Source organism: Spermophilus citellus, assembly GCF_964194105.1.
Source record: "Spermophilus citellus genome assembly, chromosome: 17".
NCBI classification, from domain to species: domain Eukaryota; kingdom Metazoa; phylum Chordata; class Mammalia; order Rodentia; family Sciuridae; genus Spermophilus; species Spermophilus citellus.
The window spans coordinates 31,182,695-31,239,397 of record NC_138199.1 but is presented as its reverse complement, the minus strand read 5'-3'; the positions used below and the strand labels follow the sequence as shown (position 1 = coordinate 31,239,397).

Here is a 56,703-nt window from a genome sequence, read left to right as displayed (position 1 = left end):
ATTGGGATATTGTACTGGACTATTTGGTTCCGGCGTCAGGTGTGGCTGGACCAGGCCGCCATATTAGTAAAGCGAAAAGAAAAGCCATTGCGACAAAAAACGACGCCTTTGGTGGCAGACTGGGTGGCTGCTATTCCCACATCACTCCCGCTCCCGACAGTTAATTGTATCCCGACCATCCCTGCCTTGCATGGTGACGGCACTGTGGGGTGTTCCACCTGCCTATTACTACCATCTTTTGATAACTCTCCCTGATAACTGTTCTTCAAGATGAAGCCAAAAGCCGAGAGTACGCATAATTGACCACGCCCAGCTGCCTGACTTACAGTGGACTCCAACTCCCAGTTTGCAATGCGCAGAGGGGTCAAAGGGCGAATGGGCGCGCTTTGCACTCTGGGAACAAGAATCGCGATAGTTCTGGTGGATTGTGGGAGTCGTAGTTCCGTGTGCGTGCGGTGCACTGTACCGTAGGGTGGATCAGGGAGAGTGGTTTGCCCTCTGGGAAGGGATACTTTTGAGAGCTGCCGAGCTGTGTACTGGGATTTGTAGTCTGAACCCTCTCACCTCGAATTCTGGGCGGAGAGTCATGCTTCTGTCTCGGCTCTGGCCCCTCCCCTTCCCTTGGTCTACTACTCCAGACAGTGGATGAAGCAAATGAGGAGGGAGCTGCGTGGTTGTCTCTTGACAATAAGCGTTTAATTATCGTTGTTGACATATATATGTGTCCCGCTTTTTTTTCCCCTGCTTTTTTTTTTGGGGGGGTGGAGGAGTGTTTGGGGGATTGAACCCAGGGGCGTTCAACCACTGAACCACGGTCCCCAGTCCTTTTTATTTTTTTATTTTGAAACGGGCTTCACTAATTTGCTGAGGTTTCTTATCCTTTTACCTCAGCCTCCGGAGTCGCTGGGATTATAGGCATGCGCCACCATGTCTGGCTGGTGCCCACTTCTAATGTGAAGGCACACACATAACATTCTCGAGTTGTAAAACTGAAACGGGCTTGGAGACCACCTAATTTAATTCATTTCCAGTTGGATGTATGGAGCAGTGATTTGCAGAGCTCACATAAGTGACTTTATGGCAAACCTAAGCATGAAACATTTCTTGATTCACAAACCAGACATTGTCCACTACGCCATGCTTGCTGTCTCCAAGGAATTATTGCCGCTGCAACAATTGGGACATTAAGGAGGAGGAGTTAGGGTGGGGGTGAGAGTGTGTGCAGTATCAGGTTTCTGGTTTTCTAAACTTTCACTCTGCCTTTTTTTTTTAATACATATTTTTTAGTTGTAGTTGACACAATACCTTTATTTATGTATTTATATGTGGTGCTGAGGATCGAACCCAGGGCCTCGCACGTGCTAGGTGAGTGCTCTACCACTGAGCCACAACCCCAGCTCCTTCTTTAAAAAGAAAATATTTTTTTCAGTTATAAATGGACCCAATATCATTATTTATTTATTTTTATGTGGTGCTGAGGAGCTAGCCCAGTGCCTCACGCATGTGAGGTGAGGCAAGTGTTCTACCATTGAACTACAACCCCAGCCCTAAACTTTCACTCTTCTGATTACTATTTTGTTACCTTAAAAGAGTAAGCTCACGCAGTAGTAAAGAATGTCATGTAAATTGACTGCTTTATGCCTTCTGTCAGCCTCAGCAAACAACAGACTTTATTGGCTATGGGTCAGAGGTGTGATCCTCAGAAAGGGAGCTAGACTGCTCGTATGGAAGAGGCAAAACCTTGTTCTTCCTGTAATTGTACTTTATGTCACAATCCGTTAGAAGTTAACACTGTGTCAGCCTGAAGGTATTATGGGAGAGAGAAGTCAGCCATTGGCACATACCCAGTAAGCAGAGCTTTGCTTTGATCATCACTATCAGTTGCAGCTGAGAACAGGAACAGGCTGGGGCCAATGAAGGAAACAAGACTTGACTTTGTTGACAAGTGCCAGGGGAGCTAGACACTCCACACACTTTCCCTCTTGGAAGTTGGAAGATGAGGTCAGCCTAGTGGTGACAGGAGTTGGTGCCACCTTGGAGAGCTCCTGCGCTAGTTGTTTAAGAGGAATTGGGGAAGAGCAGGTGGGATACAGATGCCTTTGGAAGCGACCTCTTGTGGCTAATATAGGCATTGCATTCTGCGTGAACTGGAACTTATGGTTCCTTCAAAGCTGCTTGTCTAATGCCATGATTTGTGGTCAAGACCTCCCAATTGGAAGACTTCAGAAGCTGAAGGTGCTGGTTACTGCTATTATTTATTTCAGGGACTTTTGTCTTCTGGCTTTTGAGTTCCCATATTTCCCTTGCTCTTATTCTGGAGAGCAGCCATGCAAGGCACACCTCTAACAAGCATGGAATGTGCATGCTGGGGACCTACGACAAGCAGATACTTTCATCTCAGGAAGCTCTGTGGGATATATGGAGGGGGAAGTCAAGTGGATCCCACCTAGCCACTCTTTCCATATCCCCTGGGCTTTTGCCTAACTTAGGTACCAAACCCTTAAACTTCATTGTCCCTGCTCTTGACAATCTGGATGGTTTCTGAGGCTAAGTCAAACTAAGGCTTAATGTCCAGGAATTCAGTTTCTGATCCCCACTCCAATTTACCAAGGCTTGCTTGCTTGAAAAGAAGGGAAAGGAGAGATGTGTCAGGCTTCCTGGGTCTTGTTGGCAATCCAGTGGCATTGAAAAACGTTTGGTAGTGTGCCAGCTTACACTTCTAGATCTATTAGAGGAAGAAGTGAGGCATTGGAATGAATGAACAGCTGGGTTCCTAGGCTCTCACCCCTGTGGCACCACCCAGTGGAAGCTCTCATTTCACCTGCCATTTGTTGCATTGACCTTTTGGGGACCATGGTGCCTACTCAACTGCATGTAAAATAAAAGCTGAGGGATATTGGTTAGTGGGTTCAGCATACCATATGGTCCTGAGGTTCATGTCCCATTCATCTACCACCCCCCTTCCCTCCAAGAAAGCACCATCCACCTGAACATTGCTTGATTTTTTTTTCCAAAAACACCATTTTAATAAGGAAACAACAGAAATAAAAGATTGTTCTCTGGCTGGAGCTCAGACCCCATATAATACATTATATATACAAAATTGCCTTCAGCCAGCTCCTGGGCCTCTCCCTGGGGCTCTCTGACTCTGTCCCATGCTAAATTCCTGGGTCCTTGGACCTCTGCTCATCTCCAGAATATATCTGCCCACTCCCCTTATGCCATTACACAGTGGCAGGAGGAGCAGCCTGCCAAGGGGCTTGGATGAAGGACTAATAGGAAAGGGGGTATTTGTAATAGGCCAACAAACATCAGGAGAGGGTCCCCCCTCACTTCAGGGTATAGGGCTGCAAGGGAGCAGTCGGGTGTCCTGCTTTGGTGTGGAGTATGTGTGCCCATTGGAGCCCACCCTGAGCTTGGGTAGAGTCCCTGAACCCTTTGGGTCCCTTAGAATTATTGCCTCCACCATTTCAGGGCAGGGGGCTGAATTGTCCATTTCTGAGGCTTTAGCGAAGGGCCAGAGACTGCCCTAAGGGGCAAATGTTGGCACTCCAGGATTACCCAAGGTCACCATTGAGAGTGGTTTTCACTCCCGGTGATGGCCCTGTGAGTAGCAGCCTGGTGTAGTTTCCACCACTGTTGAGTTAGTCCAGGGCTGGGTGGTGGCCATGGGAAAAGAGGTGCTCCTGTTCTGCCTTCCAGGCATGAGGGCCAGAGTGTGGGGAAGGTTTGAGAGAACACTGGCTATTGATGATGACAGGTGTCCCTTGAGTCAGGTGCCCCTTGACTTGGGCCTAAGGAAGGGCCCTAAGTGAGCAGTGGTGCCAAGAAAATAGGCCATCGTAGGCATTGCACAACTTCTTGAGGGATGGATGGCATCTCTTCCCAGGTGGTATGTACAGGAGCCGGAGCGACAGTAGGAAGCCAGGAGCCATGATGCTGGGCTGCGTGAACCTGCCTGGGCTGCTCCCACCTAGATGGAGACTTCATATTCTCTCGTCTCCTGCAAAGGAAAGAGACTGCTGGGAGTTGGAAACTTGTATAAGGCTTGCTAGGCCATAATCCACCTTCCCAAGGAAAAGGGAAAGAGAGAGGGCTTAGCAGGACCTCAGGGGTATCTATCCAAGGGAGCAGAGAATTGAATTCTGGAGAGGGTGTCAAGGCTAGCGTGGGTACTTACTCCAGTCTCATAGGTTGGATTGTCAAATGCTGACTCCACGGTGATGCGGTTATAGGGGCGAGGACGCGTTCGGGGAAGCTGCAGGGGACTTTTTCCCTGGAGCCTGTAGGGCAGAGAAGCCTGTAAAGCAGGAGTGCAGTGCAGGAGTGAGTCAGGTATGCAGAGCAAGAAGGGAAGGCACACTCACCTGGAGAAGTAGAGGTACACACCTCCCACCAACAGCACCATTGCCACCAGTGGCAAGAAGATGGCAGCAGCGATATGGGCAGCATCCAGGGTGCTAGGGGCAGCAGGTGCTTTGGCAACTGAAAACAGAGGGTGGGATTGGACAGAGGTCCCTGTCACCAGGAGCCCACTTCTAATCTCTGCCCAAAGGCAGCCAGATAGCAGTTCCCTTTAGCTCTCTAGGAGTAGGGAAAGAGTTTTTCACCCTGTTAGGCCCAGACCTCTCTTTCTTTGCCTTCTACCTGTGGGGAACCCGTGGCCTGGGAGCTGCTGTGACAACCAGGTGCAGGGAGACCACTTCCCTGGCCCTCAAGGGTGAGGACTCACCATCCAGGCTACGGCCGCTGTAGAACCCATCCAGAGTGGCTGGAACAAGAGGGGAGGGCCAAGGGCAGTGGGTGAGCCCAGTGGGCCAAACCACTAATGCAAGGAGCAGAGGTAGTGGGCTGATCACAGGAAGGTTTTGTCCAAGGAGAGCCCACTCCAGGTCAGAAGGATTTGGCAGAGACTGGGGAGACCAAGGGTAATGTGAAGGGGGACACAGGAAGGTGGTTCTGGTTCTCAACATTGGACATCTTTGCCAGAGTAGCCCTGTGGGCTAGGCAAGGTTTTGAGGGAGGGCAGGGCACTCACCAGCCCTACAGATGGGTGGGGGGTCACTCCAATGCGAGGGATGCCCAGGCACACACTTGATGCTAGCCTGGCCCTTTAGCACATATCCAGGGGCACAAGAGAAGTGGACAGTGGCTCCTGCTGGGTGTAGCCGCTTCTCAGGACTGCGGGCACCATTCTCAGGGGCGCTGAGGCCATGGCACGGCTTGAGCTGTTCCACTGCAGAGCAGGCAGAGCCCAGTGAGAATGCCAAGCCTCTAGGCCAAGGGCAGCCTCTTTTATTTCCAACCAGAGACTCCCCTCCTACCCATCTGACACTTACAGAGACACTTGGGGGCCCGATCACTCCACTTGGGGCTACCAGCCTGGCGGTCATGACAGGTGAGGATGGCACTTCCCGTCAGCACAAAACCCTGGTCACAGATATACTGCACGGTGGCCCCCACAGGAAACTTGGGGCTGGATATGAGGCGTCGGCTATGTTCCACATCCCCAGGGTCATGGCAGGAAGTCACTATGAATGGGGCGTGATGGAGAGAGGACTCAACGAAGGCCAATCCGCCCATGGCTTTGTTCCAGCCAGCTAATATCTTCATATTACATGACTCCACCTCCTACTTCAATGTCTCTACCATTTTTCTGGTGTGTTTCCTTCCATTCATTAGGGTCAACAAATACTGATTGGCCATAACCAGGAATGAAATAACTTGGAGTACTTGGCTGATGACCCTATGAAAAGGTATCATCATTTCATAGATGAGGAAACTGAGGCTGAGAGGTATAAGAACTTCAAGAATACCAGCTAAGACAGTGGGGACAACACACTAGATTCTCTCTCATAAACCCAGAAGAGGGGCTTGCAGGTTGGATTGGGCAGGGGATCAAGGGGGAACAGGGACACTTACCTCTCTGGCATGAAGGCAGGTCCTCACTCCAGCTTAGATCCCATTGGCACATGAGGACACTGGATCCCACCACCTGGTAGCCAGGGTAGCACTGGTAAGTGACCACAGTGCCATGCACCAGCTCAGGCTGTGATGGACTCTTCCAGCCATTGGGGATCTCAGGCAGCTCTGGGCATGTGTCATTGCGGGGAACCTCTGGGGGCACAGAGGCAGCAAGATGCAATCCTTTAGCCAACACCAAAGCAACTGGGCCAGACCCTTAACCCAAGGGCACTCTAGCTTCTTCTACTTTGTCCTGGGCCTAGACTGGCCAGGGCAGGCTCAGATTCATTCCTCCCCGCTCAGGGGTCCCTCCTTGCCTGTCCCTGACATTGTTCTGTCTTCTGAATATCAGGGGAATCATCTAAACTTCAGCCTTATTTCCCAAAGCACCTTGGCCAGTTCCTCTGGCCAGAGAGAAGAGGCCAGATAGTGTAAGGAAAATAAATTGTCATTTCTATTAAAGACACCTAGAAAGGTAAATAGAGTCCAACACTTTCCCTTAGTTTTTTTTTTTTTTTGTGTGTGTGTGTGTGTGTGTTTGTGTGTGTGTTGTTGATGTTTTGGTATCAGGGATTGAACCAAGGGGCGCTTAACCACTGAGCCCACATCCCCAGCCCTTTTTTTATATTTTATTTACAGACAGGGTCTTGCTAAGTTGCTGAGGCTGGCTTTGAACTCACAATTCTCTTGCCTCAGCCTTCTAAGCTGCTGGGATTATAGGTATGTGCCACCATTCCCAGCAGCTTTTTTTCTTTGTTAAGGAAAGTTCCTCCTGCTGCCTCTCCAAATCCTTCATGCTGCAACAAAAGGGCTCTTTTTCTCCTGGAGCTCTTCCAGCTTTCCCTTTTCAAAAAGAGCACTCAGGCTCCTGATTACCCTGTCCTCTTTGATCTGCCATGATTTGATGTCTGCATTTGGAGTGAGCCAGGGACAAGCTCACCAAAGAAATGGATGACAAATCCCTGCTGATAGCCCAGCACTGAAGTCCCTGGGTCCGATTGGAACTGGATGGTGACATCAGCCATAGAGGTAAAGAGCTTGAAGTGGCCACGGGGCCCCGAGTACTGGCCCAGGACTCGAGCTGTCAGATCATCCCCATCATAGAAAGTAAGTACATCACCAGGGCCTATGCGCAGCCTGTGGAGGCGGATGGAGGACAAACAGGTCAGGAAAGGCCCTTGAGACCCCAGGATGGACTAGATAAGATATGTCCCTAGACCTCAGGAGTTAGTTGGCTTGGCCTGACCGGAAGGCACTTACACTCGGATGTCCAGCATGATGCGTTTATCTTCTTCTACGTGCACACCCCAGATGCAGTCCTGCCCACGGCCATAGGGCTCTGGCCAGTTGGGGGAGAGCACCACGCCGGCTGAATCTGTGATTTCCCCACTGCACACAGCTGGAAGGCAAGGGAGGCCCAGGAGGCACGTCCCCTCCGTTTTCTCCCCAGTACTGTCCTGGGGCTGCCACCTGCCCACAGAAGTACTCACCCATTGCTGGGAGCCCCTCCCTCCTCCTCAGGGGAACATATGAATTGCACATGTCACAGGGCCCCTGTGGCCCCAGAATCTGTGACTATCTCCTTGATACCCACCCTACTCACTGCCCTTGCAGGCCCCTCCTCTAGTGCCTACTGACCTCTGCAGGCCGGCTCTGTCTCATTCCACTGGGGGTCGTGGGGGTCAATGCACTCAATGATGATGGAGCCCTGTTCCAGGGTGTAGCCAGGGTCACAACTGAACTCCACGGTGGTACCCACAGGGTAGGAGGGTGCGCTGCTGCTGAAGTTGCCGTATTTGACAAAAGGCTCATAGCAGTGGCCCTGCTGGAAGGCTGTGAAGCACAGAGCCAGTCCAGCTCAGCCTCAAACAGGGTAAACATGGGGCAGACATCTTCTACTGCCCTCCCCTTTTCATTCCTAAATGCAAAGGTATGTCCTGGGCTTGGAGCAGGGAGCAGTGGGGGGACTGGAATAGCCCAGAGCATCCATCTCTATTATGCTCAGGAGGCCATCTTGATCACCATTGTATTTCCATTGCCTAATTTTGTGCTTAATGCATAGAAGTTGCTGGATAGATTTTTTTTAAAGTGGATTAATGAATGCATGCATATATGGGCCTCTTCTCAAGTATTAGGGCCAGTTTTGCTTCTGAAACTCTGGAGAATTAATTCTCTTGGACCAGAGGGCCTGAATCTAGACAAGAGGCTCTGGGAATCCTGGGCCCCGGGGGAGGGGCAGGGGGTGGCCGACTTGGAAGGATGTGATAGAATGGAGGCAGAGGGAGAAGGTATGGGAGGAAGGCCCTAGTCCCCACCCTGTGAGGCCCCAGCAGGCTCACCCTCATAGCGCAGGGCCATGCCTGCAGCTGCCCCGCTGCTGTCAGTACTGAGCTCCACAAAGAAGTGTCTGCCAGAGCTGAGCAGGCCCTCAATGGGCAGGTATTCCACCTCGTAGGAATCATACACAGGCGGGGCCTCCACATTGTCCCCATTGCGAATGATGAGCCTAGGCCAGGAGAGTGGCAGCTATGTGGCTGGTCACTGACCCAGACAGGGTGTGGCCCCAGGCTTCGGCATCCCTCCAAAAGGGTACTACCCGGTCAGGCACTCCCATCCACTAGGACAGCTCCTCACCTGTCGTCATCCTCTGCTAGGGAGACCTTCTCAAAGTGCAGGTGCAGCCGCTGGCTCTCAGGAGCCTCAAGCAGCCAGTGACAGGTGAGGTTGTTGCTGTAGTTTCCCGGGAAGCCCGGAGAGACAATGCGGCCGATGGTGGCATTGCGGATCACTCCACCGCAGGCAGCTTTGAGACAGGGATGGACTTGGGCTGGGTCTCTGAATGTATCCTCAGCAGCCTCACAAACCTTCCTCCCCATCCCAGCCCTGTCCCTTCTGCATGGGGCATAGGGACCTTTGTCTCTCTGCCAACTCCGCTGCCATGGTCCTAGTAGTCCATATTTTAGCCCTATGACCCTGCAGTTCCAGGCAGCCTGGACTTCAGAATCCTACCTCCTAAACTAACTTCCACATCTCTGAGACTTTTCATATGCATTTTTTAGGGGCGGGGGTGAACCCAGAGGTGCTTTACCACTGAGCCACATCCCCAGCCCTCTTTAATTTTGTTTGTTTGTTTTTACTTTGAGACAGCACTTTGCTAAGTTGCTGGGGGCCTCACTAAATTGCTGAGGCTGGCTTTGAACTTGCAATCCTCCTGCCTCAGCCTTCTGAGTTGTTGGAATTGCAGGTGTGTGCCACCACATCCAGCCACATGCAACTGTCCTGATTGTCAGTAGATCTGTCACTGCCTAGCTTTACAGACTGGGATAATGTTCCCTCTCTGTTTTTTGAAACGGTCTCTCTAAGATGACAGGCTGGCCTCAAACTTTTGATCCTTCTGTCTCAGCCTCCTGTTGCTGGGATTATGGGCATGTGTCACCATGCCCAGTTCCCTCCCTCTCTGTTGACTCTTCTAGGAGGCCTTCCCTGGCTTCCCCAAATCCCAAAACAGATTTTATTAAAGCCCTTAGTCTAGGTATTGACCTTCCTGGATACATCTGCTACCTCTGACTCATGCTGCTTTTCTAAAAACCAGTTATCTGGCTTGCCTGGTATGTGTGCGGCTCTGGGTTTGATCCCCAGTGCTGCAAAAATGAATGAATGAATAAATAAATAAGTGAATAAACAAATAAACAAAATAAAACTATTTATTTGTTTAGATCTGTTCCTTCAGTAGGACCCCCTGGTGCAGGGACCAGGTCATCTCAGGCCAGGGGCAGAGTGGGTGTTCAGGGCTGGGTAAGTAGAATGAGTGAATGAATGTAAAAAGAGGAGCAGGACTAGACTGGGGAGGGCAAATGCCTCATTTGTCTGCCATCCACCCCAAAACCTGTGCCTTGGCAACACTGCTGGCCGGAGGTGGCCTCCAATACTTTCTGAAATAGCTCTTCAGTCATCACTAGTGTCATTCCTGGGCTGATACCTTAGGGCCTCTACAGACTGATCCCTCTGGCCTGGTACTGTCCTCTCTTCCCAAGGAAAGGCTGAGTAGGTCACGTGAGCCCAGCTGGCAGGGTCTCTGTGCTACTTGGCCACAAACTCCTGGCAGTTAAGTGGGGCCAACAAAGGGGCCTAAAGCAGGAGGAGCTGGCTGGTTCTGGGCTTTCCTTTCCTGGTCACTGCTCTGGACCCTCCTGCTCTCAGCGACCAGGGTATCATGACCAGTACCCAATACTGTTGCCTGCAAATGCTCCATTTAGCAGAATATTGTAACCTAATACATTTTTTTAGGGGGCTGGGATGATTTCTTCTCTGTTTCTTGGCAGAGAAGGTGGAACTACCTTTCAGCTGGGTCTCAGCATGGACTCGCCCTTCAAATCCAATCACATCCTATACTTTGCTTAAAAATCACTCAGTGGTTCCCTGTTGCCCTCAGGATAGAGTTCAAGTTCAAAACAGCATTCAAGACTTTCATGGATCCAACTCCGCTGGCTCAGTTTCAGTTTCTCCTTCCTATGTACCCTCTCCTTTAGGCACACCTCACCATGTCCTCACTGTGGCATGCTGTTGCAGGTCTCCACACTTTTGTCGCTGTTCCAGAATCTGTGCCACTTTCCCAAGCTAACATTTCTGGAAGCCTTCCACACTCCCTCCTCAGGAAGCTTCGCTGCCTCTTCTCTCCTTTCAGAATCACCCCCCCCCTCCCGCCACCCCGCCTGGGTTCCTGACACGCACTTGTTAGCCCCTGTCACAGCTATCCGCCCCCGCCCCCCCCCCCTACAGCTGCCCACCAGTCTTCCCAGAAGACTAGGGAGACCTTTAAAGGCAGAGGACATACCTGTCTTATTCATCTTTGATTGTGGCTGGCACCAGCAAGAGTTTATAGAATGGAATAAGGTTCAAAAGCTCAAGCCCTTCCCTCCCCAAAAGAAAAAAGCCAAAGTTGCCTGTCATACTGAGGACAAAACATGCGCCCGGTCTTCCTTCCCCACCCACCACGAGCCCCCTTAGGTTGGCTGCCAGCCAGGACCAGAACCTGGGGTCCGCTTTTACTCTCTCCCATTCCCTCATCAGGGTCTCTGGAACTTCTTCCTTCCTGTGTATTCCTAAAGCCATGGTTGAAGTTCAATCCCTCTTGCCTGGCTGGCCTCCCAGACTTCAACTGAGACTGCCACCAGGCTGGCTCACCTGAGAATAGTTCTGAGCTCCTCCCACTTCCTCTCAAAAACCTCAACAGCTCCCCACCTCATAGCTTGGCCAGCCAGTCAAGGCCCTCCCTCTGCCCTCTCCACCTGGCTATCTTCTGTGCCCTTATATACCCTCTCCTTCCTGTCCCTATGTCATTGCCCACATTGTTACCTCCATGGAAATGTCAACCCTTCAGTGCCACCACCCCTGAGAAGCCTCCTCAATACCCGACTAAGAGTGATTGCTTCCTCTCCTCCCAGGTGACTTTAGGTCTCTTTCTGGTACCTTTTACTTCCGGCTCTGGAAATTAGTGACCTATGTGCCTTCTCCCCCCTTTCCTGGAACTATGATCTCTTTGAGGTCAGAATCCCTATTTAATTCAACTCTGTATACCTGTGGTGCCTCCATACAGTAGGTGCTCAATAAATGCAGGTTAGATGAATACCGCTAAAGTGACTGACCATTTTCTGATTTCCTTATGGTGAGTAAATAAAAGTACTAGACAGCAATAGAGAGCAGGGCTGAGCCCCCACCTTGCTCCCCTACTTAGCCTGCTCCCCAGTGACCACTTACCGATGCAGACAGGTTCCTGGGAATCCCAAAAGGGCTGGGTGGCATTGAGACAGGTAAGGAGCCTGGCACCTTTTAGCTGGTAGCCAGTGGCACAGTGGAAGCGGGCACTGCCTCCTGGGTGGAGGCTGGTGACAGTCACATCTCCATAAGCTGGACGTCGGGGAAAGTGGCAGCTCAGGAGATAGGCTGTAGAGAAAGAACAGGTGATATTGTGTGTTGTGGCGGAGACTGAGCCATTATGGGAGGGCGTGTGAAGGCCTGTGCCAGTCTGCCTCAATCTTCCTCGAGGTGTCATTTGGACCAGAGGAAGCATTACAGTTTCTGAAAAGCTCCTGATCCCTTCTCTAGAAGATATCAATAATATTTTCAGCAAGCCTGGACTGATTAATAGAACAAGCACAGAGCTGGAGGTTAGGTGGCTTGGGTTCTGGTCCAAGGCTTGTGACACTTTGGGCAATTTACTTAATCTTTTTGTGTTGTTTCCTCACTTGTTAAAATGGGGTTCAAAATGCTGGCCCAAGCTGGGCACTGTAATCCCAGCGGCTCAGGAGGCTGAGGCAGGAGGATTGTGAGTTCAAAGCCAGCCTCAGCAAAAGCAAGGTGCTAAGCAACTCAGTGAGACCCTGTCTCCAAATAAAATACAAATTTTTTTTTTAAAAAGGGGCTAGGGGTTTGTCTCAGTGACTCAGTGCCCCTGAATCCAATTCCTGGTACCACTCCCTCCATGCTGGCCCACCTATAGGTTTATTGTGAGATTAAATGAGATAGTATTTTATTCCATTGGGTTTCCCTGTCATCCAACTGATAACTATCCATTTTTTTCCCTTCTGGGTATTGAACCTTGGGGGTGCTTTACCACTGAGCCACATCCTCAGCCCCTTTTATTTTGAGACAGGTTTTCGATAAGTTGCTTAGGGTTTCATTAAGTTGCTAAGGCTGGCCTTGAACTCCTCGTAGTCTTCATGCCTCAGCCTCCAGCGTCACTGGGATTACAGGTGTGCACCACTGCACCCAACTTGAAAATACATCTTTAAGAAGTGTTTATGACTGGGCACAGTTAGCACATGCCTGCACTCCCAGCAACTTGTGAGGCTAAGGCAGGAGAATTGCAAGTTCAAAGGTAGCTTGGGCAGTTTAGGGAGACCTTACCTCAAAGTAAAAAATAACAAGGGCTGGGAATGCAACTCAGTGGCAAAATGTCCCTGGGTTCAACCCCCAGTACTGAAAAAAGTAAGTTTTTATGGAATGATATGTAGACGCAAAAGAAATTGAAATAGTAAACCACTTATAAGACCTAAAGTTTTTAAGACCTAAAGTTTTGATATCTTTTTCCCTGTAGGAGACAAAATAAATTGCAGCAGGAAAAATTAAAGTCAGCAGCAAAAGATTCCCCAGTATTCATTGAGAAATGTTAAATAGCTTGGTGGCAATGGTGCTGGACTTCTTTTAAAGACAGGATGGAGGCTAAGGTGTGGAGGCAGAGCAGCCTTCATAGAAGTTGATGGTAGGACTAGTTGCCTTGGTAAACCTGGGAACTTTGGGAATTGTCATACCAAGCATGACCACACGATGGCAGAAAATCCTACAAAACAACTTGGCAAATCCCAGCCCTGGGGACAAACTTGGTGCGGCAGCTAAAAATGGAGATCCTGACTTGGGGGTGAGAAGTGCAATAGAAGGCCTGAAGGGTTCAAGGAGAGGGGCTGAGAGCAAGCTTGGGCAATGCCTCTATGTGTCTTTGCATGAATAGAAAATGGGGCTACCCTCCTGGGCAGACCAGAGCCCTAAAACCTGAGTCTTGTGCTGTTCTGTGACTTTCACTTGTCCTGTTCTTGGTTGCTTCATCTGTGAAAGCAGGAGGATGGGTCATACTCTTTCCTCTTTCACAGAGAATAGCCATTAAGAGGCTAGTAATGATTGGCAGGTAGTACAGGGCAATGTTTAGGAGGTGGGCTCCAGAGTCAGAAAGTCTGGGTTTGAATATGGGCTCCCCTACTTGCTGTGTCATCTGAGGCAAGTTACCGTCCTTCTCTGTGCCTCAGTTTCTGGGTTTCCCCACCGATTTTGAGTATTGCATTCAATGCTGTGGAGGTTAACTCAGAGGAATGTGTGTAATGCCTGGCTTAGAACGATCACCTAACACCTCAGTCTGCTGTTAGTTTGTAATCTTGAGTAATAATAGCACCTCACATTTGAAGCATTTGCCAGTTTCTGAAGTGCTCTCACACTCTTTTATTGTTTGTTTGTTTTTGTGGTGCTGGGGATTGAACCCAGGACCTTGTGCATACAAGGGAAGCACTCTACCACTAAGCTCTAGCCCCCAGCCCTCTCACACCCTTTTTACTTGATACAATTTGCTTGGGAAGGAGATAGGCAAGGTAGGGGTTATTAACCCATGTTTTGATAAGGAAAACAGAGGTTCAGAGAGACAGGCTCAGAGGGCCTGTGTGCCATCATCACACTGCAGGTAAGTGCTAGAGTAGGGACTTGACCTGGCTCTGGAGCCCCTTGGTTTTCCACACCCCCCTACTCCTACTTTCCCAGTTAAAGCAGAAACCTAGGTTCAGATAAACCTGAGGTAAACAGACAAGGCTGCCCTGGGTTTAGGGTGGCTGGTCCCAATGCCCTGAGGAGAGATCCCAGACCATGATGGAATGGGGATTGTGAAAGAACTTGGGACACTATACAAAGAGAGGAGAGGATGGGGCACCACCCCCAGGAGGTCTAGACCCTGAGCCAGATTTTAGGCTCAGCGCTTGCATTTGCAACTTCCCCTTGAGTTCAAGCACAGCTTAGGAACAGAGGTCCCCTCATTTCACAGATGAGGAAACGGGCCAGGATGAGGCAAGGGCAACAGGCTGGGGGCAGAGAATGAAGCCCCCAAGCCTTTATAATGGTTAAAATGCCTCTTCCCCGATGAGCTTCCTCCTATTGCCATGACAACCGTTGGGCGATGCTGCACCACCGCAATCTGTTGAGTTATTTTCTCATTGGCATCTGTTTTTGGAACCAAGTTCAGTGCCAGGAATGCTCAGGATGGAGGAGGGGTTCGCTGTCAGGACCCACTGCCTTCCTACCCTGCCAGAGACTGTGAGAGCGCAGAGAGTTGGAACTAGGTCCTGCCAATGTAGCCCTTGTGGGGACCCATCTTTGTGACCTCCCACATTGGCTTGGACAGCTCCCACACTGGCACGGGTAACAGGCCTCTCCCTCCCCTCCTGGCACCCTCTTTCTCCAGCCCACGAGATGCGCGTGTGAGTACACGCTCCTCCTGTTCCCATCTCTGGGATCAGGGCTAATTACAGCCTATAATTAGGGGAATTACACTCATTAAGGAAAGAGCTGATCATTGACAAAAACTGGGCCGAGGAGGGAGGGCTTCTGGGAGCCCAGAAAGAGCAGGACGGGGCCAGTTCTCCCAGCCCTTCCTTGGGGTCTGCTCCCCTTTGCTGGGCCTCCAACCCATTGCCATTCAGCCACTTTCCTCTGGCCTGACAGAGAGGGGGTTCTGGAGTTTTGTGCAAAGGAATTTGCGGCAAGAGAAAAGGTTACCATGGCGTGAAATTACGCCTGCTGCCTGGGAGGATTGATGAGCCATTAGGGAGACTGGCGGGCCCGCCTAGATGCTCACCTCGGCCTCGGCCTCGGCCGGCCCCTTGCCTCTGCCAAATCCCCGTCCACCGACAGACTCCCTGCTGCCACACCAGACTGCTCCCCCAGTTTGAGTGGAGAAGCCAGAATAGGGCAAATACTCCGAAGGTGGGATTCAGGGCATGCCTGGCTCTGGAGTGCCTGCCCACCTGCTGGTCCCCCCCACCCTCTCCCCCACAGGGCTGCAGAAGTACCCACAACAATGCAAGACAATCTCGGGATTGTTCACACCAATTATTTCCCAATTAGTGCTCTCCAGTCTGAACTGGTTAACTGGTGTAAAGAATCAAGCTGCTGCTAGGGCCCAGGGAGTGGGATGGGCAGGAAGGATACCACTGGGGGAGCAGCAGAGTCCCAAGTCCCCTTTTCCTCCCCTTCCCAACCTGCAAACTGTGCAATACTAGTTTCCTTAGTGGAGCGCTTGATTTGCACTATTTTTTTTTGTACTCCTTTTTTTTGGGGGGTGGGGGGCATGGGGGATCAGAGATAGAACTCAGGGCACTCGACCACTGAGCCACCTCCTCAGCCCTATTTGTATTTTACTTAGAGAAAAGGACTCACTGAGTTGCTTAGCGCCTCACTTTTGCTGAGGCTGGCTTTGAACTTGCAGTCCTCCTGCCTCAGCCTCCAGAGCTGCTGGGGTTAAAGGTGTGTGCCACTGTGCCTAGTCCATTTTGTGTACTCCTAACCATGACTTTGTGGGGTAGATGTTTTTGGTCTCATTTTACAGTAAGAAAAGGAGGGTCAGAGAGGTGAAATGACCTCTGAGGTAAACTGTTAGTGAGAAGGAGATTCAAATGCAGATTTGCCCATCTCCTGAGCCTATGAGATCCCCACTACACCATGCCACCTCCTTCTTCCCAAAGTGTTATGAGCTGACTGGAGCAAAGGCAGATCCCAGGTAGAGGAAGAAGGCCTCCAGATAGTCATTTTCAACCCCTTTGACCTTGACCCCCCTTTGGAGGGAGGCTTCTATTGTTATTGCCTGTGTAAATGACTGCCTCCTCCTGAGATTCTGGTACAACTTGATATTTCCAAAGTCCAGCACAAGCCTGGCAAAGAGTAGGTGCCTTCAAATTGTACTGAATGAGTGAACGAGCAGATGACGGTGGCAACACCTGGGGGCTACCTGCTCCTGAGTCCCATGAGCCATACTCACATTTGTATAGAGCTTCACTGGGCACCTGTGCAGTAGGTTATTAGCCCCTCCCTTTGTCCCCTCTCAGCTGTAACAGCACCAGACATCCCCAGAGATCAGCCAGCCTGGGCTGGTTCCTCTCTTAGCTTCCCAGGTCTTACCTTGGTAGTAGAAATGGAAGGTGCCAGGCCCAACCGGTGGTGGGAGGCTCTGGAACCTCAGGGCTGCTTGGTGGGTGGGACTGCGGATGACTTGGCCCCGTAGCAGGAAAGACTGATTGGCCAGGGGCAGCGGATCAGGGCCCCCCAGGCCCTCCACGGTTACTGTCTCCCCCTCCCGGAGGCTGATGTTCTGAACCTATGGGTGGATTGGAGAGAGCAAAGCAAAGCAGTTAGACTTGAGCCCTGCTGCCTTCAGCCTCCTGCAGGGCCCCCAGCTGATCCTCAGTGCCCCTTGGGCATCAGAGCTCTAGGCCCTGAGCTAGGCACTTTGAAGCAGGAGGAGCTCATCCTACCTTCTCAGTAACTGCACGATGGGACCTGAAATCAGAAGTATTAACTAAATTACCCAATGTCACATGGAGAGTATAAGCAGACCTGGGACTTGTCTGTCTCCAAAGCTTTGCAAGTACACCAGTTAGTGAGGAGGAGATTCAAATGCTTCCTGTCCCCACCCCTATCTGGAAAGCAGGGATGGGGTAGGTGTGTCAGGCTAGATGGCATCTGAGAGTCCAGCCAACAATGTGAGGTCCTAAGCTTCCCCTGGACATTCCTGTGGGATGCCTCAGAGTCTCCTTACACCCAGTCTGCCTCATACTGAACCACCCTCTTTCCCCAACCAGTAGCTCCCCGGGCTCCCATCTCAGGGAATGATCTTGCTAACTACCTGGGTACCCAAGTCAGAAACTGGCATTTTGCCTCTTCCCTCAGACCCCACATCCAATCAGTCATTCAGTCTGTCAAGTAGACCTCAAATCACCCGGATCAGAGCAGCAGCCACTGGCCTGCCTCCCTGCCTGGAGGGCTTAACCCCCTCCTCCTTCTACATCAATGTTTTCTGAACTGTAGCCAGACAGGTCCCAGGCCTGTCACTCATCCTGGTGCTTCCCTGTTTAAACCTTCCAGTGTTTTCCCTTTGAGTCCACGAAGACCGTGGTACTAGTTTGAACTCCTAGTTTGGTCCTCCAGGCCCTGCCCAACGTGGCCCCTGCTGGCTGCTCAGCTTGGCCTTTTCCAACCCCCTCCATGTGTCAGTGTGTGTCTCCACGTTGTTTCTCTTTTCTAGGTCTTTTGCTCTGATCCTTTCTGCTGGTTGTCACATGTTCCTCTGCTGGCACCCTGATCTTCAGGCCTTCAATCCCTGGAACATCCTTCTGGGTGCCATCTCTCCATCCAAACAAGGATGGGACAACCACAGACACTGCCCAGAAGGGAAGAGACATCATAGCTTGATCAAAGGAGCACTGGATTGGGAATCTAGAAATCCCAGAGGTCCCAGATCTCATCCTAACCATGGACAATTATGCCACCTATTTGAGCTTCAGTCCCCTTGCTTTACAGTGATCTTGTGTAGATCTTTGCTACTCTGAAATGTGGTCACTGGACCAGAAGCAAAAGAGATTCCACATTTCTTGCAACCTGGGAGCTTGCAAGAAATGTGGAATCTCAGATCCCATTTCAGATCTGTAGAATCATACTCTGCCTTTTAACAAGAGCAACTCAAAAGCACTGATCTTCTTAGTCTAAGAAACCTAACATGTTGTTCTGAGGCAGGGCCTTCGAGGGTTAACACCTGGGTTGGTCAAGTGGCCTCTGGTGAGTCATCCGATCCTTCCCAACCTCATCTTCCAAATGTTCCAGCTGGTCCCTCCTGGCTCTCTGCTGCTCTCTTGGCTCTAAGCGCATCCTGCTCTTTGTTTCTTACCTGAGGATGGCCTTCTAACCAGGTCCCACCCCTCATCTCCCAGGCTGCCTGAGATCGTGTCTCTCTCCTTTCCCAAACCCTGCTGGTGGTTTCAGGTTGCCCAGAGGACAAGGTCCGAACTTCCCAGCTCACAGTTGGCTCCAGTGACTTCGCCAGCCTTGTGTCCCTGCACTGCAGCCCCTGGCTTCCTACCCGCCTCTGCCCCTCTGGGTATTTGCTCAGGGAGCACCTTCCCTTCTTCCCCTCCTCATGAACCTGGTCATCCTTTCAGATCTCAGGACCTGCTGGGCACCGTGATTTACGACAGTGAGGAGGCAGGAGGATCACAAGTTCAAGGCCAGCTTTGGCAGTTAACGAAACCCTAAGCAATGTAGCAAGACCCTGTCTCAAAACAAAAAAAACTAAAACGGGCTGGGGATGTAGCTCAGTGGAAAAGCATCTCTGGGTTCAATCCCCAGTGTCAACAAAACAAACGAAAAACAAAATCAGGGTCTCTACCCCTCAGGCCTGGCCAGTGAGTCTCTGTGCTTCAAGCTCTCCCACTGGGTCCTCTGTCCTCTCTCCAATTAGATCCTGGGGTGGCATCTGGGGTCACAACTGGCCAGTCTCATTACAGATGGGTGGAGAAGGCAAATGCGTAAGCCAGGGAGGCACGTTCCCCACCAGAGCTCTGGGAGCTGAGCAGCAGAGGATGCTGAGCCCAGCCAGGTCCAAGGAGATGGGTGTTTCCCAGCCCTGAGCCCCTCAAAAGGTGAATATTGAGACTAGATGTGCCCTGAGGACCCTAGAAGGGGCAGAAGGGCAGGCAGAGGTCCCCACCCAGGCCTGGAAGGAAAGACCGGGAGGATCTTGGCAACTGAAGAGAAGGCCCAAGGCAGGGTGCTAAGGGCAGAAGTGCCTCCTCTCAGTGGGGAGCTCCTGGCCCAGGCACATTTGGGTGGAGGCTGCTGGACCATCTGTTGGGGACTTTCCTCAGGGAATCCCTGCAGCAGGCGGAGGCTGGATGAGGTCCCTTCAAACTTGGAGATTCTGTGATTCTCGAGTTGGGAAAACAAGACTCACACACGTGGAATCTGTAATTATCGAGAGATGCCAGGCAGCATATAATTCTGCCTTAAGTGGCACTGAATGTGTGCAGCAGGAATCCTCGAGGGGAGAGCGGAGGGCTTGGAGGCTCGGGGAACGCACACGTGGCAGGTGGGTTTCAGAGTGCTTTGAAGAGCGGGGAGCTGGGAGGAGGAGGAAGGGAGGATGTTCACTACAGGGAAATTATGACATGAGCAAAAGCAGAGAAGTACAAATTAAATTTGTGTTTTCTTCCTAATTCCTCTTATGCTTTTAGCTTGACCTCTAACTTCCTGCTCCTGATCTCTCTGATTTGCTGGGTTCAGAGAATGATAGCAGCAGTAACAATTAAAAAAACATTACCATTCATAGAGCACCTGCAATGTGTCTATTTGTGGTAAAATCCCCACAAATAGACAAGTCTCAGAGAGGCTAAGAAACTTGCAAAAGGTCACACAGCTGTTAAGAAGCAGTCTTTCCTGGCTGGAGGCAAAGGCAGTTTTTTCCCCATCCCAGTCTCATGAGGCTATCACCTGCAGAAATAGACTTCTAGACATCTTCATTCCTAGGCTCTAGGCCCCTAGGTTTAGCAGGGAGGTGGATCTTAGCCTAGCCTGGTCTGGTCTGGTTTTCTCATGATGTTGGAATTTGAGTTCCCACTAGCCATCCACTCCCTGAGTGGCCTATAAATCTAGGAAAATTGAGAGCTGAGACCTCTGGCCCCCTCTGATCTGGGGGAGGCATGGTTCCCTCCAGGTGGCCTGGATCCCAGGCTAGCTTGGTGGTAAGGATTGGAATGAGGGTGTGGAACGAAGTGCCTCCCATCCAGAAGGCTCCCTGTTCTCAGCCAGAGGTTCCCTGTGCAGCTCTAGTCCCCTGGGTTTCAAGTACCCAGTTATGCACCCACTGCAGTGGCTGAAATGTAATTTGTCACTTGTTTGAGGGCCAGGCTGACAGGGGCCAGACAGGGCTGGGTGTTGAACAAGGGGAGAGATGAAGTCTTGATGCAATTTGCAGGCATCTGAAGAGCCTGGGAGACAGATTGAAATGTCAGCTCTGCTCAGGAGGGCTGTCTTCCCATTGCCCTATCCAGTGACAGGAGGGGGCCTGGGGGATTAGTGTCCAGGAGGGGAAGACAGGAGAGCTGAGGGCAATTTCCACAGGACCCTAGGCTATATAACATGGCTCTATTTCCAGCAGACCAGGGGGTCGGTTCAAGGAGAAAACAGCCATTTTGTGGGGGCTGGCCCCTTCCTGGTTGGGAGGCATGGAGGATTGCTTTCTGTCACCTTCTAGGTTATAAGCCATGTCTGTACTGTCCGTCTTTTTTTTTTTTTTTTTTTTTTTGTACCAGGGATTGAACCCAGGGGCACTTTGCCATTGAGCCACATCCCCAGCCCTATTTTGTATTTTACTTAGAGACAGGGTTTCACTGGGTTGTTTAGCGCGTCACTAAGTTGCTGAGGCTGGCTTTGAACTAGTGATCCTCCTGCCTCACTCAGCCTCCTAAGCTGCTGGGATAACAGGTATGTGCCACCATGCCCAGCTGTGCTGTCCATCTTATAGAAGCTTCTAGTCAGGCCTCCAGCATGTGTCTAAATGTTGTGACACACAGAGAAAAGGATGCCCTGGTTTTTACACATATTCACACTAATACAAGGCTGCACAGGCAGAGGAGCTCAAGGATGCCTCCGTGTACCACTCCCACCACGACACCTGAGGGCCATCCTCACATGCTGGTCACAGCTCCTCTGGACTCTCGGTTGCCATACTCCCTCCATGAGTACACTCTGGCAGAGAACCAGGAAGAAGGGCCACAGACCTGAGGTGCCACCACACAGTTGAGTTTCTGAAGGAGTTTCCTGAACCCTGAGAAGGAGCTACACTCAGGGGGACTGGTTGGACGGGGCCTCAGGCAGTATCCTGTTTAATTTCCCTTTACAGAGAGGGAAACTGAGGCTCAGAGAAGATAAACAGCTTCTCTCAGTCACTGGGAGGCTGACTGCAGATCCAGGACCAGAACCCCAGTGCTACATGGTGTCCTCTGTGCCCTTCTGAACTGGCACTCAACCCTAGTACCTTGTGGGATAATATCAGGGGTGGATAGAGGGAACTAAATCCACTGAAACAAACCTTCTAGCGCACATTCCCACCTCCCCCATGGGCCTCCCTGGAGCCAGGAAATAGGAAGTTGCCCAGAAATCCCTCCCCTCTGTTCCTGGTGCTCACATCAGGCCTGGTCTTGACCCAGTTTAGAAGGGTGGGTGTTCTGGCCATCAAACTGACAGCTGGACTGGTCTGGGATTGCTGTGTGCCAACGGGGCCACCTGGGCATGAGGGCAAGGACTGTGGGCAGCTGTGCCCAGACTCCAGATGGTACAGGGAGCAGCCAAGCCAAGATGGAAGCTGGCAGAGGCAAGGCTCATGGAATGCCAAAATGCAGTGAGAAGCAGGCATTTGGCCCAGAAAGGCCTGGAGTCTTCAGGGGGAGACTGGCTGCCTGGGGAGAGGATGGTACCCAGTGGACCATGGGGCTCTAGCTTACCCATCCTGAAAGGTCTTCTCTGGACCCTGGTGGAAATAAGTCAAAAGTAGTCCCCACTCCCCAAGTCTGAGGAGTAGCAGGAAGCATTCTAGGCCTCTTGGGTTCAGCCAGGCAGCCCTGTGTTTCCTGTCAGCCACAGAGATTCAGACGCAGAGTTTACCCCCCCCCCCAATGCCCTGCCCATCCCAGGCACTCCTGAGCCCCTGATCAAACCGTTGGGGGAGGTGGGCACAGCTGCTCCCTGCTCTCTGGCACTCTCCTTGGGAATGTTAGGTCCACCCATCCAACCCCAGTCTGGCTCAATTGTCAGCCTAGGCAGGAGGGCGCTGCTCTTTGGGCAGGAATATAATCCTGATCTTTTCCCTCATGATCTGCTCCTATGCAACAAAGTCACCTTTCCAAACCAACCGGGGCAGCCTCCAAAGGCCAGACTTGCCACACTTGCTTTTTCCCATTCCAGGCTTAGCAGCTGGCTTCTTCTCTGGCAGGTACCCTCACCTACAGCCTGACTCCCAGGCTGGGAAGCAACCTGTCCTATTATTCCCTCAGCCCTTATGATCTCCATCTCCATCTCCACCAGCACTGAGAGCATCCTGTGGTCATATTACTTATAGGTTCTTTTTTTTTTTTTTTTTTTTCGGTACCAGGGATTGAACTCAGGGGCCCTTGACCACTGAGCCACATCCCCAGCCATATTTTATTTGGAAACAGGGTCTCACCGAGTTGCGAGTTGCTTGGCGCCTCGTTTTTGCTGAAGCTGGCTTTGAACTCACAATTCTCCTGCCTTAGTCTCCCAAGCCACTGATGCTACTTATGATTACTAGCTGCCTCAGCCACTGTGCCTGGCTGCTACTTATGATTTCTGAGTCCCCCATCCAGGAAGGTCTGTGTCCCCTGTGTCCAGGACAGGGCCTCGTATATAGTAAGTGCTCAATTTAGGTTTATGACACAAATGCATTCATTAAAAAACATTAGTTAGCTGAGTGTGATGGTGCACACATGTAATCCCAGAGACTTGGGAGGCTGAGACAAGAAGATCACGTATGAGGCCAGCCTCAACAATTTAGCAAGATCCTAAGCAACTTAATGAGATTCAAAATAAAAATGGACCGGGGAAATAGCTCAGTGGTAAAATACCCCTGGGTGTAATTCCCATTACTGCCCCCCCCCACGCCAAAACAAAACATTAGTTAATAATTAACTGAATGATCTTGGGCAATTCCCTTGCCTTGCCCAGGCCTCGGTTTTTCCAAACTATCTAGTGGATCTTGGTCTGCAATGTCTGTAATTCTTCAGGTTCCAAAGGGCCTGCATGGTGTGACCAGGTCTAGGCAGGGTGGAAGTTGCTAGAACTGGCCCTGGAAAAAGAACCTTAAACCCTGCTTCAACTCAGCCTGTTCTGTCATTTTGTTCCTCCTAAATCAGGTGCTGACCCATCTCTGGCCACCCCATGCCCCTCATGGCCTCAGACTCTATCTCAGGCCACTGGAGAAGACGGAGTTCCCAAGGATTCTGCCCTGATGGTGCTGAGGTGGAGGGTGGGGCCAGTGTGTGCCACGTTCCCTGACGGCAGTCCAGGGCTGTGGCAGGTCTTCTCAAGGTTGCCTGGTAACGGCTTTTGCATTCGGGTGAAAAAAAATGTAGCAGCACCAGACAAGAGACCCAGGGCTGTGTGAGGGGGTAGGCGTCAGGATGGAGCTTGGGCCCAGGCCAGGGCAGGGACAGACAGAGCCAGCATCAATCCCATCTTGTCCCATTATCTGATACCCATCCTGCTGGGGGTGGGGGTACCATTCAGGCCCAGTGGGTTTCACAGGGGATGGTCGACTTGGGGGGTAGGGGGAGCCGGCCTAGGCCTGCAGGGGGGTGCCCAGCCTGGCATCTGTCCCCGCCCATTCCCTTCTCCACACCTGCAGCTGGCGCCTTCCACCCTGTGAGCCACAGCCGGTGCCACCTCTCATTAGGTGATGATTTTACATTAATTACCTTAATTAAGCGGCGCTGAGTGCTAATGGCTTGAGAGGGGGGTGGCTGTTCCTAATTGCCCTTCCAGTCAGCCCAGAGTGAGGGGCCCAGGGTTTGGTAGAGCAGGAACAAATAGTTTCGGGAAGAAGGGGTGGAACCCAGCAGGGGGAGGAGAGGGTCCTTCCTCTCAGGGCCTGGCTCAGAGACCTGGACCTAAGTTCCCCGGAAGGGAGAACTGGAGGTTCTGCTCCAGGACCAGCATGGCTGGCTTCAGGCCCAGATCCAGGCACATGCGGGACTTGGGATGGGTGGGAAGCAAGCTGGGAGAAGCCTGCTTCTAGCTCAGTCCTGCCCCGCCAGATTCCTGTGGTGCCCTTCTTGTGACTTCTCAGTCCCCTGCCTGATTGCCTCACTTGGACAAAGTGCTCTCTTCTACCTACTTCAGCCTCCAATGCCCAGGCCAGACGTCACCTCCTTTCTTCCTTCCTTCCTCCATCCCATCCTGGGCACTGTACTGCAAAGCACCCCCAACAAACTCACAGTCCAGCTGGGGAGGGGGATGGCTGTGAACAGACCCATAGAAGGCAGAACAACAAGAACTGGGATTATCCCCCATCCTAGCTTTGAAGATCTGGGGAGAAGGTCGAGAAAAAGTGATGGAGGGGGTGTTAGGACTCTTCCAGGCAGAAGAACCAGCTTGTGTAATTGGGGCTTGAGGGGTTGGGAAGGTTAGGCCCTGTCAGTCAGCTGCAAGCTCTTTGGTGTGAAGCGGGCATAGCCAACAAGAGAAGCAGTGGCAAGAGATGGCCCAGGGGACTGGCCCTGATTCAGAGGGGAGAGGCAGAGGGTGGGGGTGCAGAACTGATTTCATTGGAGAAAAATGACTGTGATATAAGTTGGGGGGTAGTAGGGAGGAGAAATTGGCAGGTGACCAGGAAGGTGGTCACTGCATCACTGGCTAGGATGATGGGGGCCGGACCATATGACGGTTGTGGAGATGAAGGGAGAGAAGCAGGCAAATGTGAGAGTTGGGGGATGTCATGACAGAACCTGGGACGACTTCATGGGACTAGAAGACGGCAAGGGAAGGGCCAAGGTGACCCTATGTTCATTGCACAGTTCCAGGGGTGCCCTCCACATTGCACTATCTGGCTCCAGGTTTCTGACTTGGACAGAGTGTGGTGATGAGCTGGTTTGGGGAAACAAAAAGACAGACTTGGATTTATGGAGTTTGAGGAATCTGTGGGACATCTGTGAGGACCTTTGGGCTCAGGACTGGGGTTGGAGAGAGTCTTCATCCCAGCCAGGTATGGTGGTGCACCTCTGTCATCCCAGTGACTTAGGAGGCTGAGGCAGGAGTGTGGCAGCTTCAAGGCCAACCTCAGCAACTTAGCAGGACCCCGTCTCAAAAGGGCTGGCAATGTAGCTAACCGGTAGAGCATCCCTGGGTTCACTCCCCATTACCACACAAAATAAATAAATATATTAATTAATTAGTTAGTTAGTTAGTTAAAAAAATAAGAGAGTCTTAATCCCGAGGGAGGGATGAGGAGGACCAGGAGGCTGGGGGCAAGTCTGGCTCTCCTGCCAGCTGTCACCTCTCTAATGGTGTGACCACATCAGTCTTTTCCACCTCTTTCCCACCTGGATATAGAAGATCCCAGTAGCCAGCACAGGGCCTGGCCCAGAGGAGCTTCTCAGGGAAGACTTGATGAAGGAATGAATGAATGAATAAATAGGTAAATGAGGCTTCATGGCTCTCAGGTCTAGCCAAGCCCCTCTGCATTTTCTCCACTCACCACATAGATTCAGATGCAGAGTTCATGCTCATCCAATCCCCTTCCCATCCAAGGCTAGAGCCCCTGAGCAAATCCTTGGGGGAAGAGGATGGGCACCCTGCCCTTCCAACAGCCCTCCCAGTGCACTGCTGGGTGAGAGCAGTATCCCTCTCCACTCCCTGGCACATAGAACAGAATCCAACCATTTTTTACACCCATCTTCCAGCTCTGGTTGTAGGTACTCCTCACACCATTGATTCCCCTAGACATTTCCACTTCCTGCATAGCAGGTGCCTTTATGGGGAAAGGTTAACATATCAGCCCCAACTTTGCCCTTGTCAGATCCAGGTCACTTACCTTGATCTCCACACCATAGCCAGGGTAGACAGAGATATAGTAGAAACAGTCCAGGCCGACATCAGAGGGTGAGCTGGGGGCTACAGGGGAGTCCAGAAAGCCCTCTGGGCCAGAGAAATTCCAGCTACAAGGGCCTGAAGGACAGGAGAAGAAGGGAGACTAAGCCCAGCTCTGGTGAAGTGGATCCAGCTAAGGCTCAACTCTAGATGTGTACATGTGTGTATGTGTCATGGAGCCCACCTCCAGGGATGTCTATTCCCCTGTTGAAAGAATGGGCCTGCCAAGGGGGCTGGGGTTGTAGCTCAACAGTAGAGCACTTGCCTAGCATGTGTGGGGCACTGGGTTCGATTCTCAGCACCACATATAAATAAAGAAAATAAAGGTTCACTGAAAACTAAAAAAAAAAACCGGAACTGCCTTTTACTGAGCAAGTGGCTACTATGTACAGTCTTATCTCAGTTTTCACCATGGCTCAGAGAGGTAGGTTTTCTTATTGCCATTTTATAATTGAGGCTCAGAGAGATTAAATAAAACTCCCAGGGGCATGTTGTAGTTGGTGGAATCAGGTTTTGAACCTGGGTCTATCTGGTTCCAATCTACATGCCTCCTACAGACTGGACCTTGGTGCCAAAGGCCAGGGCAGGCTGGCACAGTGTCAGAGCCAGGCATTTAGGGGCCCCCACAGCTCCCCCCATTCCCACTTCCAGATCTGCAAGCCAGCAGGTAGCTGACCTGGTGGCTGGACGGTGGTGATGGTGGTGGTGATGATGGTGCTGGTGGTGGTGGTCTCCTCGTCATCCCCTGAAGCTGTGGAGGTGGTGATGGTTCCCTCCATCCCAAGCCCCATGGTCTGGGACATGATGTCTGGAGCCCATGGCCTGCCCATGTCTCCAGGACCCTCTTGAGTTGGAGTCCATGCTCTGGTGGGGGGTGTAGTACTGGGCCTCCCCCCTGGGCGTAGGGTGGGCGCTGCCATGCTGGGCCCTGGAGGTAGAAGAGCTGTGATCCGAAGCACTGGGGCCTCTGACTCCAGGTTCCAAGGTCCCTCTCTGGATTGGGGCTGTGTGGGTGCTGCAACCATGGCCGGGGTGGGGCTGGTAAAGACTGGGCGGCTGTCCTGATTGGCCAGGCGGGGAAGGGGGCTTGGAGTGAAGGGTGTAGGTGGGTCAGGCTGAAAAGGCAGCGCTGGCCTCAATTCCTCCTCGCCCGTCTCCAGCCCCTCTTGCAGGAATTCCTCCAACAGTGGGTGGTGGTTGAGCAGCTTCAGAGTGGGGGCCGTGGTGACAAAGTGGACACTTTGTTCTGGCTGCTCAGGTGTAGGGACCGCTGTCAGCTCCCCATCCATCTCCTTGATGCCTGTGGCTTGCCCTTCCCCCATGGTTGGGGCCTCAGAGGAGAGTCCTGAAATAATAATGGATGATCAGAGGTTCTCCTGCTACTCCACAGCGAACAGCATCCTGCCCAACCCAGGCTGTAGGAGATCCATCTCTCTTTTGACAGAGAGCCTTGGGAGTGTGCTCATTGTTGAGAATCATGGAGCTATAAAATTTTAGAGCTAGAAGCGAGATGATATCACATACTTCAAGGATGGCACATGAACTATCCTTTCTCCTCCAGCACCAGAGACAGACATTACTAATTGATTGTCACACTATTTCCCGCTGTTCTGATTCAGCCTCAGAATCCTTCTCAACACAGACTCCAGGCAGCTGTGACATGACAAATAAATATTTGCCATTTCCAATGTAGCTCAAAGGCCTGATTTTACTGATGAGGAGGTGGGCCAGAGAAAGGAAGTGACTTGCTCAAAGTCACATGACTGTTGAGGAACTCCATGAGAACTTCAGCAAGAGCACTATCCCCCACCACAGTGACTTTTTGGCCTGAGATTTGATAGTTTCTCAGTGAAACTATTGGTTATTAGTTTTCAGGAAATACTTCACATATTTGGGATTTTATTTTAGAATTTCTCATGCATGTATGACTTCTTTGTTAGGATCCCATGAAGTCCCATTTCTCTCATTTCTATAAAATCCTTTCTTTCTCCTTTTTTCCTGATTTTATCATCCTCCTAGAGCAGTAATAAGAGTAAAAAGGGAAGAGCCACGTGATGGAATTAGCCAGCATGACTTCAACTTATAGACCCATCTCTTGAAATCTTAGTTTTCTTTTTTTCTTTCTTTCTTTCTTTCTTTTTTTTTTTTTTTTTTTTTTTTTTGGTGCTAGGGATCAAACCTAGGGACTTGTGCATATAAGGCAAGCACTCTACCAACTGAGCTGTATCCCCAGCCCAAATCTTAGTTTTCTTACCTGTGAAGTGGGGTTTCTTTCTTAGGATTGACTGAGTTAATACTACTTCTCTTTCCCATTTGACATTTGTCACTGAATTCCCTTTTCTTTCTTATGACACTAGTCAGAATTCATCTAGGGCAGGATCTAAAATAGATATATCTGGGCACAGTGGCACACGCAGCTCAGGAGGCTGAGGGAGGAGGATCCAAGTTCAAAGCCAGCCTCAGCAAAAAAAAAGAGAGAGAGAGAGAGACACACACACTAAGCAACTTAGTGAGACCCTGTCTCTAAATAAAATACAAAATAAGGCTGGAGATGTGACTCAGTGGTCAAGTTCAATCCCTGGTACCCCCTAAATAAATAAAATAAAATAGGTATAGGGCTGGGCTTGTGGCTCAGTGGTAAAGCTCTTGCTTAGCTTGTGTGAGGCACTGGGTTCAATTCTCAGCACCATATATAAATAAATGAAAAAAATAAAGGTCCATCAACATATAAAAAATTAAAATAAATAAATGAATAAATAAAGTAGGTATAGAATGGACATCTGGTATGTACCCCCACACCATTCATGGCAGACATTGTTGATCAATTTTGATTACTTCTTGTTGGGGCCAGAATCCTTTTCAATACAATATCAAGACAGCCACTACCAATCAGCTAGATAAATTCTTTGCTATCTCTGGTTAGAGGTGTAGATTGCTCTGCTATCGATTATGTTGATTTATTCAACCACATAATTGGAGAAATTATGCATATTCTGCTGTGGCCCACTATTTTCCCTAGATGCTTAACTACCAAGAAAATGTCAATGGGTGCTGGCTTCAGATTCAGCTCATACACAATTTTGCCTACTCTGAGAAGGTAGAGAGGAAATTCCTGATTTCTATAGTTTTCAAAATGGCTGCTTAAGGAAAGGAAGTACAGCTAGGGTGAGATAACAGAGTTTGCAAGGAGAAGGTCGGTTCCTCTGCACGTCTGGTGGTGGGGCTGTCATTCCACAGGCTCACACCCACCCCGTGGATTGGCAGGCGTGAGGAAGTACCAGATGGCCTACATTCTGTTCAGGAGACCATAGCAGCTCTGATGTGTCAGACGAATGGGAGGAGGGAGAAAATTGGGGTGGGGAAGGCAGGTACAGATTGGCATGCTCTCCATTACTCTGGGTCAGAGGGGGCCTGGGCAACCCAAAACCTTGAGACACTGGGAAAAAACTTCTATCTCCTGAGATGCCCACTAAAGTAGACCATCTGTGCCCTGGCTTTCCATGCCAGGCACTGATATCACATTGTCCAAACTAGATGCCCAGCCAGGCTCATACCCCCAGAGCAGATGGTCCGACAGTGCCCTATGTCTTTTATCAGAATCAGTGAAGAAGGGGCCAGGCAGTCCCTGCCACGTGCCAGGAAAGGGCTACTCCCTTTGCCCATCCCCCCCAGATGTCATTTGGTCTTTGCCAGGTGAGCAGAAACTTAGCACAACTTGGGGATAGGAACCTTTCCATCACATAACCTGGTGCTATCTGGAACTGTACCTTGCTCACAGGTCCCTTTCTGGGACTGTCCAACTAGAGATGTGACTCATGGCTCCAAGAGTGGGTCCCTGAGGGGATCTTCATCAGGAGAGGGAAAGCACAGAGATCCTCTGACTGGCAAAGTGACCAGAGCGGGCACAGCTCTCCTGCCAGCAGCCAGGTGGGTGCCAGGCAATGGAGCGGAGCTAATGGGTACCTCCCGTCACTGTCGATTGCGCTGATTGTGTTATCTAGGGAGACTGAGCACTTGGTTAAGTGGGACCGAGATAGCATATCAAACGAGCAAATTGATTCCAAAATCAGCTGCCACTTGGTCCCTGGCAGGCACCACCCACTGTCAGAAAGGGTAAGATAATCTCTGGGAGATAAACTATTTCTCAGGGGAGGGCATTGCCTCTCACCCTGGTTGGCTGTCAGAGGCCTGAGGCCCTGGGCCATGCCCTGGGTCCAGGGTTATGATCAGGAGGTCAGGCGCTTCTGTCTGCCTGGCTGACTGAGCTCAGGGTTAGAGGGGCTGAATGTGATACAGGGACCTGAAGAAGGAGGTGCTGGGGCCTGGATGCCCAGCCTCATCAGGTATCTTCAGGCTCTTCCCAGACCTTGTGTTATTTAATCAACACTAACCCTGGAGATGGAACTCAAGAATTCTTCCTGCTTTACAAAGAACCTGAGTCCTGGTGCAGTGAGATGAGGACTTGCTCAAAGCCTCTCAGTGCTGGAGCCAAGAATTCAACCTGCATCATGAACATCAAAGCTCCAAGTCTCTGCACACACCAGCCTGCCTCCTGGGAGGAAAAGCCCGGAGCTACTCAGCAGAGAACATTCTAGCCAGTTGAGGAAATCAAGACCCACAAAAAGGAATGGATTTGTTCAAGGTCTCCTTTAGCTTAGAAAGAGAACTGGGGCCAGGGGTTCTGGCAACTGGGACTTGGGTTGAGGCTGAGCCAGGTCCTTAGGAAGCCTTCTGGCTGGGACCCACAGAGCCCCCATACCATGCCCAAAGCATATCTGAACCTGAAACCCAAACTAGAGCCCCAATACTGCTCCACAGAGCCGGGACACAGACCTGGGTTCGAGAATCAGCTCAGCTACTTTAAACAAGTCATCTCTCAGTCTTTGCTTTTCTAAATCCTCTAAATAGCATTGTCTTGAGGACCCAGGGACAAACCACCTCAGGACAACTCCAACAGGGTAACAGGGAGGTAGACCTCTAAAGAAGGGAGGAGCTGAACTCCAAGGGGATAATTTCCCTGTTGAGTGACAATGAATGTGACCCTGTACATGTTCTCCATAAGACAAAGAAAACCCTGTTCCATCCATGTAAAGCTCAGACACCTCAAGGTCCTGTATGTCTATGGGGGATACAGCCATGGCCCATGACAATATAGACTCCCATAATCCCCACATGATGGGTCCACCCGGTGCCAGGACACAGGGACCTACTCTGAAATCGCACTGGCCTCCCCTCTGGCAGGAGTAGGGGCTGCATCCTCCAAGCGGGCTGGGTCGGGGAAATACCCCTTCACTCCCTCATCGCCCCCCTTTTGTCCCCCACTGCGGAGGAGGCCCCGAAGCTTCCCGGCAGCCCCCAGCCCTGGCGTTGCCCTGCCACCGCCTGGGCCCTCCCCCTGCATTAGCTCTTAAGCTATGCAAATAGACATCCGAGGGAGCCCTGTTTAAAGTATTTAGACGAAATGAAAAAAGGCTTTCATCGGCACTAATGAGCCATTCAGGATGCCTCCCCGGTGGATTCTCTCCCACTCCCGCCTCCCAGCCCTGGCTGCATCCCCCCTGCGGTCCCTCTTGGGATTGGAGGCCCCGCCCCCAGTCTAAGCCTGGGCCTCCCAGGGAGGGCTGCTTCCCCAGCCGGCCTCCTCATCAGGGCCCAGTTGGGTGAGGGTACCAATGAGGGCCCGTGTGCCGCGCCCCCGGAGATCTGGGTCCACCCTGGGGCTCAGCTTTTGTTTAGAGGAAGCCATAGGACTGGGGCCTGTTCTACATTCAGCTAGGTAGGTGTTGTGGTCTCTGGTAGCTGTGTAAAATGAGGTTTCAGAGATGCCCAGGAGCCTGCCTAGGGTCACCAGTCTGGGTGCTGGAGTTGGAGTCATTATGCAGTGTCCCTTCCTGGGGGATCTGCTGTCCCAGACAATGGTATTGCCTCAGAACTATCCCCAAGTGCTATTGCTTCTGCAGATTTTTATGTACCAGACAGCTAGAAAGCCTGGATTCCAATCCCAAATCTCTGCCTCCTTAACTGTGTGACCTGAGCGAAGGGTTGCCCACCTGAACCTCCATTTGCTCATCTGTTGAGTGAAACAGTGTATTTGGTAAGGTCTCAGTTGACAAGCCTGAGCTTCCACCTGCCAGGCTCCACCCATTTTCTGCAAGGGTGCATGGGGCAGGAGAAGAGGCAGGCAGGTGTTCCCCCTCTGGGGCTGCACCCAGAGGCAGGAACAGAGGCCAGTAGAGAGAGAGGCCCCAAAGTTCTGGGATGAGTTCAGGCGTGACATGATCTGCACTTTATGGGGGAGGGGAATGACCACATGGGATACACGGGTAGCTGAGGGATATCGTGGGCAGGGAGCCCACTTCTCTGGTTCCGGAGGTTAAGCTGGCCCAGCATTGGGAGAATGAGAATTTAATGGGATCCATTTATTATCCCATAAAAATTAATGAGTTTATTCTGGAGGTTTCTTGGCCCCTTTCAAGTTTTAATAGGGGATTAGTGAGGGCCTGGCCCCTGCAGACCCCTATTATCCCAGGGCCTGAGAGAGGGAAGGGGCTCTGGGCATGAGAATGCCTGGGCACCCCCCGCACCCCATCCACAGTCTGATCTTTACAGTGACAATTCCACTGGGGCCCTCCTGTACTGAGGGGCCCCAGCTAGAGGCTGGCAGGGCCACAAAGTACCCCTGAGGTCTGAGGTCTAGTTCTAGTTCCAGAGGCTTCTGAGTCCATGTTCTACTGAAATAATCCACAATGTTTAGCATCTGAACTAGGTTTGCTATTTCAGATAGGTCTGACTTCTATTGACAGGAAAGGAAAAATAACTCCCATACTACAAGAGGGGAAACTGAGGCCCAGAGTTGGGGGTGTGGCTTCTCCAAGGTCACCTTGGCTATGGTAGAGCCTCCTGTGGTCTGGAGTCAAACAGCTGGTGCTGGTGACAGCTGCTCTCCACTTCTCCAGGGCTCACTGTGTGCTGAGCATACTCTCAACAACCTGGTATATAATTTCTCAATCTCCTCTCACTCTAGGGAGGTTCATGCCATTATCCCAAGAGATGAAGACATGGGGGCCCAGAATAATTAAGCAACTTGTCCAAGGTCACACAGCTAATGAGTGGCAGAGCCTAAGACTAGAACCACAGCTCAGCTCTGTCCATTGCTCCCACTGGTTTTCAGCTGCAGCCCTGGATCTCCTATCTCACCAGCCTGGATGCCAGTGTCCTATGGCATTCATGCAAGGAGTTCTTCAGCTTGTGGTGATGGGGATGGAGTCCTGAAAGTCCTGGAGGGGCAATTGTTGGGATGGGCACAGCTTTACACCCAAAGGGATCTTCTCATTACCAGGATGAGTGAATTCCCCCTTGCCCATTTGTTCAAATGATTCCATCCTTGTGCCGTGCTTTCTCTACTCCATTGTCTCTTCAAACCATCCCCATTTTTTGAAGGTCCAGCTCTTGTCCCCGCTCTGGGGAGCCATCTCTGCCTGACCTCCTCTAACCCCTTGGGGGCTCTTTCTGGTGGGCCCTTAGTACATCTGTGGCTTCCTCATGGGCGAGGATCCAGCATTAGGCATCTCTCTTCCCATATCACTACACACAAATGATGCCCCCTGGTTGCCAAACTCATCGAAGGGTGACCTCAGGGCGCACAGTTTCCAAGCCCAGGTTCTACACACTCGAAAGTTTCTCCAAAGCTCCTGGCTCTTGACCAGAGGCATGTCCTGCAGGGAAATGAGCAACCAGCCATTGTCAGTGCCCCAGCACAGCCCCAGTTGGCAATTGATGAGGAGTGTCTGCTGGAACAGGCTGGAAGGTACCCCCACCCCAGACTCCCCTCTCTTCCCCTGCTGCTGACCATTCTCATCACACCCTCTCACCACCTTCTTTCCTGGTCAACCCCTGGCAGTTCCATCATGTCTCAATTGCAAATATGAATGGGGGCACCTCCTCTTGGCCAGGCTTCAGTCAGGAAAGATTTCTGAAACCTGAGCCCTGGTTGCCTCTGTGTACTACTCATTCCTTCCCATTTATCCTGGAGGAAGCTGAGTCCAGAGGGTTTTCCCAGGTTACACAGCAAACTTGGGCCAAGGCTGGGACTCGGGTTGTTGGAGCAAGGAAGGAACCTGGCCCAAGCAGAGCACTGAAGAGCAAGTCCTCCACTGTTTCCCATCTGTAGGCATACCTCCAGGGACAGAGAGCTCACCGTCCCCCAAGTGGTCAGGGGCAGCTACCTCTCCTACCATTCTGGATTGGGGTCTGAGGAAACCCTGGCCTTCAGCCTCTCCAGAGTTGGGGTCTTATTGCAGATGGAGGGAGTATGGGTGGAGGTAATGGGCACCAACCAGAGGGCAAGCCACCCCATCCTGGTCCTGTTCCTAATGGACTGGGTCCTTCTACACAAGTCACTGGGACTTCATATCAGTAAAATGGAGAAAGTTTCTAAGGGTCCTGCCTGCTCTCACATTCCAGGATCCAGTGAGCCACCAAGAGCTTTGTGAATAAAAAGACTGAGCCATGTGCAGTGGCACAGCCTGTAATCCCAGCAGATCCGGAGGCTGAAGCAGGAGGATCATGTTTTCAAAGCCAGCCTCAGCAAAAGTGAGGTGCTAAGCAACTCAGTGAGACCCTGTCTCTAAAGAAAATACAAAAATTGGGTTGGGGATGTTGCTCAGTGGTTGAGTGCCCCTGAGTTCAATCGCCAGTACCAACCTCCCTGCCGCCGCCCCTCCCCGCAAAAAAGAAAAAAGAGTTAAGATGGGATTTCTTCTCTCCTCCTTTTGGGTCTGGAGTGGCCAAGGTTGGGCAGGGAAAGGTGAGGAGGAGCCCTAGGATTTCTTCAGGTTTTTCCATGAAGGCCTCTGAGAGTTGTGCCTGTCATTCACTCACGCCTGGGTGAGGATTAGGGTCGTCTGGGTGCTGGTGCTTGTTTCCCAGCCTCTGCTGAGCTGGTGTTCCTCGAGTTGGGTGTTTGATGGACAATTTTGGGAGCTCAGGCATAGCCAGTTTAGGAGGACTTAGGTTTCATGGACTGAAGATATTCAGGAACATTTGCCCTCATGTGCCCTGGCCAGAGTGGGTGTGTGTGTGTTCCATGGGAACACGCACTGTGCTCTACCTACATGTCCCTTCCTCACTATCTGCTCAGCAGCAGAGGGCAGGGTATGTGTACAGCCACCCCCACCCCCAGGGGCTCCTGGGACAGTCTTAGAGGTGGTGTCCAACCTTGGGGCCAGGCCAGGGTCCTCCTATTTACAGAGCGCCCCGCCCCCTAGGGGCGAGGCCTGTACTTCCTAAATAGTTGTATTCCACCCAGGGTGGCTGCCCTTTGTGTTTGGAATCAATATTTTACACCTGGGGAGACCGAGGCTAGTCCACTTGGAGAGAAAGAGTAGCAATCAAGGTTTGAGCTGGGTCTGTCTCACAGCCTGGGATCAAAACTCCTGCATTGGTTGCTGCTTCATGCAAGCATGCGTGTTCACGTGTATGAGAATGGGGTTGTTTGTGTGTCTCTGAGCACAGGCATGTGTGTGTGCAGGTCCAAACACACACATTAGCTTCAGAGCATTGCCATTTGTCCTTGCTCATGGATGCCACACTCCAGAACTTTAAGTCCAGAAAGGTCCTAGCTTCTTGAATGGGTTGTATTTCTCTCCACAGTGGTTGTCATGTTCCCTCCTTGTCAGTCTGTCACCTTCTGGGAACCTAACCTGACCCTTCCCAGGGCCATCTGTTCTGGACAGCCTTGCAGGCTTCTGAGTAGGTAGGGGGAGGGGGCCTACCTACATTGTTCTGGGCTGCCATTGGACCAGTCCTCTTTACCCTACTGTCACCTCTCTCCTGTGAGGCTGTGACCAGGGGCCCAGGGTAGAGGGAGCTCCCAGCTAACTGCCACATTCTCCGCTTTCCAATTTAAAATCTAATATGGTCTCGCCACTGCAGAGCTGGGGGCTGGAGAGGTGATTAATGAGGCCTCTGCTACAGCGTCACCTGCTGCGCTCTGCACCTTCCCCTGCGGCCCTGTGTTCTCCCCTCCTGTCTGTCTGCTGGCCCTGGGGACCTAGAGGTCCTAGCCCTGCCTGCCCACTGTTCCTGGGGCTGGGCAGGTGACATAGGAACTGGGGCCTGGAGTGGGTTTAAGGGAGAGGCAGGGGCAGGCCTGGGAGGTAGGGGCCACAGAGTTGGCTCTATCTGCCTCGCTCAGGGCTGACTGGAAGGGGTGGGAGGAACAGCAGGGTCTCCTTGGCATCACAGCCCTCACCAGTCTGATCTACTGTGGCTGCAGCAGGGGTCTAGGTAGGCATAGAGGTGGGTGCTGGGCTTTCTTTCTTCACTATAGGGGCTTCTGTCTATCAGCTTCTTCTGTCCATCTGCTGCTATCCCCAGATCACAGCCTGCCTGCTATGTCAGGGGGGAAGCAGAAGAATAATTTGAAAGTAGAGGTATGGAGTGAGTGGGCAGAGGGAAATGGCCATGAGCTGGGTGCTCAGGTCACATTTTTCCTTGGCACCAGCAGCTTCCACCAGCAGGTCAGCAGCAAAGACTGTATTCCTCTGAATGGTGCACCTTGAAAATGTCAGCTGCAAGGAGGAGAGCTACAGAGGCAGGAACTGCATTCTCGGGGGGGCTGGCAGCAGGGCCAGTTCATCCCAGCCCAGTGGTGAAGTTGGGAAACAGGGGTTGATATAGGGAGGAATGGACATCGGCTTCATCTTCTGCCCCTGCCTAGGACAACCCCTCCTAGCCAGTGGACCCAGCAAGACAGGGTCATATGGTGCCAGGGGTGAACAGCTGGTACCTTCCTGGGTTGCAGACCAGCATCTCTGGGATGCTACCTTCTCCTGGTCCCTACCAGGATGTTGAAAATCCAACTCTATTGAGGCTATTCCTGGCATACTTGTCCACCTCTGAGCTGAATCACCAGGCTGGTGGTCCTAAAATTGCATGGCTTTTGGATCAGGTGAAGGGACTTATATTATATATGAGAACCAAAGTTACCTCCCTTATCTTGTCACCTGTGTCCTCTGGCTGCTTTTGTATGATGCATCAGGAAACAAATTTGGGGAGCTTGGCAGGGGATGTAGGGGTCCTGAGCTCAGAACCCTAGGTTAATCTGGTCCTTAATGCTGAGGTGGGCTCTGGCCTCTCCCTACCCTAGAAGTCATTAGGGTGTCTGTTCTTAGCTATGGAAGCTAAGGAGTCTGGCAAGGCCTTATCAGGGCTCTGGCTCCAGAGTGAAAGTAGCTCTATCACTGATGGACTGTGTAGCTTTGAGCTTGTCCTTTCCTCTCTGGGGACTGTCTGGTGGTTTGTCATATAGTACTTGGTTCCTTATCTTTTTTTTGGTAGTGGGGATCGAACCCCAGGGCACTCCACCACTGAGCTATATCCCCAGCCCTTTTGATTTTGAGACAGGGCTGGCCTAAGTTGCCAAGGCTGGTCTTGGACTTGTGATCTTCCTGCCTCAACTTCCCAAGTAGCTGAGATTACAGGCTTGAGCCACTTACATGGCTGGTTGCTGACTTTTTAGTGAGTCTTTGGGTGGGTGGGACAGAGTTGCAGCCTCACCCTTATAGTTGCCCAGCCTCGGGGCTGATGGAGCCTCCTGGTGAGCAGGTGGAGGAGCCTTGGCAGGGTTGGGGACTATGATCTTTGGACTTGCCACTTTCCTTCTGTATGCATTAGAGTTCATCTCCTCACCTTTATGCATTGGTCAGTATTTGCTGAGCATTGTGTGTGCATGCCAATGTGAGTGTATATGTGTGCAAGTGTGTGTGTGTGAGTGTGTGCATATGAGTATGCATATGCTTATGTGCATGGGAGCACATTCATGTGTGTATATATGTGGGTATGTGGCATATTTATGTGTACCTATGTGCATGAATATGGGGTCAGGGGGTAGGTGTGAGAAGAGGACCCAGGGAGTTCTAAAATTCTGAGCATCTGCTCTGTGCCAGGGTCTGGGCCACTATTCACCTGCACTCTTTGATAAATCCTCCTGGCCCACAGGTAAGGAAGCCTGGTCAGAGAACAGACTTTATCTGTGGGAGGTGGTTTAGCTGGGCCTGGGAAGCAGAAGCTAGGACATCCCTGCTCTGCTAAACTCAAGAGACAGACAGAAGGACAGATGAAGGAACAAAAGGCCTCTGAGAAGCCAAGGCAGCCTGAGCCTAGAGGCAGACACCCCTCCAAGGGAAGCTGGGCTGCCTCCCTCTTTAGTGTTTTTGGTTTTGACTCTTGGACTGCTCTGCTCTACCTTCTCCCAGCTCATGCAAGTTTCAAGAACAGCAAGGATAGTGAAGAGGGTGGGACCCAGGAGACCCAGGGAATCTAGAGGGTAATGAGTTTTAATGGCAACCTTTTGGCAGAGTCAGGCTGCAGAAGGTGCCTGAAAACCCCTCTGGGAAGTACAAGGGCAGAATCAGAGGTCCTTGGATGTGTAACTCCCTCAGGGTGTACTTCCCTCCTATTCCTGACACTCTGAGACCCTCCCTATCCCCTCAACTATTGGGGAGACCCAGGAGCTGCAGCCTTACTTCCAAATAGCCTCCAAATAGGGAGGAGTCACTAGAAGCCTGGGCTCTGCCCTTGGGGATGTGGCAGGGTGAGGGGCGTGGTGCAGAGTGAGGACACCCTGGGACCTTCTCCCAGCCCCAGGCAGGTGGGATGGAACCTAACCTGCCATTGGTGTGGACTAGCCTAGGCTTCCTTTGAATCCATGGCCTTTGGGACTGAGAGAAGGGGCCTCATCTGCCCAGCACCGCAGCCTGGGAAGCTCTTCAGGCTTGGCCTGTCCCTCTACTTGCCCAGCAAGCTTGAGTGGGGGAGGAGAGGGGTGCAGAGCTGCTAAAGATAGCAGCAGCAGCTCCAGCTCCAAGTCTCCTTGAGGGGTCAGTGGAGCCTAAGATTAGGGAGAAAGAGAGTAGAGTGGGCTGCAGAGAGTGGAGAGAGACCAGCCAGAGCTGGGGCCTGCTGGGCCTACACCTAGGCCACTGTCCTATGGTTCGAGACAGAGGGCACAGACACTCAGGGAGAGGTGGGCAAGTGAGGCAGAGGTGCATATATCTGCACATCTGAGGCTCCTCTCCAGAACTCCAGGAACACTAAATGGATTCAGTTGTGCAGGCCCCAACTCCTCAGGCCTCTCCCTTGCCCCAGTCTTGCTTTGACCTCTAGGACTTCACTGAGCTGGGGATGTGGACACCTCTAGTTGAGGGATGTAAACCCTCTCCCCCTGTCCCCTGCTCTCGTTTCTGCTGCTTGAGGTCTAAGGCAGGGAAGGATCAGGGTCACTAGAGACAGCACTGGGGATACAGATATAGCAGCAACCAGGCTTAGGGCACCAACCAAGAGTTAGGGCCTCAGGAACACCACCCCAATTTAAGCAACAGGCTTTTTCTAGCCTGATTTGCAAGTAGAGAGGGATACAAGAAAGGTAAGTGGACCCCGTAAGTCAGGACTAGGGCTCTGCCACAAGATGGGCTCTGAATGGGCAGTAGGGGGAGAGGGAAAAGGGAATCTGGGTAAGTAAATGTGTGAATAGCCTCTCTTGGTGAGCCTTGCTTGGTCCCACCTTCAACCCTTGCCTGGAGATGCCATCCTCAAGATGTGATTTTATCTCCTCCAGTTTCTTTAACCTGCCACAAAGTAGGACCCCATGACAGGAGGAGGACTGCCAGCTGCTGGACCAGATGCTTCAAATCCTCAGCACATCTCCTTGCTGGATATATGTTTGTTTGTTTGCAGTGCTAGGGATTGAATCCAGCGTCTTGTGCATGACAGGCAAGTGCTGGACCACTGAGCTATATCCCCATCCCTCCCTGCTGAATGTAAATGATGTCTAAGACAATGTCCATCAGAGGAGTGCCCAGGCAAAGGCCCTTAGAAGCACCCTGAACCCAACCTTTGTCCCTCTGTATTACTAGTCATGCCTTTTTGTCTGTCCAAATCAGGTTGGTGCTCATCTGCCACTGGTCTGAGCAGTCTACCCCTGGACTCCTGGGGCATCTGATCCAGCTCCTACTGTGACTATGGAGCTTCTGGTCTCTTCCCAGCCTCCACCCCCTCTGACTTCCTTTGATTCTGCTGCTGCCCATGAAAGAGGTGGAATAGGGACAGGCACTCTAGATTCCCAAGGAAACTGAGGCCTAGGGAGGTAACAAGACTTGCCTAAGTTTACCCAGACAGCAAGAGCCAGTACTGGGTTTAAACCCTGGGATCCTGGCTCTCTGACCAATACTCCGCTGTTTGCGTTCTTCCTTTGGGTCTGCCGCCTCTTCCCTGAGGCACAGCTTGGCTTGCCATAGTGCCTGATACCCTCCTTCCAAGCTCTCCCTCCCAGGCTTTGGGACTCCCTAGGCACTTGCTGGCTGGTGGGATCCGGGCCAGACACTCAGCAGGTGGCTGCTTGGGGGACAAAGGAGCTAGTGCTCAGCTGCGGAGCTGGGAGAGGGGGAGGGAGCAGCCGGGAGAAGATGTGGGGTGTGTGTGTGTGTGTGTGTGTGTGTGTGGAGGAATCTGGGCTACGAGGGGCAGGGTTGACTTTGGTGCCTTCCACAGGGAACCTGGGAACACAGAGGAGGAAACCAACGTGCAAATTAGATGGGGACGGTGGAGCTCAGTGGTCCAGGCACTTTTCAATGCAAAAGTTCTGTCCTCCCAGCCTGATGACCAGTTAGAGGGAGGGGCCTGAGGGTAGAGAGAAGAGCCTGTGGGGGAGGGAGGAGTGGGAGGAGGGGTGCAAAGGGGCATGAGCTGAGATTGATGCCAGGGTTTCAAGATTCCCGCTGAGCCCTTGGGGACTACATGATGTGGGTAGAGACCCACTGCTTGGATTCTGCAGCCCATTTGGCTTGGTGGCAGGAGGGACCCTGCATCAGGTCTACCTTGTTGAGTTAGGGGGGCACTCAGACATAGCAGAGATGGGAAGAGTTGTGATGGAGGGTACTGTTATGGCCAGTCTCAGGGACCTCATAGGCTTGCTGGGTCCTCACAGGACCAAACTGTGAGTACTTCTTGCTACAGATGACAAACCAAAGCCCAGAGCAGTCCCTGGCCAGGAGTCTCCTGTCCTTCCAAAGTCCAGGGTAGTTGGATCATGTAGGTGCTATTTGGCTTCTCATCTGTATCTCAGTCAATTAAAACAAGAGAGTCCCTGGTCCAGCTATAGAAGTAGTCAGAGCTAAGCTTATTAAGAAGGTATCTCCCCTCCAAACTGAGTTCACTAAGGTCAGGGACTGTTGTATTCCTGCCTATCAAAGTACCTGGTAGGCGCTGACTAGGAAGAGGGGTGTTTGAATAGAGAATGGATGGGTAGATGAAGGATTGACAGGTTAAGTTCTTGCTGGATTATATTTACTGTTTGGTGGACAGAGAAGGCCATCTGGGCTGGGGAGATGGGAGAACTGAAATAAGCAGGATGGCATTCCAAGTTTGGAAAAATGACTGAGCAAAACTATGGAGGTTGGGCCAAACAGGGCATACACAGGATTCATCTACACTGTGTTGCCCTGTTGTCCCCCTTTCTGTGCACACTTAGTCCCTGCTCATCTCTTGGCAGAGCCCTTTGTTCCTGCTGGGCGGCCAGGACCTCCCACTTCACCCCCTCCCTTCCAGTTGGTTTGCCTGCCAGCAAGGCTGCAGATTCTGCAGCCAGAGACCCGGAGACCTGGATCGTTGTTGGAGAAGTGGCAGGTTTGTTTGCTCCCTAGCCCTCGGAGAAATCTTAACAATCAATGGCCAACAACACTCTGCCTGCGGCTGCAGCATCGATCCTCTCCTCCCAGGGCTGGCGACTAGGCAGCAGGTAGGCAGATGGAAGGTAGCTGGGGCAGCCTTGGGCCCTCCCAACTGGGGGCTGAGTCTCCGTGGAAGCTGAGGGGGTGGGAAATCTCAAGGTGCCAGGACAGGTGAGACTGGTGCTGTCATTCACCAAGACCCCAAAGGATGGGAGAGTTACCCGAGGCCTCTGACCTTTGGGCTGAGACTTCAGGGGACACAGTTCACCTTATACCCAGCTCTGTGCTCTTGCCTGACCTCCAAGTATTGGAAAGGAGTTTCATTCCTTTGCCACTAAGGACAGAGCAAGATAAAATGTCTCTAACCTGCAGCATTAAGAACAGAAAGCAGGCATCAACAGAGAAGCAACTGACACCACCAGAAATGTACTAGGAGGTTAGGAGCTGCTTATGTCTTGAGTCTATCTGACAATATGAGCTTGGATTTAGTCTATAAAAGACAGGTAATAGTTTCTATCTCATAGATATGGTATGAGAACTAAATGAGTTAATGTATATAAAGCACTTGGTAGAGAGCCTGGCATAGATTTGGTACCTAATAAATGTTTGCTATTGTTGCTGCTTTATTATTGTTTGGATGGTTATGTTCTCCTGGGTTCCCATTTGCCTTTCAGAAGCTCTGCTCTGGGCTGGAGGAGTGGGTTTTGCCAAATGATCCTGCCCTCTGGAACAGCCTTACTACTTATTGGCTATGTAGCCCAGGGTAAGTGACTTAATCTTTCCTAAACTTAGTTTCCCCCATCTGTAAAGTGGGGATAACTAATCTCTTCTTGTGCATATTAAAAAGGCACATGAAAGCCTTGACTTGAGGCCTGGGCCCCTGGGGATTCTGGGCCAAGACTCACACCTAGATATGTTTGTGGAATGAATGAATGAATGATAGGTGGATATACCCCAGAGCCCTGCCTTTTTAGAAGCTGTGAAAGGTTCTTGGACCTGAATTGCTGTGGTCCTGGATGATTCTTAGGGCCCCATTTTTCCATTCAAGGGCGTGTCAACTCAGAGCTGCTCCCCAGATTTCATATTGGTCCCTCCAAGCTGTGTGAGGATGTCTGAAGCTTAGAACGATGAGGAGGCTGGAGCCAGATGACATGGGGTTGTTCCTCTCTTACCTCAATCCTTAAAGTTCATGCCATGCATTCCTCTCAGCCACTAGGGTGGTAGGGAGGTTCTGAGGGAGGGGGTTAGGAAGGCTAGGCCTTGAGCTTACTTCTGCAGGTGTTCACCAGTGCAATTCTCATATAAATTTTAATGTGTATTTAATGTATCCCCTGTGCTAGGCTCTGTGCCATGGAGGACACTAGCTGATGGGGTACTAAGGTGTGACTGGAGAAAAGCTATTCCTCATTAAGAATGGCCATCAGCACCCAACCCCCAACCCACCTCAGGCTGACAGCATGACAGCTTAATTTGTAGAAGAAAAAAAAAAACTAAGTAAAGGCTATAATTTACAGTTGGGATAATTGGCCAACTGTTAGGAAATAGGAAAAAAAATTCTAACATACAATCTATGTAAAAATAGTGTGCTTGCTACACAAACTCAGCTTCAAGACATGGTCCCAGCTGCCATGGACACACCTCTCCATTCTAACCAGGCAGCTGACCCTAAGCAGCTCCAGAATAAACAATCTGGAACTGCCCCAAGATGTATGGGGTAAGCAAAACGACTCGGTGTCCTCTTCCCTGAGTTCAGTCTTGTTGTCGGGAGGAGTATTAAGCAACTAGACACTTGTGACCCAACAAGATGGATACCTCAATGGGGGGAAGCCAAGGGATAGTAGAAGCATGGGATAGTACTTTGCCTCAGCCTGAAGGACAGGTGAGGCTTCCCCTGAGAAACCACAAGATGCCCCATAAATACATGCTAAAGAATTACTGAAGTGCCAGCTAAACCAATACTTGAAGCATATGTAGAGTGAGTCAGGTTGGTCCAGGAGGGGAAAAGAATTTTAGGCAGAAGGAGCAGTAAGAACAGATCCTCAACAGGATCTGTTGAGAACTTGGCCAGTTTGGGAAATTGATGCTGAAAATCCTTTGGCCTGGCTGGATTAGTCATCTTTCTGGAATTGTTGCTTCCTGTTGGAATTGGCCTTGAAGAACCTCCTAGTACCTGCTTTCTACCTCCCAGTTACAGACCAGGGCAGCCGGCATTGCCTCCCCCAGACACTTATTACTTATGGAACCCTCTCCCCCATCACAGAGAGTAGGCTAGTAACCTGGAGACCCAGAATCTGCATGATTCTGAGGCCCTGATGTGCTCCCAGGCTTGGCAAACATGATCTTGGTATAACCTTATATTGAAGGCTCCAAAGAGTAGAGGCCTAGAGAGGCCGGGGCAACCTGCCACAAGGAAGGCTGGGCTCTTAGCTGTGTGGGCTGAGAGAGGTTCCTTCCCTTCAGTGTTGCTCCTGCCTATAGGCATTTTTCTGTGCCCCTTTTCTTGTTTGGTGGGGAGGGTGGAGTACTGAGCCCTGACAGCTCTGCCCAGGTGGGGGCGCAGGATTCCTGAGCTGAGCCCAGACTGGCAGATGGGCTCCATGGGGCTTGGAGAGATAGGGACAAGAAGGGAGGGAAGAGGCTGGAGACACCGACTGGATGGAGAGCGGGGTTAAGGAGGCAGGCTTTCTGACATGCCCTCCATATTCAGGAAGCCATGGTGGGGCGGGGCATGGAAGCTCTGTTTCTAATTAAACAGTGCCTGTGTTTCTCCTTGCTCCCCATTATTATCCCACAGCACCCCCAAGGCATTTTAAGCTGCCACCCTACTGAGGAGGCCAGGATGGCCGCCAAAGCCAGCCAAGCTTGATGTGCTTAGGAGGTGAGGGGCAAGAAGCCAATTCAGACTTCCCGAGTCTGTCCTTGTCAGTCTCTCATTTATCCTCAGAAGCCCAGGGGGGCTCCTGCCAGCCATGTTAACTTCTGGGCCCCTGAGTGGAATCCAGACTGTCTCCTGTGGGGCTTTGTCCCCAATACTATGTCCTGTCCCTGAAGCCAGACTAGGGACTAGAGAGTGGAACCTGATGTCAGATTCAGCAATGGCCCCCAGACTCAGGAATATGCTGTCAGAATCCAGCACCAGCCACCAACAGAGGAGTCTGCTGGAAGCAGCTATTACCATTTTAGGTTAAGACAGCCCTACTTTGTTAACCCTTAAGGCAGTGGGGATCCTGGAAGCCAAGTCTTCTTTCCCTTTCTCTCCTTCCTCCTTCCGGCCTCACCTCCCTTACACCATCTTCCAGTTCTTGGCAGAGCAAGCAATTGAGATTTGCTGTCCCCACCCCCCTCTTCCCACGATATTCTCAAGCAAGCTCAGAGAGGTGGAGCAGTGGGTCCAAGGTCGCACAGCCACAGAGCCCTGGAGACCCAATCCCATCCCAGTTTCAGCTGCTTCCACCTTCACAACCTCCCCAGGCCACATTCACACATGCAGAGTTTAATTAACTTTATTGATATTCAGAAATTAGGAGAATGACTAAAGGTAATTGCTCATTAAAAATCATTAAACTGACACAGCAGGCCCGGGCAGGCGCAGCCCCTCTTGCACCGCCTTCTTCTCCCGCTGTGGCAAGATCTCCCCAGCACCACCCATGGTTTGGGAGGACGCCCCACAGTCCACAGTGCATCTCTCACCCTGGGTCAATCATATCCCTGAGGCTGCAAAGGGAATAGGGGACTGTGCCTGCAGGGCAGCACTGCACTCACCCTATCTCTGGGCAGTCTCCCAGGAATCCTGGGGCTTCTGGGTTGTGCCTGGCTGCAATCCTGAAGCCTGAGTCCCGAGTGTGAACAGATCTCTGAGGGCTGCGAGGAGGCTTCGGGAGGCACTGCACTAGCCGCAAAGGCTCAACCCAATCCCTTTGCTCCCTGAAGCTCTCCTTCACTGAATTTCCCAAAACCCTGAGGTGGCCAAGTGCACTCCCAATGAGAGGAGTCAGTACCCAAGACTAGGACCATGCATCCCCGCTAAAAAGGAAGAGGCTTCTGGTTTGCGGGGCGGGGCTCCGTCTTCCAGACTCTCTTATCTGCCAGGCTGGACACTAACAGGGCTGCTTCCTCCTTTCCCTTGAGGAGTGAAAATCTTCCCCCAAAGTCAGATCCCTACCCTGAAAACCCCTTGGTCAGGCTACCTCACAGGCACTGGAGATACTAGTGGGGCAGAGGAGGAACACTGGCTGGGACACCCAGACTTCTGACCACAGTGGACAATTCCTTCCAACACCCACCCCACACCCCCATCAGGGCTCCAGGAACTCCCAGCCACATCAGCCTTCCTCCTGGAGCCCTGAAATCTCACTCCAGCCTCTGGCAGAGGCTGCATCCACACACTAGTGGCCTCACAGGAACCTACTGCTGAGTTCTCACCCTACATTCAGACCTCTTGAAGTGCAGACACCCTGGGACCTGCTACTCCAGACACACGAGGCCCTGATTACACTCACACTGATGCACACACACTGCCTCAGAATGTATGCCAGAGGACAAACACAGGTCCTGTGCCCTAGGGGAGCTGTCCAGAACAAGGTTATAGCTAGATTTGATATGGTCCTGAATTCGTAGGGACATCCTCAGACAACCGGCGGATCTACAGGCTTCTCCTTTTCCATTCCCGTCCCTGAAGTGGAGCTGGCGGGATTCTTCTTCCTCTCCCGCCCCAACGTGAACACAGGGTTTCAAGTTCCCCCATGCAGCTAGAGGACCTGGCATGGGCAGTTAGGTGGCTGGACCAGACTCCCCGGGAGCAAGTGAGCACAGCTAGAGGCTCAAAAAGGTTCTTCCATGCCTCTGAGACCCTGGAGTGAAAAAAGCTGCCGTCCAAGGACCCAGCTCAACCTCATCCTCAGCTGCTGCCCAGACCTCTGACACGGCCTGGAAAGATTGAGTGGTTAGAAATCACCCCTTCCTCCCCCACTTCCTATCAGGAGCTATAACCATATGGCAAGGGACGGCAGGAGCAAGTGCCGCTTCCCGGATCTCACCAGCCGACCGCTAGGAGCTGGAGAAGGACCTGAACATTTGTAGCTTCGAAGACAGCTTGTTTGAGCCCGGACGGCAGGTCCAGATGAGACTCCAAAACCCTATCCTTTACCCAAAACTCCCTTGTTCCCTACTCCAAGGCCAAGCTTCACTTGATCCGTGTCCACGAATTTGGGGGCCTGACTGCGCCTAGGGCTGGGGGCCGCTGGCAGGGAATCCGTCGTCCCGCAAAGACTCTGCCGCCATGGGGTGGATGGTGACCGGACAGGATGGCAGGCCCGGAGAGGCAGAGCTCTGGGCGTGTTCGGTGTGTGTGTGTGTGTGTGTATGCGCGCGTGTGTGCTTGCGTGCGAGGGCAAGGAAAGGACTTCGGGGAGGACAGACTGTTTATCCCAGGACCTCATCTGCTGCAGTCCAGTGCAGTGCGAGGAGCTGGATGGAGAACCCCCGGGGCCCCCGAGTATGTCTCCAGAATTTTGCTCTAGGTTTCGATTCTGGGGTGGCAATGCCAAGGCAGAGGGAGGTAAGCGACGTCCTAACCGGTTGTCCGGCCGTCATCCGGCCGCGTTCCTCCGCAGTGAGGATGATAGAGACCTGGAAACCGGCTGCAAAGTCGAGCGAAGTTTGGCGGGCAGCAGGGGAGGAGGGACCGCGGGCCGCCAGCCGGACTGTCCCGACTCACCGCCCCGCTTCCCCCCTTCGCGTGAGCCCCGGCGCCCCCAGACGCCTGTAGTGTAGCGAGGTAGCGCGCGGGTGAGCGCGTGTGTGCGGGGAGGGGGTGGCGTGATGAATTGCAGCAGAGAAATCCCATTAGATCCGGGGAGATGATTAAAGGCGAGGTCTCGGCCGGGCGCGAATGGCGGGAGCCTCGGCAGCTTCCCGCCCGTGGATCCCGCGCCCCACCCGGCTCGGCCAGCGCCGGGGTCAGCTTAGCCGGCAGGATTCCTTGCTTGGACTGGACAACCGGACACGCGGAGCTGGGCGCCGGGACGGGTCCGCCCTTCCACCCCCTACCACCGGACGCTGGGGTCCCTTACCGTGAGCCAGGAGCGCCAGCAGCGCGGGCAGGAGCAGCAGGGTTGCTGGGCGCATGGTGTTGGTTGCGGCCGCGCCCCGGGCAGGGGCCGCGGCGGGAGGGTGAGGGGCTTGGCAAGACGTGGGCGCGCGGCGGGCAGAGCGGGGTCCGGCAGGGCAGAGGGAGCGGGGCCGCCGCCGCCGCCGCCGCCAGCGCCTGACAGAATCAGCACCACGGCCAGCGCCTGGCGTCGGCGCCGGGGATCGCCGCGCGGGGCTGGGGGCGGGGGCGCGGGAGGAATGGTTTACCGTAAAGTCTCAAGCAAAGGCGCAGAAGACCCAGAGGCGGGAGCACAGGCTCCCGCGCCACCGCCCGCTCAGGGGAAGGACTGCCCTACTAATGTGAGAACACGTTCCCCGCACTTCCGTGCTGCCTACGCCCAGCCAAGCCTGCCACCCTCTCCCTCATTAGCATCCCGCCAAAGTGGTAGCCTCTAACCGAATTCTCCTAAAGAGAGTAACCCCCTCCCCACCTCTATCCACCCTATCCTGGTACCTGAGGGCGCCAAGGGTGACCTGGGAAGATATCCATGAGTGAGGCAGCTGGTAAGGCCTGTGTGCCCTTGTGCCAGCTCCGTCCTGGGCCGATAATGAAGATGGCTTTTGAGCGTACAAAGGACAATAAATTATTACTTTGCGCTCAATAAATGCCAGGACTCCAGGCAGCTGCATCAGCAGCAAACTGTGCTCACAGAAAAGCTTAATTATCCTGATATTATAGTTAAAAGCCAGTGGCACTGTGTCCTGGGGAGACATTCTTCACTTGGCAGGAGGCAACCTGGGCAAAGCTGTGGGGAGCTGAAGGTAGGATCCTAGGTCCTCATGCTGCCCTGGATCTCCAGGATCCTGCCTTATCACGCTCTGTGGGACCAGAGCAGCTACAGTGACAGCCAGGTGGCACAGATCATTCATGCCAATACCTGTTCCAGCTCCTGGAACTGGTGGAGAAAATGTGATGGGAGAAGAGGGTGTCTAGGGCCATATTTTACAATTTAATTTACTTCTTGTTGTTGTTGTTGTTTTACTCTGCAGTGCTAGGGATTGAACCCAGGGCCTCACACACAGTAGGCAAACTCTCACTGAGTTACACCCTAACCTGTTAGGACTGTTATAGATGGAAACTCAAAGGAAGCCCAGAGGGTATAGCTAAAAAGGCATTCAATTACAAGGAAAAATAAACTTCCAGGGCTCTTCTTGGGTTGGGCAGCCCTAATGATTCACAGGATAGTAAGGGACCAGTCCAATTGTGCCATCTGTAAGGCTGCTGTTTAGACCCAGAGGTTGGGCTCACATGAAGAGCATCAATGGACAAAGTAAGACATGACCCTGTGAATGGTGTTATCATTCCCTGTAGAGAAAGGGAAAGACTAACTTCCTGTGGCCCTAGAGAGGCTTGTGTTTAGTTTTTGTTGTTGTTGTTGTTTTTGTTTTTAACTGGAACTTGGCCCAGAATCCTTCCTGACCTTGCCCTGGAAGCGAGTGGCAAAACTTCTGTCCTTAAATCTCATTCCTCAGAGAGTCTTTGGTCCTTAGGATTCTCACAGTCTTCCAGCTCTTCTTGAAGGATTCTCTCTAGATCCTCTTGTGGGCTCTGGGGAGCCTCCTCAACTGCTGTAAAGAATCCCAGGCAGCAGGCAGGTGGCATGTGGAATTAGTTGAGGGGAGACGCTAGGAGAGGATTTTTGGACAGTCGTTTTAAGAAGCTGAGGGAAAAAAAGAGAGCTGTAGCAGAAGGATAGAGGGAAGGGGGAGGCATTGCTGAAAGGATCAGAGGTGAGAAGAGAAAGCCAGGAAAGAAAGTGCAGAGGGGAGGGAGAAGGAGAGTCTCCAACAGAGGAGGGGAAGAGGCATAGCAGTAGAAGGTTCAGTAGCTGGGGGATGTTCAGGGAAATACTGGCAGATGTTATGGGATTTCTCTGTGAAGGTATTCCTTTTTTTTTTTTTTCCTTTTCTTTTCTTTTTTTGTAATGAGATTGAATCCAGGGCTTTGTCCATATGAGGCAAGTGCTTTACCACTGAGCTATATCACAGCCCTGTGAAGGTATTCCTGAGCTCCTCCCAGGTCCTTGGGTTTCTTAGAACTAAGCAGCTTAGGCAGAGGGAGTGAGCCATGACCCATGGATGGATCTTTGTGCTAATATGATTCATGCCCCATGGAGGCTGGTGGCAGTCTCACCTGACTCTTCTGGCAGCTGGGCTCCTTGATAAGCTGGGTGCTACCTACAAGAAGAATGGTGAGAAGAGCTGTCCAGAAATTTGCCACACGGCTTTCCCTGCTACCTGAACTAACTTTAGGCATTCAGGAGGGGGGTCCCCTGGAGACTACAAGTCCCACAATACAGCACTATGCCCTGATCTCAAAGGATGGGTTTAAATGGCATGGTGGGAATAATAATGCATCTAGGCTGTCCCCGACTCCTGAAGATGGTCAACAAGCTTCTATGTGATGGGTTCCCAGTTAGCTTGAGGCAGAACCTGGCTAATATGAGAAGCAGCTGAGTTTTTGTCAAACACCTTCTCTCATGCCAATCAAGGGGCCCATTCTTCCTAGACCTCAGCATCACCAACAAATTGAATACAATAAAATGTCTGAGGGAACAGTCAACTGTACCCAGAGCTTACAGGATTATAGTACTCAATTTATATACACATTTGAAAGCGGCATGTTTTTCCTTACTCATTTAGTTTCTCCCATTCTCTCTCTGTCCCCCATTTGGCCTTTTGCCCCCAGAGGACCCTGGGCTTCCCCTGCTCATGTAATTCCTCACTCAATTCTCTGTCTTCTCTATTAGTTGTAGACTCTGAAGGCATGGACCAAGTCAGTTTCATCTGCCCCAAACTTAGCTCAGTAGCCAGCACAGAGTAGATTCTCAATAATTATTATAAATGATGGTCATGAGACGTGTCTAAAGCCCAAGCAAGGCAGGGCATTGGTGTCACAGGAGAGCTGTGAGATAATGGAGAAGGGGACAATTAATTTTTTTTTCTTTTTTTGGTACTAGGGATTGAACCTAGGGAAACTTTACCATTGAGATAGATCCCTATCCCTTTTTAATTTATTTTTTATTTTTTATTATTATTTTTTAAAATATTTATTATTTTTAGTTTTCGGCGGACACAACATCTTTGTTTGTATGTGGTACTGAGGATCAAACCCGGGCCGCATGCATGCCAGGCGAGCGTGCTACCGCTTGAGCCACATTCCCAGCCCCCTTTTTAAAATTTTTTAGAGTCAGGGTCTCACTAAGTTTCTGACAGTCTCTCTAAATTCCTGAGGTTGGCCTTGAACTTGCAAGACTTCTGTCTCACCTTCTTTGAATTGCTGGGATTACATGGGTGTGCCACCATGCCTGGCTAAGGGGATAGTGCTGCAGTGAAGTCTTCACACACATATGAGTGAAACCAAGACAAATAAGCTGCTATACATTTCAGTCAATGGAGAGAAAGAGGAGGACATCCAAAGGGAGGGGGCATGGCTTATGCAGAAGCAGAGAGATGGAAAATGCCAGTCAGTGAGAAGGGTAGTTTGGCAGGAACAGACAGTCCCCCCTAGGGAAGAAGGAGGAAAGGACAGAATAGACTGGGGACAATCTGTGAGAGAGTTTGTGGTCATTTGTGCTGCAGGACATGCTTGGTGGCTACATTTAAGGAATTGCCTCATCCCAAAGATGTTTGCACCCAAATGGGAGTCTGGCATCATTAACGTGGGTTTTCCAGCACCAAAGTAAGTGGTAAGAACTGGGGAGTTTAATATTGACTCAGAAGGTGGGGATCTAGGCTACTAGGGTCAGAGGAGAATTGAGAGCCAGAGAGGGAAGAAGGGTGCTCTCCAATTCCGGCAGCCCTCGCAGCACCTGTCCAGACTGTGTCAGACATCCAGCCCACACCACTGGAAAAACCAGCTTCACTTCCCCAGTTCAGAACAAGCCCATCAATGGCAGGATCACAGGCATATTGGTGAGTTATTTTGAAGTCACTGTCAGAATGACACTGCTTTCTAAGCAAGAAGAGGAGAAAATTACTCTCCTCCAAGACACCTTTCAAACCAGAGCTGTATCTTCTGTGGTGCCAAAGGGATTAGAGGGCTTTGTGGAAGTAGGGGCCAGGGATGCCACATCATTTCAGAGACTGCAGGGGCACAGAGCTACCTGCTCACCTCAACTGACTTCTTAGAGCAGTCTCACAGACCTTGAAGCATCTGGAATAGTCAAAGATGTCAGGCCTGGCTTTCTGGATTACCCAAAGTCAACCCTTTGAATTTAGGGGCAGGAGGAGGACCCTGCCTTGGGAAATGAAGAGTTCTAGCTTTTGGGCATTTGCTCCCGCTCCAGGGGGAGGGACAGATCAGCTGTAGCAAGAGCCCAGGGTAGATGGAGACAGCAGTGGTTTGATGTGAGCTACTTTCCATCTCCAAACCGAGGCCTCTAGCCTGCCCACTCCCCCAGCCCAGGCCTTTGATCCTCCACAGCTCCATAAATATTTAATGCCACCGGCTGGGCAGAAATGAGGCAGGTGCTGGAACAGGCAGACCAGGAATAAGACTTGAGATCCACGATGTTGGCTAGATTATTTTCACATAAGGGCCCTGGGATAGGTGGGAGGGAGGTCTTCCCCCTTCCATGTGGAGGGAGACATCCCAGGGTTCAAGTTTGTGGCACTAATAAAGAAAACTCTTTGAAAACCACCAAGGGGCTGAAAATAAAATGAATAATCAATTGCAAAAGCCCAATCCCCGGTTTGATTGAAGGCAAAAGATGGAAAGTTAAATGACAATCAAATGCAAATACAGCTCAACAAACACCACAGCAATTACCAGGCTCAGGAACCACATGGTGCTTGCAGGCAGCAGGGGTTGGCAATTTGGAAGCCTGGGCCTGTGCAGAGGTGACGAGTGTGGGGCTATTTTAATGGACAGTTAAATAGATGCAAAAAACTCTGCATCTACTTTGCATACCCTGCTGATGAGTGAGGAACTGGAATCCAGGGAGGTTGTGTTTCCTTCATGGCTGCCTCTGCGTCATTTCGGATTGGAAGAGGCCCTGGGTGCTTAGAAGTCCAGATCTGAGTGAGCGCAGATCCCCCCACCCCCTGCAGTCTCATTGGATTCTTCCCATCCACTGGTGCTGAAGGGCCAAGGGTTGAAGTTGAAGGGAACCCATGGGATCCTTCACACAGGACTCAAGGCACTGGCCTTCTAACAGCCCAAAGGCCCTGGTAAGAGTGGCCTTCGCCTCTAGATTTGCATAATGCTTTGCATCTCATTTGAATGCTATTAATTTGGTGTCAGGCTAGGTTGGCACGGTGCAGGAAAAAGAACAGCTGGCCTTCTCCCTCCCTTCTGTACCCCGGGGCTTACTCTGAGCATAGCCCTCCCCAACTTGGGGGGCATGAGGCCTCCACTTTCACCACCCCCTCCATGTTCCCTGATGCTTGGAGAGTCTCTTAGTGAAACTGGAGCCTAAAAGCCAAGGCTGCCTGGGCAGTTGCGGCCACTTGCAGAGTTATGCTGAAGGAAGAAGAAGGAGTCCCCCAAGGGCATCCTTGCCAGACCCAGAGATACCATGGGAGGATGCTGGGAGCCTTCATCTCCCCAAGCAATCAAGGCAGCTTGGCTTGGAAAGGGTCCAACAATAATAACCAGGAGATGGAGGGAACAGACAGGTGATAATCCCAGAGAAATATAGAGGGCTCTAGAAATGAAATCCTCTAAACTCAATAGTCCTAGTGCTTGAACTTACATAAAAATACATCTGTCCAGAGGCATTGGGTTTACAGTGCTACTCTGGGGCCAGATACTGGGTACACCAGGCTGATGACCATTTGATGAGAGAGCAGGTCACCAGGTGGTGTGAGCATCTGAGAAAGAGGGAAGAGCCCCAGGGTATATCCTGTGGGCTGTCCCTGGCAGGTAGGCATCAGGGGGCCAGAGTGAGCTAAGGCTGGAGGTGGGTGAGTGGGGCTTATTAGGCTGGCTAAGAGGTCCCTTGAAACTATCTTAGTTTTTTCTTATGTGAAGCTAGCTATGGTGCCCCCCTGGTTTCTTGCTTAGTTGGCCTAACCTGGATTCTTGGTCAACAGACATGTGACATGCAGGGAGGAGACACCAGGAACTAAAAGACAAGTCTCCTTTTGTCCGAGAGAACTGAGGGCCAGCCCCACTCATCTCTATGGACTAGAGCAGGATGGGGGAGACATAAACAAATATCCCAGCCAGATTGACCTCACACCCCTGTCCCTGGCAGTACTCACCTTGGAACCAGCCATAGTTGTTAGCCAAAGAATATTTTCCCTTTTTCTGCCTGAGACAAGATTGGGGGGGGGTTGCTTTGAATAATGTGAGAGGATAATTGTGTTTTCCCCTTTAGCAAACCCAGACACGAAGCCTTGCAATTACATAAGGGATGGACTCACAGCGAATTCACATTTTACAGAAAAGCCTTAAGTATTTCCTCTTTAAAAAGATTGCCATAGCTCAGTGAGGTGGTTTATGCCTATAATTCCAGCAATTTATGAAGCAGGAGGATTGCAGGTTCAAGGCCAGCCTGGGCAACTTAGTGAGATCTGTCTCAAAATAAAAAATAAAAAGGGCTAGAGATGTAATTCAATGGTAGAGCATCCTGGGCTCAATTCCCAGTACAGAACCAGCAATAAATAAATAAATAAATAAATAAATAAGATTTCATACGCATTTAAAATAAATTCACAATAATTCTATACATTCTTCATTTTATTGTATTTCTTTGTCATGCTGAGGATTGAAGTCAGGTCCTTGTGCATGCTAGGGAAGAAGTCCATCACCAAGACACATCTCTTCAGCCCTATGTCCCACCTTCCAGCCACCTTTTTTTTTTTTTTTTGGTACCAGGAATTAAACCCAGGGGTGCTGAATCACTGAGCTGCATGGCCAGCTCTTTTAATTTCTTTCTTTCTTTTTTTTTTTTTTTTAATTTTGAGGATCCTACTAAGTTGTTTGGGACCTTGTTAAGTGCTGAGGCTGGCTTTGAACTTTTTTTTTTTTTTAAATATTTATTTTTTAGTTTTATTTTTTGGCAGACACAACATCTTTGTTTGTATGTGGTGCTGAGGATCGAACCCGGGCCGCACGCATGCCAGATGAGCGCGCTACCGCCTGAGCCACATTCCCAGCCCTCTATGACTTCTTTTGATCTTCACCATAACTCTCAGAAATGAGCAGGGAGCACTCATTTTACTGAATATGCTTTTGAGACTCAAGTGATACAAAGAAGCCTTGCAGAAAACACATGGTTCATATGACAGGTGTGACTCTGGTACGTACATCAGATGGAGAAGTAGATGCTTTCCAACATTTTTGGAACCTTAGACAACCCTGAAAACATTTGGCCATGTGCAGGAACCCAGAAATGCTCATCCCCAGCCCTGGCTTTGAAATTGTGATCCTCCTTGTCTCAGCCTTCAGAGCCGCTGGGATTACAGGTGTGGGCCACCACGCCCAGCTAAATTTCCCATTTTTAAGAAAGTCAGCCCCTGATTTCAGAGGGCTTTTTCTGACCTTTAAAAAAAAACAATAGCACCCTTGATTATTTGCTGTTCCTGGGCATTGAGCCAGGAAATTCAACTACATCCTCATTACAATCCTATGAGATAGATACAGTGCCGTTATTGTCCCTGTTGAACAGAAGAAGAAACTGAGGCTTCAGTTGTGATTTGTAGCCTGTTAATGGTGAAACCAAGATGTACTATCAAGGAAGGGAGCAGGTGGGGGAGGGATTGCAGGTTCCCTGAGGCTCTGGCTTCTGCCTGGGGTTGGCCTGCAGGAGGCCTGGGCCTAGATGTTCTCCCTGCTGTGGCCCTTGGAGGGTGAGCTGCTTGGAACAGGCAGGGAGGATTGGTTACTTATTAATTTATTCATCTGACACATATTTAATAAGAACCCAGTTTGGATCCCCAGCTAAATGCCAGCAGAGTGAAAGCACACTGGCCCTGTACATGCTGAGGTCACAGCCTGGTGTGGGGCACAGTACACAGAACATCTGTCTCAATGCAAAACTGCACACCACAGGTGCTCCTCAGAAAGGCTCTGGGTGCCTGCTAGGGAGGTCCACAGCGGGGATCTGAGGGCTTCCCTGAGGAGGCAGTGATTGAGAAAAAAGTCAAAGGTGAGTAGAAGATAGTTGACTGAGGGAAGGGGAGAGAAGTGCATTCCATAAGTGTGGTTGGATGGCCGCGCGCAGCATGAGATGAATGGAGAGGTGATAGGGGTAGTGTTCCAAAGCCGAGGGTGGAAGCATGATCTCCAGATTCCCAAAGCCCATCCATCTGCCCATCTCTTCAGTCATCCTTCACCCAAGCACCTACCCAGTTCATTCATCAGCCTTTTACTCATTTGTTTCCTGAATGAGGGAACATTTATTTTGTTTGTTTGTTGTGGTTCTGGGGACTGAACCCAGGTCCTTGCACATGCAAAGCAAGCACCCTACCAATTGAGCTATATCCCCAGCCCTGAGGGAACATTTATTGAGTACCTTCTGTATGTCAGGACCTGAGCTGGCTCCTGGAGAGTGTAAGGCAGAGAGACAGAGGTTCAACCCTCTATAACACAGCATAGCTGTTTAAGTACAAGGTACGTGAACAAGGCTCTCCAGCTTCTGAAGCCAAGTGCCTCCCATGGTCCATGCTTTCTAAGGCA

The 56,703-nt window shown here is 51.3% G+C and overlaps 1 protein-coding gene across 4 annotated transcripts; it reads right to left on the bottom strand.

Annotated features, from left to right (window-relative positions):
- Window positions 1-3,973: 3,973 nt before the first annotated feature.
- SEZ6 (seizure related 6 homolog) lies at window positions 3,974-48,053 on the bottom strand (the record flags this gene model as incomplete). Of its 4 annotated transcripts, none has more annotated exons than XM_081272954.1 (17): window positions 3,974-4,003; window positions 4,181-4,283; window positions 4,368-4,485; window positions 4,733-4,771; window positions 5,039-5,236; window positions 5,340-5,531; window positions 5,923-6,117; window positions 6,905-7,101; window positions 7,225-7,363; window positions 7,603-7,797; window positions 8,304-8,470; window positions 8,599-8,767; window positions 11,722-11,907; window positions 16,672-16,867; window positions 26,144-26,277; window positions 26,876-27,544; window positions 47,999-48,053. In XM_081272954.1, 17 exons carry the CDS (start codon window positions 48,051-48,053, stop codon window positions 3,974-3,976), a joined length of 2,982 nt encoding a protein of 993 aa, XP_081129080.1. The 4 variants fall into 4 exon arrangements, with proteins under 4 accessions (XP_081129080.1, XP_081129081.1, XP_081129078.1 ...); XM_081272952.1 differs by having other exon boundaries at window positions 3,987-4,067; XM_081272953.1 differs by having other exon boundaries at window positions 3,987-4,019.
- Between the last annotated feature and the right edge of the window lie 8,650 nt (window positions 48,054-56,703).